General features: G+C 46.6%; 1 protein-coding gene across 1 annotated transcript; it reads right to left on the bottom strand.

The window, feature by feature from the left end:
• Window positions 1-33236: 33236 nt before the first annotated feature.
• On the bottom strand, window positions 33237-68694 carry GPR61 (G protein-coupled receptor 61). Its single transcript, XM_086920390.1, has 2 exons — window positions 68444-68694; window positions 33237-35120 (listed from the first exon to the last, which is right to left on the bottom strand). Exon 2 carries the CDS (start codon window positions 34723-34725, stop codon window positions 33355-33357), a length of 1371 nt encoding a protein of 456 aa, XP_086776516.1. The 5' UTR covers window positions 34726-35120; window positions 68444-68694; the 3' UTR covers window positions 33237-33354.
• Between the last annotated feature and the right edge of the window lie 3395 nt (window positions 68695-72089).

Below are 72089 nucleotides of genomic sequence, written 5' to 3'. Positions count from 1 at the left end.
ACCTGTATCATCTGTTAATGACTGGCCACTAAAATCATGAAATGCTTCCTCAAAGCGCGTAAAGAAATCAGAAACCGATTCATCTGCCTTTTGCTTGCATGACGCTAAAACTGTCCAATCTATCTTTTTAGGGGGAATAATCGTTTTTAACTTAACTAATATGGCTGCTGGAAGAACTAAAATCAACTGACATGGCTTTTGTGCGGGCTCCCTTTCCTCATCCGCTTGTTCTATCTTTTTCCACAATGCCCCATAAGCTGTGCGATCGTCAACTTTACGCACAGTCCTCCACATGTCGGGGGTAATATCAACCCGAATAATAAATCAACATCAGGCAAAGTCATAGTGCATGAGTTAATGGCTCCCTCAACTTCCTCATAGAAAGCAGCTGGATTTTTCCGTGGGTCAGGCAGTGCAGCTTTAAGTGCCATTACAAAGCCCTGTTCCAGGGCTTATACACCCAATTATAAATAAAATAGCCTTTTGCATCAATAGAACTCTTGTCCTCACTGGTGCCCGCTCCTTTAGGAGGGGCATATAAAGGTGCAGCCTCTCGCATTGGTTTCGCATGCACTAGTGCAATCTTATCTGTTCCGAAGATAGGTGCTTGCACCAAGCCGGTCTGAGATGCCTTCGCAGCTGCATCCGCAATCTTTTTCTCCTCTCGCAAACGGACTGCTTCAACACGCAGGTTCTCGCCTGATCATGTCAGCCACCTGAGAGGGAAGAAAAGAACCATCACGCAAATGCTTAATATCAGCTGCCACATCATTAGGTTCTAATTCCTCATAGTATTTCCTAAACAGCTCAAGAACCTCCCCGGCAAACACTTTAGTAAAATACAGTTGTTCCCTTTCCTGCCACCCTTCCATATTGTCTAATATGTCAGAAGCGGGGCAGTATCACAAAGTGCTTTGCGGGTGGCTGATCCAAGCTGGGATGCACGGTCTGCAGTTGGCATAGAATGAGTGTCACGTGTCTTTTGTTGCTCTGAATCAGAGTCCTCATCCTTGCCAGCCGGGGCAGACGGAATGGCATACGGAGGCGGAGGACGATCTAATAATAAAAAATCATCTTGCGGTTTATTAAGGACAGGATAGAGAGGTTGCCAAACAGCGTATTGGCCAGATACCTGTAATCTGCGTTCTTTTTCTTCTCTCTCTTTCAATTCTTGCACCTCTTTCTTTCTTAACTCTTGCGCTTTCTCATACACACTCTTTCGCTGCTCTTTCTCACTCAAGGCTTGCTCACGCCTCTCTCGTTCACGTACCTCTTTCACCCACATTCGTATGCATTCAAACATATCTTGTCTGGATTTCCTATCAAACATACACTGCACCACATACTCAATCTTTCGCAAATCAAATGACCCATGCATTTTCATCTCAACTCTGGATCCGCACGAGTGTATTTGTTCCATAACGTACTGTACATTATAGAAGAAAGAACATATTTAATATACATATCCTTATTAGGCGTCCCCTCTGGGGGAGCCGGCTGTGATTCCTCAAGTCTTAGGGCCATATGTATGAAGCTATTTTCGATTCGCAAAGGCCGAAATTCGCTGAATTTCGGCCTTTGCGAAACGGAAACGGCCATTTTTGCACATTTGCAATGTATGAAAAAGTAGCAAAATAAGGAATTGCAAAAATTAGCGATTCCTTATTTTGCCATAGCATTTAAGGAATCGCAATTTTGCGATTCCTTAATTGCTATGTAAGAAGCTTTTTTCTCTTGCGAATTTGGTTTAAGGAATTGCAATTTACCACCAACTGAAAGTTGGTGGTAAATTGCGATTCCTTTTCAATAAGCACAAATTGGCATTTTTCATTGTGGCATGTGACGCACATGCATGCCCTTCAGGGGTGCAGCAGGGTGTTCTTGAGACACCCCCTGCACCCTTGAAAATTCGCAAAATTTGCGATTAGCAAATAGCGATTAGCAAATTTCCCCTTCATTCCTTTGGGCCTCCTGGCCCATAGAAATGAATGGGAAGTATTCCTTATTTGCGAATTCGCAATTTGCGAATTCGCAAACAAGGAATAGTAAGGAATCGTTAAAATTCCTAGATTACCTACATACATACCGTTTTGCAAATTCTAAATAGCGATTCCTTAAGATTCGCTAATTAAAATTTGCAAAACGGAAGTATGATACATATGGCCCTTAATCGGGTACCACTACAAAAGCAGCACATCCTACGAAGTGCGCCAAAAACAGGCAACAAATAGTGCAGAATATGCAATATTATAATCAAAGTAGCACGTAAGGTACCTTTAGTACGTTGTGCCGTTCAAATCAAAATCAAGTTTGGAGAAAAGTCTCCTCATTACCTGCCTATGTGGGTTGCAACTCATATAGTTACACAAACATACAAATATGACATGTCTTCCAAATCAAATTGCCACGGCAAGCGTTCCTAAAACTGCCTTGCCACTCCCAGGCTTCCAAAACCCACAGCAAGTGCCGATAAACGGCTCTTACCAGTCACAGGGCGTCCAGATTCCAAGTGCAAAGTTCTAAATTCGGCCAAACGGTCACTGCACGGCGAATCAACAGAAGAGATCTCAGTTGGGGACCGGCGCCACCTGGATGGTCAGATCTGAAAGAAGAGAAAAAAACGCTGAGGGTGCCAAGACTCTGGTCTCCTTTGGCATGCAATTGCGTCCGCAGCGAGAGTCCAATCCTATGTCGCGACCAATCCTTCGGGCATCCGAGTCGCCGATGAACCCCACGTGTCGGGCGCCAATTTTGTAGAGATGAGCCTCAGCAAGGCCTACCAATGCAAGGGGTTCGCACTTCTCTGCACAGAGTCCTCAGACCATAGAAACCAGACAAAGGAAGCATGCTTCTTTTATACCCTCACAGGGGCTAAAAAGAAGGCAGTACAAAACACAAGGGCAAACATTAGGGACATATAAGGACATTTTGGAAGGCACAATTGATGAGTGGGTGGAGTTAACAGTTTTCAGAAATTGGTAAACACATTCCTATCTGAGACTAATCAGTAACAGCTGCAGACCCTACTGAGCATGTCTGAAAGTGGGGGATGCTAAATATAGCCTGTTGCTGGGTTGCTGGGCAAATATCATACGCAGTTAACAAGGAGGTAGGACAAAGAGCATGGTGAACACATGGCAATATGTGGCAGACAAAATGGCTGCCGCAAATGCAAAATGGAAGCTGTGCAATATTACAATAGTTGCTAAATACAGCATGTCTTCTGCTAATGCTTAACCTGATTGCTGCTAAATTACAACACATGACGCATCAGTGGCTTCTCACAATGGCTTGGCTTTATGTTATAGCCAGCAGGCTGCGTATCTGTGAGGCTGAAGAGGAAAGGAGACGCCAGGAGAGGATTTACAGGACACGCATCACCCTCTTCCAACGCACTGAGGAGGACATCCATGTGCACTGCAGGCTGCATCCAGACAGTATTCTTGAGCTGATAGATAAGCTGACACCCATGCTTGAGCACCCCACATACATGGCCCACACCATTTCCACACACATACAGGTGTTGTGCTCACTGCACCTCCTAGCGTCAGGGAGTTTCCAAGGGGTAATTGCCACAGCGGGAGGGCTGTCCCAGAGCGCACTTTTGCGTTTCTTCCATGCTTTCCTCAATGCCATGATGCAGAGGATGCATGTCCACATCAAATTTCCAGACACACAGCAGGATTTTTATCAAATTGCCCTATTCCCCCACCTGATTGGCTGTGTAGACGGAACACATGTCGCACTGCCCCCCCCATCACACAATGAGTATGTTTTTAGAAACCGAAAATCATACCATTCAATTAACATCCAGGTAGTCTGCAATGCCAAAAATCTCATCACCGATATTGTATCAAAATTTCCAGGAAGCACTCATGATTCCTTCATTTCTAGACTCTGTGCTTTACATTGCAGACTTACAAATGGCGATATCGGAGAGGTATACCTGCTAGGTAATTTCATGGCACACACAAAAATTAGTAAGAAATGTTTCAACTTGCAGCATCTCACTAAACATATACATTCTTCTTCCATGCAGGAGACAGTGCATATGCTGTGCGTGACTACATTCTCACACCCTACCTAAATCCAACCACAGCTGCTGAGCGGAGATACAACACTGCCCACAGAGCCACAAGAGCTACCATCGAAAGAACCTTTGGAATCCTCAAAAGCCGTTTCCGCTGCCTCCACAAGAGTGGAGGCACTCTACAGTACAGTCCAGAAACGTGCTGCAAGATAGTGGTGGCCTGCGCTATGCTACACAATATTGCTATCAAGAAGGGCACCCCAGTGGATCTGACTGACTCCGACACATCCGGTGAGGGTGAACTAGCCCCCCAACGCAGACATGTAGGAGGAGCTGGGACAGCTGCTGGGCGCATGAGACGTGTTGACATCACACAGAACTACCTCTAGGTTAGAGAAAAAAACACAATGACCAATATTGTTGTTAAAAAAATATTTTACTTCCTTAAATGCAGGAAATGCAATGTCACACAGTGTGACTGTTAGTTTGGAATTTGCACGGTTCATGTCCTCACAGTGCCCAAACATCATTAACGTAAGTCCTCATGGGATGTGTTGCTTCACAACATACCATTGTCCATTCTGCCCCTTCACCTACGGCGTGAACGCCCTAATGCACCACCGTCAGCCTGTTCTGTAGTTTCTGTGTTGTTGTCCACACCTCTGCCCTGACAGCCACTCCTACACCTTTCTGCTGGTATTGGTGGTGTTGGTGTGCTTCTGCTTGATTGGCCATCAGTGTCTATGCTACCTGGCGTAACAATCCCCTCAGTAACAGCAGCCGGCAGCTGATCAAGTGCATGGGTTACCTGCACCAGGCTCTTTGCAGCGTCCTGACGGCAGTGTGCCATTTCATGTTGCATGCTCACCGTTCTTCTAGCAAGCATGGATAAAGCTGTTGATTGTCGGCTCACAGCCCTTGCAAATTGGTCCAGCCGCGTGCTTAAGCGTCGTTGCTCCCTGCGCTATGCCTGCCTGGCAATCCTTGCTTTATTTAGATTATACTCTGTTGCTGTTGCTATAGCTGTGATGCCAAGTCTCATCTCTGACATGTGCCGATTGTGTTGCGCCAGCTGACGCTGTATTGATGATATGCCTTTGTGTTGCAGACGCTACACACGTAACATTTGGCCCTCCAGTCCAGCAAAAACTAAATCACTACGTGTTGAGGCATTGCAGGTGTTGGCCCATGCCCTCTGTCTGGCTCCACTGCCAGTCTTGTTGGATGTTGGTGTTTGGGATCTGCCCTGAGCTGTGCTTGGTGATGCATCAGCCTGTGTTTTGTCTACTGCATCTGTGGACCCAGATGGCATTTGAATCAATGCAGGTACTATTTTGCGCCGTTTGTTTTGCGCAGAAGGTGTGTCACGTGTGGCACCCTGGCTCTCCTGCCCTGCCTGGTCCTCTGCTAAAGCTGTCTCCCCCTGTGCTGCAACAGTGTCCTGTGTTGTAGGTCCATCTGTCAAAAAATAGCACTCATGAGTTGTGTGTCAATAGAAATTTTTTTGCAATAAGGTTTTTGAAAATACTATTTACATGCCTGTGTGTCTATTTTGTGTACTTTGCATTTTGCTATTGGAACTGTTCCCTATGTACCCTTTGTATGACTATCTGCCCCTATTTACATTACATATGACTACATTTCCCATTATGCCTCACTGGGCATTCATAAAAACATGGACCAGATTCCTATTCATGCTGGTGGATTTTGGGGTCTGGGTGGGATGGGAATGCATTGGGTGATTTTTGCATGCATCTTACCTTCTGTGGTGTCTCTGGTTTCAGAGCTGTCCAGGTTGGCCACGCCCGTCATTGCCTCAGGCAGGAGGGTTGTCTCCACCAGCTCCTCCATGGGCGTCGGTTCAGGTGTAGTGGAGCTTCCACCTCCAGTTGCTTTTGCTTCTGCCAATCTCGTGGCCACCCTCTCCTTGGACCTTTGTCTCATATCATACCACCGCTTCCTGAGGTCCTCAGTGGTCGATGAGTAACACCAATTGCATTCACCTTTTCCTGAATGTCTGACCAAATTTTCCTTTTCCTGGTTTCAGGCACACGCAGTGAGGCTTTTCCAAACAGGAGGTCATGTTGCCTCACCACCTCCTCTGTTAATACCTCCACTCCCTCTCAGAAAATTTCTGTTTCCTTTTTCTGCATTGGTCTTTTGCCTGCTTCTCACCACCTTGCTTTTCAGCACCCTGTGTTTCCATTTTGCTCAGCTTGAAGTCAGAGGCAATTCAACACTCCATCCTCTCTGTCTCTCAGCCAGCAACTGACCCTGGGGCAGGTGCAGGCAATCAGGTGCAGCATGGAGACTCACACTTCCTGGTTGTGATGTCATCATTCTGCACCTGAATTGCTCTTTCCCGTTTTTGCGATTCCTTATTAGCAAATTCTCTAATAATGAATCGCTATTTGAGTAATCGCACAAAAATTCAGCAAATTTTTTAGAATCGCAAAAAAATAGCAAATTTTTACCTACATCCGATTTTGCGATTCGGAAAGTGCGATTCGCCGAAAATCGCATTTTCCGAATCGCAATTTCGGAATTACCTACATATGCCCCATAGTTTCTCACTCTCAAGAAAAGGAGTAGAGTACCCACAGGCATGTCAGAAGTGGGATTCGAAACTATACCTCCAGAGGAGACTGCGACCTGAACACAGCACCTTAGACCACTCGCCATCATGACAGGCACTTACAGTGCCATCCACAGGCCAGGCAGCCAGGAAGATGTGGTATGGGAAACAGATGCCCTACATTTATTTTCCTTTTTATAAGCCTTTCAACTCACCTTCAGAACAATTCATACAGAGCAGTACCTGTAAAGAACGTATTGATGTCTTTAAGGTGTACAAAGAGAAGGTGCTATTCACCAGCCTCTTGAAAGGCCCAAAGTCCGCCTAGAAGTTCAGTCACCAGCCAGCTCTTCGCTGGCTAAAGCAATTGCAGCAAAGAAATCTTGAAACCAGTACATAGGGCCTGATGTGCAAATCAATTTTACGGTCGCAAAGGTAAAATTTGAGTCATTGAGACCGCAAAATGGCGTTTATAAATGTACAAAACCCAAATTATGATATTTAACATTATTAAATTGCAAGTTGGGTTTCAGACTAAATACAGAATTGGTATTTGGAAAGGGCATGTAAATCGAAATACAGATTTGTTAGCTAATGTATTAATGCCAAATTGACGGTACCCATTCACAATTCAAAAGGGGATCCCCGAGGGAATCCTTCCCCTATGTGAATGTTGCAAAAAACATTTTTTAGGAGCAGGCAATATTTATAAAATTCTTTCTTTTCTTTTTTATACATATCGCATTTTCATTTTAGGTAAACAGGCTGCATTTTTTAAAAAAGGATTGCTTTATTTAAAAGAAATAACAAACATGGTGGTCTGCTGACCCTAGCACGCCACCATACCTGTGACTCTAACCAATTTTACTGGGTTTCAATGTCCGACCTACCTCGTACATATTAATGAGGTAGGTATAAATGCAGCCCACTATGAATCAGAATTTTGTGAACCAACCTTCTTATACATAGGCTGCGTTCACAAGATACAAATGCATTCAGTAGAAGTCAGTGTGCAAATTGCACCCACATCTACTAACTTTATTTTAGTATATTCCTAATAAGAAATTGCACATTGCAAATCATTATTTGTTGCAATTTATGATTTTTTATTATGAATCTTTGAACGTCAGACCCATAGAATATGCAGTCCCTGATCCCAGCCCTGAGGAAATGGCTGTAAGTGTGTTAGATCCCAGCTGGCCACATAAAGCTTGCCATTGTTTCAAAGTAGCTTGGCCTTCCTGGCCAGTACTTACACGGGCATGACTGTTTCAACTAACCTCTTACATAGATCCTATACTCATTTTGTAAGTCATGCACTTAGCCAGCAAGACTTTATATAACAGAAATGTTTCAGAAATCCCAGCTCTCTTGACTAAATGAAGGCGATGTGGTGTACTGGATGAGAAAGAACAGATGCAAATTCCATCAGCTATTTACCTCATAAAGGGGTTGATTTCTTCAAAAGTTACGTTAGAAGTGAGATTCAAACCCACGTCTCTAGAGGAGACTGTAGCCTAATCACAGACCCTTAGACCACTTGCCAATCCTGACAGCCTGGTGATTTGAGAAAATGTCCAAAAGACATTCAGAAAAGTCTGCAGCCATGCATGTCCTAAACTCATTTAAACTTTGTCGCACAGGGTTATATACAGGATAATGTGCACAGAAGATCACCTATGCAGCACTTACAGCATATGTTGTAGTGTAGTTCCTATATTCCCAATAGGCTCTGTGCATTGGAATAATATATTCAGCAGTTTAGACGTAGAACTGAGGTCGACTGGGTCTCTACTGACTATATTAGACTTAAGGTTTGCCAGCTAGCTCAGAGGTCACTAGAAACTTTCTCGAATAAACGAGGAGGAATTTAACCTCCCTGGATAGACAAGAAGGGATTAGCTTCCGACAACCATATAACATGACAACTTTGCTCCCTCAGAATAAGAGTGTATCTCTAGAGTCTTGTGAAAACAATAGACAGCTATTTCACTCAGTCAATTGTGCGTTCTTAGTTTCACCAGAGTGCAGAGAAGAGAGAGACGGACGTTTTCAATAAAAGGTATACTTTATTGAGGAGTCTTCCTTCTCATGCAAGAGAAATGAATTGCCACAATTGCAATACTTAATGTAAAGTAAAGTGCGTACAGTAAAAGGAGTATTATGAAATAATACGGTAAAAGCATTGATATGGTTTCTTAGCCATAAGATACTTAAAATGGATAAAATCTATACATACATATATACATTGACTAACGTACTCAACTGGTGCTTCTAGATACGCCTACCCCGGTGTACCTGACCTAAGCCTAATACGTGGGAAGGAGTAAGTAAGTAGCAGTTTAAGTGAAGTTGGTTTTGCCAGAAATCTGACTCAAGAATTCTCTTTGAGGGTTTAGTCAGCTCCGTACCTTGGTAATAGAATGTGGGAGGTCTGGTATCTCTTTCCTCAGGACTCGATATTCCAGCAACCCGCAAGGGTAGGCTGGAAATGCCAGAGCTGGATTTTCTCGGCAGGAGAAAAGACAGCGTCTTTCTCAGCTCGTCAAAGAGGAGGTCCGTGGGCTCTCGCATCAGCTGGGCTCTCGGGCAAGTAGATAGCTGCTCTGCTCCAAAACCACCACCGTGTGTTTGCTTAAGGCAACGTTGGTATATTTATTCCTGAAAGGTGCCGGGTTTGACGTAAATATTTACAACAAGGGGTGGTGAGGGACAGAGTCTCTGAATTAAACAGAATACTCTCACCCAGTCAAGAGATCAGGGCTAGATCCAACACCGTTTTTTAGCTCACTGCACCATCCCAGTTTCAGAACCTGGCTGTATGCAAATTAGTCTGTTCCTGTCCCAGTGCATGATGGGAACAGGGCAAACCAAACTACAAAAGCCAATTCTTACACTGGGAAGGAAACAAGCTACCAGGGACCGGTTTCTGGCATTTCAGCCTCTTCGGCCCGGCTTGCTTGAATCCTGATGGTGCAATGAGCAAGGGACTCACATCTGAGCATACCCTTCCACGCTTAGGGTGGACAAAAATATTTACAACAAGGGGTGGTGAGGGACAGAGTCTCTGAATTAAACAGAATACTCTCATAGGTGTGGCAGGGTATACTCAGACATGAGTCCCTTTCTCACTGCTCCATCAGGATTCAAGCAAGCCGGGCCGAAGAGGCTGAAATGCCAGAAACCGGTCCCCGGTAGCTTGTCTCCTTTCTGGTAAAGAATTGGCTTGGTAGTTTAGTCTGCCCTGTTCCCATGATGCACTGGGCCAGGGACAGACTGATTTGCATATAGCCAGGTTCTGAGCTGGGATGGGGCAGTGAGATAAATAACGGTGATGGATCAAGCCCTGATCTTTGGACTGGGTAAGAGTGGTCTGCTCAATTCAGACACTCTGTTCATCACCACCCCCTTTTGTAAATCGGGTTTGACGTAAGGTTGGACATAAGACGTCAATAAAGATGTCACTAAGAACTGGCCGTTCTTACAGTGCTCGCAGGAGTTCTAGGACAAATCAAAACAAAAGAAAATGGGGATTTCCCAGGTTGCTGGAGGTTTGGTGTGTCGAAAGAACTCATTGTGCTTTCTAGGAATCAAAGGAAGTAGCTTCTGCTGTGCTTTGGACTGCAAGGGCTATTTACTTAAATATGGATCTGATTCTTATGCCATTATAGGGATTGATTATAGCCGTACAAGGGCATAAAATAGCAATATTGATTCAGGTTCCTAGATAAAAACACAATACCCACTCCACGATCTAATGTCCATCATTACTAAAACTAAGCAATAGTAAACATTTAAAGGTGCATGTGTATTCCAACCCACCCCAAAATACATTTTTTGCATTCGAAATGGTGTATGCGAAATACACAAAAGATTATTGGTACTGTACGCTTATTTAAGCAGTGTAATCATTCAGTAAAAAAAGGATGCATATATATTAGCTGAACGATTTGCGAAAGTTACACATGAAATGGCTATTAATACAGAAAAGAAGGCCGAGACCATTCCATCACATAGAAATACAGTTGCTGTAAATGTGCTAGAGGCTGAGGTAATATATTGTCTCTAGAATTACTAAAAATAGAAGCTCTGTTCCTTAAGAATAGTTATACTTAAGCAGAGTACATGTGCCAGAAAAAATGTAAATATTTTGGAAATTGGAAAAAAATAATTTCGTTTTCAGGGGAAAAAATAGTTCCAAATGTTTTCAGTAGCTTTTGTTTATCAAGGCTGAAGGCCGAATTCAGAGTTCAGGGGAACGCTGTGTGCTCGTTGCTTAAAAAGTTATTCTTTCTGTTCAGGGGAGAACATAATTTCTGACAGATGTGCAAATAAGCAGTCTACAGCTTCAGGTGAAAGTTCGACTAAGTTTTAAAATGCCGCAACAGTGCAGACGTGAGAATGATTGCTATCATCGATGTCAGGATCAGCAATGCTCACAGAAGGTCGTACCTGGGCGATGTTGCTCTCATCTCGTACTTCACTGCCACCTAGTCGTAGTGGTGAAGTCTCAACGAATGCCGTCATCAGGATTGGTAACCGCTGGGGATAACACGATGCATGAGCCGTTACAGGACTTAGCAAAGTATCGATATCCATTGGTACTGCTAATTGTAGTGTAAGACAGGTGTCCAACGCGCATTCTTCTCCGCATAGCATACATCGAAGCACAGGTAAGATGCAATTTTGCCACATTGGTCTGAATGAAGGAAACCAGGTCATATTCAGATCTCTTAGCCGGGTTAATCCAAGGACTTTAGTTATGCGGTCCCGATAGCGTATAGCTAGGATCGTTTCTTCCACCGTTGCTGGAGTCTTGTCTGCGATTTGGCTTGCCATATCAAAGCTTAAGGGTCAAAAATAAAATTCCTGCTACGAGTCCCAAAAGTAGTGGTAGACAGCCAAAGACAGAATGGGCAAAATTGGGAAAGATGCCCAGAACTGTTTCAAAGGGTGTTAACAGTCCCGAAAAAATTGTCTTAAATACACGTGCGATGCCACTGGTATCTGACATATTTAGGATTTGGCTTAGCATTTCTACGAAATGCACGGTGCAATTAGTTGATAAAAGTGTATGTAACTCTGCTGTTGTCCTTGCAACTTGCAAATCTTACGTTTCTTTTGATGACGTAAAAGGCACGGTTGTCTGTAAAAGAACAGACTTCATTCTGCTTAAAGTATCAATTCGTATAGAAGAGATATTCAAAGAAGGCCAAATCGTCGCCACCATATCTGCAGAGCTGTTTGGATACAATACTTGCATACAGCAAGTGACCATGGAACTAACGCTTACGAGATAGGCTTTCCCTGGCACCATGCCACAACAGCTGTGGTCCGTTATTAGAACGTAACTCCCATTAGAAAGTTGTCTAAAGAATGGCTCTATCTGTGTTGCAGGTGTGCCGTGCTGGTGGCATGAAAGGTTATTTGATGTCCCCTCACAGGCCCCATGCAAATTAATACCTTGGCACAGAAGTATACCGCTTAGTGATCGTTTACAATTGTTACCACTAAGAAATACATTCTGCTTCTTGTCACTATAACTTGTGTGTGTGTAAGGTAATTTCCATGATGACTTAATGTACCCTTTACCCACCCTTTCATACTGGCCTGCTGGTATATACTCTTGGCAATTTTTAAATTGGAAAGTTGTTATCGGAATTGTGATTATTCCTTGTATTATCCATTCAATGACAGGTCTTTCTGACATTGTCAATGGTAATCTCTCAAGTTTTTCAATGCTCAGAATCGTATAGTCTGCTCCTTTTTGTGCCAAACTGATTTGTTTATCAGTAAGGTTAAAGATAGAGAATAATGACGTTGTGTTTATCAAAGGCCATGGCACGTATCCTGAATGCAGATTTTGCAACGTCCAGCCTAGCTGTACAATAGAACGCAAGTGGGACTGACCGTGTTGTAACATTAGTAAGTCCTGATCTACTATATCGATAACAGATGATACAATACTGTCCAGTGAATATATTCTAGAGGACAGAGTCATTAACCCATTGTCCACAACAGAAAGTGATTTTTCTAAATTAATACGATCAATTTCTCGTATTTTCTCTGCTGTCTCAATTTGAGTTACTTTCCAAGCTTCGTTGTACGCAGCGTATATACCGGCCGCTATGAAACGTTTTTGACGCTGTTTGCGTGGTCCCATTATGAAATCACGCAAGTCAGCCCCGTCTTTAAGTAAAGTTAAGTGTTGCTTGATTTCAGCCAGTGTGGATGTTTGTAGCCATTCAAGGCATAGTTTCCCTACACCCTAAGTTGTTACTATCCCTGGATGTTGTCTCTCGGAGTATCTAGGGTCTGGTCTGGTCATTTTGAACCCCTGTTTTTTGTTCAGGAATCTATCTTGACAGTTATTTGTGTCTGTTGGCCAGATCAACCACTTTTTCCAATCAGGATGTGTTCTGTTTTGATGAAAAATATGGGATACGTCTATCTCAACATCTTAGTGGTATTACTATCAGGTATTGGCTTTGGAATAGACGGTTTGTTTAAGTCTTTAATCTTAGCTAGGCCAAGACAAGTAGTCTGTTGAATGGTTTCATTCAAAAATATTAATTGTTCTGGGATCATGCAGGCTCTAAATAATGCTTCTAAACCTTGGACTTGCCAATTTTTTGTACCCCAGATGGTTTTTGTTTCAATGTTATTTTTCCAGAAATCAAAACCAAATGTAATCATTTTTTCATAAAATGTTTCAGAATAAATCAATTTAGTATTGGTCAACATTGTTTTTATCCCTGTCTTATTTAACAGTTTAACCCCTTGCATGCTGATGACGGAGCGGTTCCGTCATCAGCTACGGGTGAGCTGTGCTGATGACGGAACCGTTCCGTCATGACTCCGCCCGCGCAAGGCGGAGTCAGCATGGGCGGGGAATTCCCGCCGCACGCAAGGGGTTAAAATAAAATGTTTCTGCATCACTTGTGTTAAACCCTGAGAAGTATGGGAATTTCTCATAAAATGTTTTCGAACTGCCTTTTGGTGGAGTTGCACAATGTTCCCATTGATTATACTTTAAAACATTTCTAGGTTGAGCAGATTTATGTAAATAGTGATGTGCAAAGTGGTTATAGCAGTACCTTTGTTCATAATTCGATGACCCTTGTAAGTAATCATGTTCTGTAAATTTTGCTGACATTACTAAATCTGACATCATATTATTTATATTTTCAAAGTCCCAATCATCAGAGAATGTACTTGGTTTTACAAAGTCACTTAATGAAACCTTGAATTGATGTGGATATTTCAAGAGTTCAACCGGGCCATAGATTTGCTAATCCGTTTTTTCCCAAGCTACCCCACCGGGTATTGGAATGGCTGTGACATTCACTGATGATAGTTCTCTTTTCTCTATGTGAGATGACTTTAGGACCAAGTTGATGTTCTGGCTTGCTATGTCCATTGTACTGTATTTTCCCTCAATGAATTTTCCCAAACAAAGTACCATGATGAGCCAAAGCAGGAGGAAAAGTACACCTAATACAATCCAAAATTCAATCCATGGAGAAATCAGATATGTTTCTTTGAATTGATGAAAGAGTTCAGTTAATTTGTCTTTGAAGGATTTTGTTGCCGGCGTTTCTTCAGGTTCGCTTGGATCTTCAGAAAAGTTATCGAAATTGATGAAGTAGCCAGATGCAGTTCTGACAATTGTTGGAATTGCTTCCGAATTTTCCTTTGTTTTTTTTGTTTTTCTTTCATTAGCATAGTCTGAGGCTACATCGTTGTAGACAGGTGTTTCTTGACGAACTGTTTCAATTTGGGTTTCAAGAGGCACAAGTTCCATGGCATTGTTGCATAGTCCTTTTTTATTCACTGCAGGTTTATCAAATGTGATTAGTCTCTCAGTTTGAACCTCTTGGATTGTAGCAAATTATGGTATTCTGCTATTTCTTGGGAGTCCACTGGGCCTACTACTTATTATTGGCCACATGATTGTGGTTTTACCAGGTCAATGGATACAACTCGGTTCTCCTTTTTACCAGCAAGGGGCGGTAGTACAACTGAAATTGTTCCACTGACAGCTAAGACAGGTACTGCTTTTCTGTAAGAAGGCCCAAATTCCTTCTTCACCGCGATCTTCTCTCTGACCAGATCCCCAATCTTTGGAATCCAGACAGGCCTTGCTGGGACAGGTGGTTTATCTTCAGTGGCTGTTGGCTGCTGTTTTAACTTTATGTTGCTCAGGTCTTTTCTTGTTTCATTTAAGTCCTGTAACACAGCCAAACGATCTTTGATATCAAAGCTTTTCTTTTCTACCACTGAAGTCTGACTATCTAAGTCCTGAATATACATTCTAGTTTTGAACAATAGTTCGTACGGGCTGAAACCTTTTAGAGAATTTCCTGGCAGGGTTTTAAGACTACGTTGGACACTTGTTAAATGTTGGACCCACCCATCACCCGAACCTAATACCCTTGCCGTTATAGATTGCTTTATGTCCCGGTTTTTTCTTTCCACAATCCCATTTCCCTCAGGATGGAAGGGACAAGAGTACCGCAATGCAATGCCCATGCTGGTCATGGCCTCCTTATAAGCTCGAGAGCTAAAAGCAGGACCCTGGTCAGAATGTAGCATGCCAATTGCGTATGTGCCGATAAAGACTCGCAAATATTTTATAACAGTTCTGGCGTCAGCCGAGCGCTGGGGTCTGTATTTTTAAGTGAATCTAGTCTTAAAAAGAAATTAATGGGACGCTGGATTTTACTTATAGATAGCCTTATGCTAACTACAAGAATGGCCATGGCAATACTCCGGTCGGTTCGCTACTGCGATCTCTGTTGCAGTTTGGACAGCTTTTTGCAAATTTGTAATGTTGCAGGCTCATCCCTGGCCACCAGTATTCTGATTGTAATTCTTTCAGTGATTCCTTGATCTGTTTGTGCCTCGGACCTTCACCCATGTGTGCGTCTGCTATTAATAAGACTCTCCTGTTCGTGTTTGGAATTACTCTATCCCCCACTCCAGGGATTCAAGCAAAAGGAACGGAGTTTGCATCAATTATGTATGTATAATTGAGTGGATAGTTCACGGGTAGTGCTGCACAGTCGCCTTTTGAAGACGTTTTTACCGCCAGCATGGTTTCCCCGTCTATGTATTTTTCTGAACGCTTTTTTGTGGCTACTGAAGCCGGTTGAGTTGCTTCTGCTGTGGCTGTATTAGCCAATGAATTCCCTGCAACGTGAACGCCATCACATTGATGACTCAGTGTATGTATCACATGAGTCTTTCGTAGTTCTTTCTGCAAAAGAACAAACCTGTTCCCAAAGCGTTTTATGCTTTATTGTGGCACTTGTGTCATCTTTGTAATCGTTTTGAACCCAGTTCTGCAAGTCCTTATTGTAAGATCTGACGCAGAAATGTGAATCGCACACTATTAGTGTTGGGAATTCACGATCAGCATTTTCAAGCGCCATCTTTAAAGATCTAATTTCAGCTCGCTGAGCCGAACAGTTTCTCAGTGATTCAGTTTTTGTTTTTTTTGGTCTGAATTTACCACAGAGCCAGCGACCTTTAACAATCGCACACACTGCATTGTAGGATTTATTATCCACATCGTAATGTTGTACAAATCTGTCCGTATAGATTATACATGAGTACTGTTGGAGAGGCAGAATTTCGATTGGCAGAGGATATTCTTCTTCATATTTCAGATCTTTCAGTTTTTTCATGTTCGGGTCAAAATAGTATTTCACGTCTTCTGCAGCAAGAGAATTTTCCCACTGTATCCATTTTGGATATAGTGCCACCGTTTTTAGATTAACTGGGCTGAATAACGCCTCAAAGGCTGATTCTGCTGTATAAACAGTTATTCTTTTGCCTTGGGCTTGGGCTCTTTCTTTTGCTACAGCAGTCTGAACCGCATTTACAGTATTTTCTGTAAGACTGAGTGTTTTTCAGCTTGTGTGTACAAATGTGATTTGTAAGCTATTGGTACCGTTTCTCCCTCATTAGAGGTCAGGTACGTAAATCCGCATCTTCCTGGGATGACTCGGATTACAAGGTTTCGTGTATTGTCGCGAGTTTCTAATTTTGTTTTAGCTAACATGTCTGTTGCAATTATCTCAAAATTTCTGTGTGTTTCTGAGTCCAATTGATTGATTTAAAATCAGGTTTTATTAATTCATAGAGAGGTTTAACCCTCTCTGCATAATTTAGAATATAAATTCTTCCGAAATTCAGGAAACCTAGTATTGATTGTAAGTTCTTCAGCGTTTTTGGTGCTTGGAGTACAGCGCACTTCTCTAAGAAGTTGTCCGCTAGGCTTTTGCCTTCACTTGACAATTCATATCCTAAAAACAGGACAGTTAGATGGGCAATTCGTGACTTTTTAAAGTTGAATTTGTAACCTTCTGCTGCGAACCCAAGTATTATGGTGTTCACTCTTTTCAAGTGAGAATCCAGGTCATCATCTGTGAGATAGATGTCATCGACATAAGATAATGCCTCATCATCATATATTTGTAGTAACTCTGTTACCCTTGCTGAGAATAATCCTGGGCTATTCTTGAATCCCTGTGGGAGTCGACAGAAATTTTTCTTTGACCCCATTATTGAGAAAGCGTTTAAATACCTGCTTTCGGGTGCAATGTTTTGACAAAAGAATCCATTAGAGCTGTCTTAAGTTGTTTTGTATTTTTTGCGAACGATGTTATTCATTAGTGCTGCACTGTGTGAGTTTTGCACAGCAAATGTCTTGCAACATGAGTTAAGGTGTCTGTAGTCCAAGACTAGACGATATGAATTATCTGGTTTGGAGACAGGAAACAAAGGATTGTTCATTTGAGAGGTGCATGTTTCAATCACCCCTTGGTATTCAAGTTGATCTAAGATCTCCCTGACTTGTTTTTTAGCTTCTTGTTTAATTGTGCAGTTAGTTGACATTTTAACTGGATTTTGTGAGGAGGAGAGTCCTCATCCCATCCTACATGATTTTTATACAATGCAGGAGCTTGAGCTACGGCCCATTTTCTTGCATATATGTATTTTCTATGAATTGGAATATGATTTGAGAAAGCAGGCATAATCATTTCTTCGCCACGAGGGCACTCCCTGACAAACTCTGGTGGCCAGTCTTTCTCAGCTAATAGGATGTCATAGCCTTTTGAAAGGTTATCCCAAAACAGACCCCTTACTTTCCTAGTCTTATCTCCCTCTATACGCACTGTTATTTCGTATATTTTATGAGGTTCGCTAACTCTGGTATCTGCAGTTTCCACCTGAATGTATTCATTAATGTCCACTGTCTCCAGATGATTCATCAGGATCTTGCGAGCTATTGTCACTTCTGCTGTGCTGTCTAGCATTGTCTGGGCCCACTCACCGTTTTTCAGCTGTGTACTCAGTATCCTCGGCATGTTTGATTATTTTAATACTGGCTACCTTCTTTTTTGGAAATTGTAATTTTTTACTTTGAGCAGGTTCCTTGTCTTTGGACAGGACGTGCTCTTCCCTGTGTTCTGACTGTCCTCTTCTTTCCGATTTCTGCGAGGAAGTCTGAAAAGATCGAGAAGGACGTGTATCTATATCTTGATATCTATCAGGTTTTTTCAAATTATCCCTATTTCTAAGGTTGTATCTTTTCTCAGAGGGCTCCCTCTGAGAAGACTTGTGTCCTTGATCTGGAGATCTTTCTCTCCACCGAGGAGACCTTCCTCTGGACTGGAATCTTTTTTCTTTGGGAGTTGATTGTTTATTTCCACCCCAGTTCTTTTTTGGAGTGTTTAGATTATTTTTAATAAATATCTTTTCAGGATTTTCAGTTAGTTGGGGTTTTACCGGTTTCCCACCCAAACTATCTCTACCTAGTTCTTCATAGTATTTTTCTATGATTCTGGCAAGTTCAATTGGTTGGTCTGCTATATCTGTTTCTTTCAATTTCTGGAGGTAAGTTATATACTTCATTGCCAATTGAACTAACTCTCTATATGCCTTTGTTAATTCTTTTATTTTAACTAAGAGTTCTTCGCTTGACATTTTATCAATGTCTGGATGTGGTGTGTAGCTGGCTAGGACCGGCCACGTTGCTCCTGGTCTACCTAGTGGACCGAGCCTGGTGATGTGATTATTATGTTTTAGGGCGCCTTTAAACCAGAGCAGGTGCTCTTGGTAATTTAGTGGGATTTCAACATCCTCGAAAGGAGTGTATTCTTCCGGAGGTTCCTCTATTTTGTAATTCGTGTGTTACAGCGTTTTCTGCTGGAAAGTTTATCCATGAATAGAATACCTCTGTCTGCCGTTATTCATGGGCCTCTACCACGAATATGACTGTACCACCTCGTGATGTCAGTCAGTTTTCTATAAGCTTAAGAGTTATAGTTCTTCTTAAGGTTGCCGGGATGATTATTGCACCCGGTTCATTTTCATTAAAGTCTGTTACATCGAAATCCCATTGATTCGCATCTACTGCAGCTTCACCGGTTTCGTTGCTGTCGCCGTTAATTGACATTGTTTTAATGAAAGTTTGCAGAGCAGGTTTCCAAGGAAACAAAGATTAGGTGCACAATATTTTGGAACACTGTATCCTTCAACGTTGACTAAACCAAAAACTATACATAGGAATCTCTTCCTACTAAGTTCCGGCGGATTTTAACCTTTTACCCACTCCAGACGTCTTTTGGAGTATTTACGGGAAAAAGGGTCTGTGTGAAAAAGCACGACTGAGTTACTCTAACGTCTTGCATTAGTTTTATCGCCTTACCAAACGTTGGGCGCCATGTAGTGTAGTTCTTATATTCCCAATAGGCTCTGCGCATTGGAATAATATATTCAGCAGTGTAGACGAAGGACTGAGGTCGACTAGGTATCTACTGACTATATTAGACTTAAGTTTTGCCAGCTAGCTCAGAGGTCACTAGAAACTTTCTCGAATGAACGAGGAGGAGTTTAACCTACCTGGATAGACAAGAAGGGATTAGCTTCCGACAACCATATAACATGACAACTTTGCTCCCTCAGAATAAGACTGTATCTCTAGAGTCGTGTGAAAACAATAGACAGCTATTTCACTCAGTCAAATGTGCGTTCTTAGTTTCACCACAGTGCAGAGAAGAGAGAGACGGGCGTTTTCAATAAAAGATATATTTTTTGAGCAGTATTCCTTCTCATGCAAGAGAAATGAATTGCCACAATTGCAATACTTAATGTAAAGTAAAGTGCGTACAGTAAAAGGAGTATTATGAAATAATACTGTAAAAGCATTGATATGGTTTCTTAGCCATAAGATACTTAAAATGGATAAAATCTATACATACATATATACATTGACTAACGTACTCAACCGGTGCTTCTAGATACGCCTACCCCGGTGTACCTGACCTAAGCCTAATACGTGGGAAGGAGTAAGTAAGTAGCAGTTTAAGTTAAGTTGGTTTTGCCAAGAATCTGACTCAAGAATTCTCTTTAAGGGTTTAGTCAGCTCCGTACCTTGGTAATAGAATGTGGGAGGTCTGGTATCTCTTTCCTCAGGACTCGATATTCCAGCAACCTGCAAGGGTAGACTGGAAACGCCGGAGCTGGATTTTCTGGGCAGGAGAAAAGACAGCGTCTTTCTCAGCTCGTCAAAGAGGAGGTGCAGCGTCCGTGGGCTCTCGCATCAGCTGGGCTCTCGGGCAAGTAGATAGCTGCTCTGCTCCAGAACCACCACTGTGTGTTTGCTTAAGGCAACGTTGGTATATTTATACCTGAAAGGTGCCGGGTTTGACGTAAGGTTGGACATAAGACGTCAATAAAGATGTCACTAAGAACTGGCCGTTCTTACAGTGCTCGCAGGAGTTCTAGGACAAATCAAAACAAAAGCAAATGGGGATTTCCCAGGTTGCTGGAGGTTTGGTGTGTTGAAAGAACTCGTTGTGCTTTCTGGGAATCCAAGGAAGTAGCTTCTGCCCTGCTTTGGACTGCAAGGGCTATTTACTTACATATGGATTTGATTAATATGCCATTATAGGGATATTATTGATTATAGCCGTACAAGGGCATAAATTAGCAATATTGATTCAGGTTCCTAGATAAAAACACAATAATATGTACAGTTTCTATGTCCTTTGAAGACCAGAAATAGCTCAACAGCTGTTTAGAGGCCTGAATCCTGCTCACAAATGGCCTTGCCTGCCACCTCTTTCTCCATACAAGCAACCACAGCACAGGCATAGGAAAGGAGGCAAATTATGCAGAATTATGTTGCCATTGTGCCTTACGAATTCCTACAGGGTTTCTAGACCCTTTCTGGATACTAGAGGCTAGGTCCTATTCCAGATGAGCAGGCGTTGGCAGGGTAGGCAAAGACGCCCACATCATTTTGCTTTTCATTATCAACAACAGGATATAGATGAACATACGCTAAGACATATGCCTTGAGAAAGCCCTTGGTAGGATAACCAGATGGGCGAAACATGTGTTGGCTACTCATTACTTGTTCTCAATACTAATAACATTATGAACCTTTACGCATTGACTTTGGAATTTGGAGACTGTATTCCAAGAACCTATGTATAATCTGCAGGAACTGTCCCCTAGTTGACATTTCCCAGGCATAATGATGGGCAGTCCTTTGTTCTAAATCTGCTCATCCCTCCATCAGTGGGGCCCTTACTTTTTGTTCTGGAGTATGTGTTTGTTATGGTACTGATATGTGCAGTATTATACAACTGCCCCAGGGGCACAATTGGCATTTGCGCCCGCTTTGTGCGCCCCCGGGGCACATTGGTATTACAGAAGGGGCCGCAGAAGCATGTGCATCTATTAATAACAAAGAAATGATTTTTTTTTAAGCAGGTGGGTTTAACAGATCTGTACAGGGTCTTCAATGAGGATTCATATAAAAGGTCTGCTGGGGTTCCCGTCCACACTGCAACAAGGGCAGGTGTCTTATGGTCTTCGGCCTCCAGCAGACTCTTATACCACATAGAGATTTCCTTATTCAATGGGCGTGTCTCTTGCAGCAAGTCTTCAATCTCCCTGTTTCCACTGATCTCCCGCTTTTCTGCCTCATACCATGATGTTAACTGTATGTACTTGAATCTCGAGAGCCCAGTGCCAATCTTGGCCCTCAGGTAATCCCAGGGATATATCCCCCCAGTATCCAACAGTTCAGACCAGATTTTGACACCAGCCCTCTTTATCAGCAGTGCCAAACCATCCTGCAAGCAATCCGGGGTTCCTGGGGCATCCCATACCAGGGCATTATCAGAGTAGTATTCAATGCCCCAGCTACGCCTGAGCCTACACCAAATCTCCAGAGATGCCCTTAAAACCTTCAAACGCCAGAGCCTACAAAAAAATAAAATAATTTCTTTGTTATTAATAGACTTTATTACACCACGGCAGAAATTGCAAAGTTCGCTCCTTATCCTGTCCCTAAATGCCCCAGATGTGCAGTACCTCTTGCCAATGACCTACATATTTTCTATGAGTGTCCAACATTCACAAGATTTTTGGCTGAGGTAGGTGACAACTTACTGGACATATTTAACACCAACATAAATATGCAACTGGTATTCTTTGGAGATGATGGTCGCCTCAGCCAGAACCTCTCGCTGAAAGATAGGGGTTTATTATTGAACTTGATATTGTTGGCAAGAAGGGAAGTGTGTAAGAGGTGGAAGGACTCCCTACCTCCGCAAAGGGAGGATTGGCTTAAAGCTGCATTCTCTATGGCACGACTCGAGTATGATGGAGTGGAGGATAAGATCTCGAACATCTGGCACCCCCTTGTGAGCTGGGGTAAGGACCTAAGATTACTGTAACATTATTGGTCTTATGATTACACCATGGTCCCTTACAAAACAATGGGACTGGTCGGACGACCCAAGCGAGTGCGGTAAGCCGTAGGGGCGACAGACAACAAAGGCGGCTTCATAAGACCCGCAGAGGCTTATAAGGTGAGATGAGGACCAAAAAAAGAAAACAAAAAAAAAAAAGAAGCATGTGCGTCCCCTTCTGTAATACCGATAGCACTGGTGCACATAAAGCACCAGTGCTATCTTCAGAGGGGGTGCCCTCATTTGCATGGGGGCGTGCCCCATGACAATGACGGAGCAGGGGCGGCTCTAGGCTCATGGGGGCCCTGGGCAGGGAGCGTAGGTAGGGGGCCCTGGAAGAGGGGGTCCGGGCGGGGCGGAGCGCGGAGTCCAGTGAAGAGGGGGGTCAGGGTGTTTGGAAGTGGAACAGAGCCGGAGGCTGCCAAATCCCTGCCAGGGGCCGCCACACAAATATGAATCCATCCTCAGAGGATTATTATATTAAGGATATATTTTGGCGTGGTGGCCCCTGGGGTTGGGTGGCCCTGTGCAGGTGCACAGCTTGCACATGCCTAAGGCCACCCCTGGAGGGAGTCCCTTTGCCTCTGCGCCCGTGCCTTATTACTGATGGGGGTACAGAGGCAAAGAAGCTCTCAGGAGTCGCACTGACAGTGCACCCCATGATGGCTGCCCTCTAGAGGGAGGAACAGGGATCCCAGGGACCCCTCCAGACATCTCTTTGCAGGCAGGTGCAGTAATAATGCACTCGCTTGTAAGGGACGCTCTATTCCCCCTTCAAAGTGCAGACGAGTTGCCTCCTACACTGTGAAAACACGGAGTGGCTTCAAACCAGCCGCTCCAACTTTCACAGTAATGCGCTGCCCCTAGGGCAGCCTGAGTTTGCGGCTGCCCTGGGGACATTGCAGTCACCATAATTTGGCGCATTTTCATTGTTTGCACCAGCGCAAACAATGAAAATGTGCCATGTGCATAATATGGATCACGATGTTTGGCTGGGTGACCTTGTGCAATTTTCATTGTGTCCGTTAAGGGACTTAGTGCGTGTTGCACAAATACCCCGTTGTCCTGCGTGTAGCCCTTGCCCTTTGTGTGGACATAACATCCTACATGCTGCTACCCTAACAGCCTTTGTTCAGTGACTCCATTAATGTCTAAATAGCTTGGGGAATGTACATTCATTTTATTCCAGGTAAGACCCTTAGATAGTAACTGTCCCTGACCTCCCCTTCCCCATTTTCTTTTTCTCCTGGGCGGAGAGACCTAGCCTGGAGTGTCTCACCAGGCCTCCACCTCAAATCCACAAACTGTCCTCACATTTGGTACTTCTTGCAGTGCTTACTTTGAGCCGGTGGTTGCCAGTGGGGGCCACCAGCTCTCATTTTTGACAGGACATGTCCAGAGAGCAAGATAGATAAAACACACAAAAGGGAAAGACAAAGGAAGAGAAAGGCGGACGAAACACAACAACAGGAGAAAGAATTAGCCTGCAAGAGTGAGATAAAGGAACAGGGAGTGTCTAGTAGTGGATTAAAGAGGTGTGGGGTGGAGTGAAGATTACCAGCCTTGGTATTTGGAGCATAGATGTTTAACAGCGCCGGCCGCAGGCTTATCAGCAGAGCTTTGGGCACCGGCATACATTCTTTTACAAACTAAGCACTTCCCTTCTCTGTCCAGAAAAACATGTACTCAATGGGGGTGGGCTGAGTGCTCAACGTTTATAAGAGGCTTTGTTTAGGCTTTCGGCTGTGACTCTGCAATCAACATTCATACTGTTCTCCTCAACTTATTAACTGCTACTTCATCTGAACTTGAGTACGTTTGGCAGGACCAGGCCTCTCTGTAACGCTGCTTCCACTCAAGGCTAGGATCAAGCCTGGGATCTGCAGAAGCCTTGCTGACGCAACCTGTCCTCTAAGAGGAATATGAACTGCACAGTGTGGAATGGGGCCGGGCTCTGATCAAGAGAAGTAAGAGCAAAGCCCACTAGAGCTAAGCCGATGCAGGAGTCATTTCCCATAAGTGAGCTGCCCTAGAACGGCAAAGACCATGCAGCTCAGCTGGCCACAACTGACCAATGGATTTCAGAAACATCAAGAGGGTTGATGGCCCCTTGTGCCACTGGTGCGTCACTTTTAATATGGGAAAAAGTGAAATACCGGCAGCCCAAGGGGCTTGTAAATAAGCCCCAGAGTTTATTGAACTGGCCATCAGTACTGACTTACTTAGAGGCCATATTGCCCTGCTTCCGACATGAGAAGGACACAAAGGTTGTTCCTCCACGCCCTAGGTTTTAGGGTGAGACCAGTTACCCAAGTCAGAGGGAGACCAGTTACCCTAATTAGGAAACCATCTGAACCTTCTCCGAAAATTACATTAGTTTAAATTGATATTAGACCGTGACTATAAATCCCAGTTCCCCAATACTAGGAAACCAATGTGTATGTTATGCGCCCGAGATTCCATGGGTTCCCAACCAACCACAAATCCTCATGGCAAGTGACTATTTTTGGAATATGGGCATGAAAAGTTTGGTAGCCCAGTGAGATCTTTGGTTGGTTGTATCCAAACTCCAGCAATGGTAGACCTGAAATGGTTTCTCAGTGTAAGCAACTTCACAATTGTTTGTCCGTCCCTCATACTTTTGCATCTGGATGGTGACAATACCATGCTCCTCTGCTTTGAAGGCTCCACTTTGACATCCCTTATTAGCATCTTACACGCTGCAGTAAACCTCAGGAGCTGAAATATGCCCACTTCACTGCCACCCTGATGGAGCGCCACTGGTTCCACCTGCCGGCTCACACCACTTTCAAACCCAGCTGCATTATCTACGAAACTATCATGAACACCATGTATCTAAAGGCATCTATTATGTATGGCCCAGGCAGGAAATGACATAATTGGAAAAATAGTTAGCACCATCTTGGATTCGTAACTTCAGACATTCAACCAACCAACTGCAATAGGAATAGAGTTAAGGATTTCCACGCCTTTTTCAGGAGAACGGTGGTTTCCAGACAGTGGCGTTGCATGGGTTGCCAGTGCCCGAGGCAAGGCAGGTATCCTTCCACTTTTCTTTTAAAATGTTGTGCCCCTAAGAATGCCCCAAAAAATTTTACACTGGGGCAACATCCCCTGTGGGCCCACCCACGTCGGGCCACTGCTTCCAGGCACCAGATGATGACCCCCCTTGTTTGACATCCTTCCTATATTCCACGCTCCTGCACTCTGCATGCCACCATCCCAGGCTACGACTCCACAGGGCCTCTAAAAAATGCTTTAACTGTAATTTGAGAGCCATGCATGAAGCCTCAAATTAAAGAATAACAAGCGTTGGCAATCCATCGGTTTCGCCTATGTAATGAATAAAGAGCTGTTTTCATCAATCATCATCCGGGAGAAGGAAAGAGCTCCATGACAGATAACACGGGAGTGGATGTGGTGCAGTGTGCAGAGCTGCTGACTGAGAGCTGGGTGTCCCTGGGTCCAGTCTCAGGGGGCTGCGCAACATCCTGTGATTTTTTTTTGTAAATCATTGAATCTTTCTAGGTGATAAATTGTTATATAAATATGCAGCAATAATAAAAGGCAACACTTAATGAGAATATAGTTCCAGCAAAGGGATGTTAACAGTATTGTGGCGAGGCGGGAAACTGTTAAGAGAAGCAGATGAGCAACAAGCATTGGTAAATGCAGGAAAATATGCTACAGCCAATAGAAATGGAGGAAAGGTAAGTGGCACGCACAGGAATCAAGAAGAAGCCAGGAAAGAGAGGAGCCAGGATGTATGTTCCTTTTAAGTAATATTAAAAACAATAGATTTCTCAAGCACAGCCAAGCGCTGTGCAGGCGACACCTAAAAAAGAGTGTAGGCTTTTTGGGAACTTTAACCAGGATAAAATACATTGTTGCATGGACCATTTTACTACCTCAGGGTGGAAAGCTAAGACATCTGAGGAAATGTGTCTTGCACCGACAGAATGAACATTATTATAAGGAATATTTACATACTGGAACTCATGGGGCTCAGAAATACGACCTGATTTAATGTGTTTACACGTTGATTCATTTTTCTTTTAATGGATGTGACAAATACATTTTTTTAGTAAGATACTGACGTATGGTTGTGTTGGTTATACCAGTTATGAGTCCAGTGGTCGATAGAAATGTTGTACTAGTGAAAGGTATAGAAAGTAAAAATAATTTACTCACAATACTGACAAAAAAGCGGTATTATCATACTCCAATGTTTTTGACTGCTCCCTTGGCGAATATTTGTGTTTAAAGTGTACATAATGACCCAGGTTCCCACAGGGTTACAGGGCAATGCCGACTACACAATCCACAAGGCCCTCCCCCCGAGCTGCCCTTCTGCCGTCAGCAGAAACACCGCCCCCTGCAGAGTGGGGTGCAGAAGGACCCCACACCTACCGTTGAGTGTGAGGGCTGGAGACGCGCTGCTTCCCCCCTAGATGCAGGTCCACCAAAGCGTGCTGCTGTCTGCTGTACAAATGTAATAGTGCTTCAGGCCCCTGGACACTGATGGTAAACAGCAATGCCTGCCAAGGACACCTCTCAGTAACCACTGACCGCTCCATGTCCCAGTGAAAGGCCTCCCAGTTATGTGCTCAGCGTTTCTACCACAGCTGTAGAAACAACTCAGATCTGTTCACCCAAGCTCTGGTGGGTGCAGGCTCGTTGGGGGCAAGAAGAACTCCAGGAGCAGATACACGCAGTGCAGGGGGTCGTAGATACAGGCAGCGCAGGGGGCGTAGATACAGGCAGTGCAGGGGGACATAGATACAGGCAGTGCAGGGGGGCATAGATACAGGCAGCGCAGGGGGGCATAGATACAGGCAGTGCAGGGGGGCATAGATACAGGTAGTGCAGGGGGCGTAGATACACGCAGTGCAGGGGGCGTAGATACAGGCAGTGCAGGGGGAGGCGTAGATACAGGCAGTTTAGGGGGGCGTAGATACAGGCAGTGCAGGGGGGCGTATATACAGGCAGTGCAGGGGGGCATAGATACAGGCAGTGCAGGGGGCGTAGATACAGGCAGTGCAGGGGGGCGTAGATACACGCAGTGCAGGGGGGCGTAGATACTGGTAGTGCAGGCAGATGTAGAAACAGGTAGTGCTGGGCATGTAGGTACTGGCAGTGCAGGGCGTGTAGATACTGGCAGTGCAGGGTGTGTGGATACAGGCAGTGCAGGGGGGTGTACATGCCAGTGACAGGCTGTGCAGTGTTGTAAGTACAGCTGCACATATAGACACAGCCACTTCATGAACTGGCTGCAGAGAGAATCTGCAGTGCAATATGCAGTCCAGGTAAACACTGCACATTGGGAATTTACGATCTGGTAGAGACTGATTAGAGGAGTACAGATATTGCAGCCTGGTCTCTAGACTCCTGGACTGACTGCTTGTGTTCTTTAGATCGACTAAAGTTTGCAATGCAGAGTTTACCTCTGAGACCAGGTACAGGACCTCTCAAAGGCAGTTAAGTAAATGTAGAGAGCCAGGACCCTGCTCAATCAATCAATCAATCAATTAGGGAATTGTAAGCGCACCACTCACCCACGAGGGTCTCAAGGTGCTGGGTACGAGTGTGAGGAATGAGGGGGTAAGCAGCTCTGTTCAGTTGAACAGCCAGGTCTTGAGTGACTTCCTGAAGACGTTCAGCGAGGGGGCGTGTCTGATGATGATCGGGAGCTCGTTCCATGTCCAGGCTGCAATGTAGGAGAAGGCTCTTCCTCCTGTTCTGGTTCTGTGGATGCGCGGTGTTTCGGCGAGGGAGAGGTTGGTGGAGCTGAGGTTTCTTCTGGGTACGTGGAAGAAGATTCTCTCATTGAGGTATTGGGGTCCGGTGTTGTGGAGGCATTTGTAGGTGTGGGTGAGTATCTTGAAAGTGATTCTCTTCTCGAAGGGGAGCCATTGGAGGTTCCCTAGGTGTTGGGTGATGACTTTGTGTCGAGGTATGGCGAGGACGAGTCTAGCTGCAGTGTTCTGTATTGTCTGGAGCTTGCGGAGTAGATACTTGTTGATCCCGGCGTAGAGGGCGTTTCCATAGTCTAGTCTGCTGGTTATGAGGGCGTGGGCGATGGTCTTCCATGATATGGGGGAGATCCATTTAAAGGTCTTTCGGAGGATGCAGAGTGTGTTGAAACAGCCGGAGGTGACAGCTTTGACTTGTCTGTTCATGGAGAGGGAGAAGTCGAGTATGATGCCAAGGTTTCGGGCGTGGTCCGCTCTGAGCAGGATCTTGAGTACACAGTTTCTGTCATCCAGTGTCTAGGACCAGGTGTCGGATCTTCATTGGGACCTCCAGGATCAGGTCAGGCTCTGCAGGAGGGACCCAGGGCCCAATTAAGGCTCTCCAAGATTAGTGACAGACTGTTTGAGATGTGCTGGGATCAGATGCAGGGTGTGCTCCAAATGTCCATGACCAGATACAAGCTGTGCAGACTTGTGTAAGTATTATATGCCGCTGTCCAGTTGAGGCTAGAGGCTATGCAGAGAGTCTCCAACACCGGGTTAAAGGTACGTAGACATTCTACAAGCCACTAGCAGGCCATGCACACAATTCTAGTGACCACGAAAAAGCTATGATGAGCAACATCCAGGTCAAGGTGAAGGCAAAACAATAGCATTTCCAGGATCTGCTATTCAGTGTCCATAAAAACATGTTCCTGATGCTGAAGTAGGATTCTTGAATTGTATATTGTCTGTGTAGGAAGTTTCATGGGACATGTCTATGAGATCAGGTACAGGAGCATGTGAAGGCTCTGGAGGAAGTGTTGAGAACCACATGCAAGCACTGCATGGTGTCCTCAGTACACATGTTCTGTAGTCGGGTCTCCACAACAGGTGTAGGATCTGCAGGAAGGACCAATGGCTAGTTAAGGAACTGCATCCCTCTCCTCCGCCCTTCCCCTGTGCCCGGTTTTGGAAACAGATGCTGTGCAAGTTGTGCAGCGAGGTCCACAGGATCATGTGCATGCTGTGGGCGGGTGGGAAGTACTTTATAAGCTTCTAGCATGGGTGTACAACCTTACTTCTAAACTAAATGTAGGGTAACCTAGATCATCTACAGGCTTAAGGGTCAGGTAGAGTCTTCCCCAGGTCGATTGTGGTGCCATCGCTGGGCACCATGGTGTTTCCTCCATTGTTCATCTTGTATGCAGGCGGAGCTAGGATCCATCTTAACTCATTGGCTTTATGTTGGCAAGCAGAAGATTATCCCAGGGATACCCGATGGTAGCTCCACTGACTACCCAAATCTAGTGGTAAGTCATTTGTGAATGTTGACAAAAACATGTCTAAGAGATGCACTGGACTACTGTTGAATGTTATTTAAGCTTTTTAGTGTTTTTTGAAATGCAATCCGTTTTCTTTTAAGGCAAGCAGGATTGCTTTTAAAAATGCTTTATTTAAAGCAATTACAGATATGATGGCAGGCTGTCATTCAGAGTGGGTCATCATTAATATTCATGAGGTAGGTCGAATTCCAACCAACTACGAAACAGGTTTCTGTGAACCAACCTATTAGTATTTAGAACAGCTCGCAAAAAATAGAATGGATTTAGAAAATGTTGGTGTGTCATTTTCCGACCCCTTTCACTGAATCCAAACTTAGAAAATATGTCCCAAGGTCATTAATTCATGCAGTCCTCTTGATGACCTGTACGGTTAATGTGACATTCTACAAACAGCTGGAAAGAGCATGTGATGCATACTAGGAGCTTGCCCACAGAGGGTGAGAGTCTGACTCTGTGAATATCTGGTATATCTCATACCACCCTCTCAATACATTCATACTTCAGACACATATAAGTGGAGTGCATTCCTGTCCTCTCAGCAGCACCTTGCCACCGGCCATAACTACCTATTCCAAGAGCAGGAATTCAACAAAGGGTTTCAGGGCCTCTCCCATTATACCGCCCCTCACAGAGTGGTTTTTACATCTCTCCCTGGTGTTAGCCCTCACTGGGTACCTTTCTTCTTCTCCCTGGATTCTGACCATTAAAGAGTGCTTTCACTGATTCACCCAGGTTACAAGTCCTCAGAGGGTGCTTGATCTCTGTCTGTCTGTCTGTTTCTCTCTCTCCCACGATGCTGGCCTACCCTCACCATAATCTTATTTGACTTTTCAATGATGCTGGGCCTCATAGGGTGTCCTTGCTCCCTCTTCCAGGAGGCTGGCCTATCCTCGCCAGTACCTTATCTAACTTTTATAAGATGCTGTGTGCCTGTCCTGCTTCCTCCAGGAGACTAATCCTCACCAGGTGAGGATTCTCCTATGATGCTAGCCCTTACTAGGCTGCTTCCTTTGCCTCGCTTGATACTAACCCTCACTGGATACCTTTTTATCTCTCCTACGATGCTGGCCCTCACCAGGTGATTTTTCCATCACTCCCAGAACCCTCAGAGGGTTTTCTCTCACTCTCTCTCTCAAAAGGCTGACTACTCTCACCAGAATCTTCTCCAACTTTTCTGTGTTGCTTGCCCTCAGCGCCTGTCTGTCCTGCTTCCAGCAGACTACCAGCCCTCATTCTGTGCCCTTTCTAATTCTCCTGACTCCCATACTCGACTTTTGCACCTCTCCGAGGTCTCTAGTGCTCTATGGGTGCCTTTTCTGCCTCTCCCCGCAAACTGCCTCTCACCGGGTTCCTGGTCACCATGATGTGGGACCTCATTGGCTGGCCCCACCAAGGTTCTTTACAGCCTCTTTTATATTGCTTCCATTAAGGGCTTCCCCATATGTTACAAGTATGCCTGTCACATCAAAAAGCTTACTATCTCTCCCAGAAGACTGGACCTCCCTCTGCGCCTTTCCTCCTCTCTAAAGATAACACTTGAGCATTTCTTGCCTGTGCCAGTATGCTGGTCACTCCAGGGAGCTCGCCATGCATCTAATGTGTTTCTTTCAAGCCCACGTATATTTTTTTACTGCCTTCTTCAAACATGGTAGACTAAATAGAGGGTATTCCCAACATCACCCGGATGATAGACATCACCAAGGGCTTTTCAATTCTCTTTTACAGCTAATACCTTTATTAAGAACTTTAATTGTCTTTTTTAAGATATTGTCCTTACTTAGGGGTCGATTAGGATCGCGGACGGACTTGCGTCCGTCCGCGACCCCAGAGCAGGAGGGAACCTCCCCATGGCATGCGGAGTTCCCTCCTGTGCAATTAGGATGTGACCGCCACCCTGGCGGTCACATCCTCTATTTTTAACATTGCGGCGGGTGCAGCTTCAAGCTGCACCCGCGGCAATGTTAAAAATGCACGCATTGCATTTGCATGCAGAAAGAGGCAGGCACCACGCGGTGCCAGCCGCTTTCTGCATGCAAATGCAGGGGAGTACCATAGGTACCCCCCATGTGCACCCCCCACCCCCCCTTCACCTAGGGGGCCCGCAACGGGCCCCCGCAGTGAAGTTCTGTATGCTTTTCCACGGCGGAAAACCCGCCGCGGAAAAGCATAATTTACTGGCCATCCTAATATGGTGGACGGTGTCTGGAAGACACCGTCACCATATTAGAGCTTTTCCGCCGCAGTTGTAATCCGACCGCGGCGGAAAAGCTGCGGACGGAAACCAGGACCCACCAGCCATCCTAATCTGGCGGTGGGTCTTTGGTCAGTCCGCTGCGGTTTTTCCGCATCCTCGGGTCGGCGGTGACTTCCGCCGGCCCCGAGGATGCGGAAAAACCGTAATCATAATGACCCCCTTAGAGTCCTCCCTGCTTCTCCCAGGAGGCTGTACTTCACCAGGTCCTTTCTGAGCCCTCTCATGAGATTGGACCTCACCCAATGCTTGCTCTCGCCAAGGTGATTTCTAGCCTTTCTCTGAACAATTACATCACTAGTGCCTCTCTTGAATATATATATCAATCCCAGCTTGATCTACTACATCTTTGCATCCTCCTTCAGTATGCTTGGCCTTGCTATGAGTTTTCCCCGTTTCTCTTTGGATAACAGACCAAGAGCCATCCTGCATCTGCCAGACAGTGGTCCACGATAATATTCTTACTTAAATGTTGCAGGGGTTTGGCCTTAATGATGGCTTTCCGTGAGCCTTCTAGGAGGTTGGCTCTGACGTCCCAGACTTCAAGTTTTGCCTCTCCAGACTTTCCTTCAAGGTTTGCTGTTACAAATGGACTTCCCTGACTCTCCTAGCAGTGTGTCCATCACTGAGGACATTCCCTGACTCTCTAGGAGTCTGGTCCTGAGTGAGGGCCTTCCCTGACTCACTCATACTGTTGTCTGACATCCTTCCCTGGCTCTGCCAGGAAGCCATCACTTATAGTCAATGTTTTAAGTCTCCCTGAACAAACTCATTGACAATTAGCCTTCCATTACTACACCATGATGCCAGTCATCAGGGAGACCCTTCCAAGCTTTACTCATGAAGACTCTCTTTCTGATTAGAATGGTCCCCGCCTCTTGTCTTTCTCACTTCTACTAAGAGGTTAGCCCTCACCAATTGCCTTTTGTTTACTCTCCTAGGTTGTCAGGCCCCAAATAGGGCCCTTCTAGATTCTTCCTAGTCTCTAACCCTCTCTGACAGAGCACTTTCTTTAACTTTCCGAGAAACCTGACCTTCACCTGGTCCTTTCCAGTCTCTCCCCTCACTGAGGACTTTCCCCAATTTTCTCAGAAGGTTGACTTTTACCTAAGACCCTTTCAGTCTCTCACAGGATGCTAATCCAAACTCAAAGGCTTCTCAACCTCTTCCACAATGCTGAACCTTCCTCGGAGACTTCCCACAATCTCCCAGGAGCATCAGAGACATCATTTTTCTAAACAAATATGTGACGCAAAGAATAAGAAAGAGACATTTCCCTCATATGTGGGACAAATACTGTATTATGGTCAAGAGAGAGATTCCTAAGGAAAGAAATGGACAGCATCACTGCTGCCTTCTGCATTATCACACATCAGTCTATGAGATTGTCGAGTGCAAGGATTGTCACCGTTCAGTTTTTGGGGAGCGCACCGTCCGTACAAAGTTCTGGGAGGCAGTTATGTTGTTATTCATCTGGTGGTCAAGAAACTCAGATGTTTCTTCTGCAATCTGCCCAGGGATTCGGAAGTCAATGGTGGGGTGTTCCCTCTTTGGGCTAGGGTTGGTGTGAACGTTCCTGGTGTCACCGTCACAGCCCGTACCCTGGAGGAACTGAAGGAAGTTCTCTTCGATGGAGCCATCCCGGCTAGGCAACCTTAGGTCTTCCTCTGGTGTCCTCTTGAAGAAGCAGCTTAGGTGCTTGCTAAGTTCTCCACGAATCTGTCTGTTTAAGCACCCATAAAAGAAGGGGTTGGAAGTGAAGCACAGATACCCAATCCACGTCACCACCACCTCCACCTGTCCTCCATGAAAGGACTGAGAGCTCAGTGCAGAGTAAAGATGGAATGAAAAATATGGCATCCAGCAGAAGAGGAATTGTCCACCCACAGCTACAAGGATGACGGCCGCCTTCCCACCACCAAACATCCTCTGAGGAGTAGTCCTCGGAGCCCCTGAGCTGGTCACCATAGTAGACCTGCTACTCAGAGACTCAGACCTTCGGCGTGGGGTGTCCATCCATGTAGGCAGTGGCCCGTGATGTAGGGCAGCCACTCTAGCTACTTTAAACATGTTGCAGTAGACAACAAATATGATCATGATGGGAAGAAGGAAGTAGAAAACAGAGAAGAAAATGATGAAGCTCTTGCGTGAAGTGCTCCTGCTCCACTGCAGAGAGCAGTGGTGGCGGCCCTCATGCTCAGCTGAGGCGAGGAGGAGTTCTTGGGAACTGAAAGTCAGAATGGGGATCAGAGACATGATAACAGATTTAATCCACACGCCAACTAAGACAGACACTACTAGACCCACTGTCATCTTGACCTCGTACCTCATCGGATGGACCACATAGTAGTATCGTTCAATGTTAATAGCCGAGATAGACAGGATGGACATGCTGATGAAGCAAACACTCAGGAAGAGATACACCCTGCACATGGCATCCCCAAGTATGGTGTTGTCAAAAAGGTTGCAGGTGGATAGCATGGCAAGCGGCATGAGGGTCAAGGCAGCCAAGAGGTCCACCAGACATAGATGGAAAACAAAAACAAACTTCCTCAGCGCTGGGGTCCTGATGATGACTGCCATAACTGCTACGTTGCCAGCAATGGCCACCAGGTCAACCAGGAGCATGAAGAAGAGGCCAACAAACTCAGATGCCACATCCCGTTCCCCGGCCCCCAGGGTGGAGTTGGAGTGCATAGAACTTGGAGGCTTTTGGTAGGATCTTCCAGGTCTAGAGGAGTTCCACATCCCTTGGGTGGGAAGTGAGGGCTCCATAGAAGCTTGATTGAGAACCCCACAGCTCGTCTCTTCACGGGCCCATCACCCATCCTATTCAGGTTCGCAGAGGAGACTCAGAGAGAATTGTGCAAACTATGAAGTAGAACAAGAGGTAAAAGTAGCGGAATCATAATCGCTTTCATCACATCCTTTTAGCGAGGTCTGCCCCTCCAGTCACTTTTCAAAAAGCTCTGTAACAACTCCTCCATGGTTTCTGCTCCCAGTCGTTCTTGCTTTTGCTTTGGACCTCCGAGGAAGCATCCAGAGTGATGTAAGAGGTCTGCATTTGCTTGTGGTTTATCATGTGTAGAAGACAGACTCTTGGAAGGTTGGCCTTTGTTAGCAGCCAAAGGTTTTCACATGTTCATCTTTTCCAGACGAGGAGTAGGACTCTAAAAAAAAAAGAAAAGCGTGTTAGTGGGTAATCAGAGCATAGCCAAAACCTCAGATAACCTTCTCTGCTCTATTCCCATGCTAATAGTTACTGTCATTCATCTACCTTTGACAACCCACATAAATAACTAACCTCCATCTGCTTACAGCCAGCATGTCAGATTCCCTGGAACGCCAGTAGATTCAAGATACTTTTCAAGGAAGATCTGCTGTAAAGGCAGTCATCCTGAATGGCCTCTGACAACTAATCTCTTCTAGGTCTGAGTAGTCCCTGTTCCATACGGAGGAAATCAGCTGCTTAGAACCACACCAACCACTCAGCAATGCGATGAAGTAGCACAAACTCTATACTAATGTTACCCATAGACATCTTTAAAACAAATTGAAAATGTTTGTTCACTTGCTTTCTTCACAGAGCATTTGCTAACTACTCTGCAGTACTCCAGCGAGATGACAGCAGGATTGCAAAGCTGCTTCCTCGACTCCATCATTACATCCACTTCTTTCCAGAAGGCCACAGCAACTGGGCAGAGAAACGCTTGCGCGAGAGGATCTGTTTTACGTGAAGATATGGACCCAGAGATGGGTATGTCCATCAGGTGGCCAGTGATCTTTCCATCTATTGATTTAAAACTCAGGGGAAAGACCTGTTCCTCCCCGCCCCATCTCTATCATGCCCTACTTCAATCCGGATGGCGTAAAGATGGTTTGCCCTTACATTTTTGCCTGAGACCAAGGCCGGACAATAAAGTATGGAGATCTGACCAAGGCACTGATGGAGTTTATGATTTCTTGTAAATGTGGCACTGAAACATGAACAAGTGAGCACGGTCAGTAATATGTAAAAACCCTGCCCCTTGTGTTTTAAGGTTCTGTGCATTCATCAGAGTTTGACTGGGTAATGTGCTTCCATCCGGAGTCCAGTGATAGAGCATAGGGGAAATGATCTACACCGACAATCAGGAGGACTGCATTGACGATTGCGTGGAAAGTGTGAATCGGCCCATACATTTACTTCATAATGTTACTGTATCTTTAAATAGCTAAAACTGGTGTATAAACATCACAAAAGGAGGGGATTTGAATTCAAGTTAATGTAGCAGCTGAATGCTGAGAGTTCGAAAAGGGTCCCCATGTTTTTCCCATGTAGCGGCAAATTGACTGGGTACACCTAAGAGCCTTCACCTGACATTGTCATGAGTCTTGAATAATGTGCTTGGCATAACCTAGTCTCCCTGCTTGGAGCCTTGAAAAGGCTGACGGACAACCAGGCACTCTTTGGGTACTTATCAACTACAGCCAGTTCAATTCACAAACCCCAAAAGCAAGGAATTGAATGCATTGAAGTAAGCACCTGGAGTTCTCACAAATGTAAAGGGTCATTTAGGGTTGACCACCGACCAACACCTAAATTGTGGCTTTTCACAAGGAAACCTTTCTCTGTCCTGGGACACTTTCTCCAGTCTATAAACCTCACAAAATGAGAGGGTGCCTAGCAAGCCCAGGACCCAGTGACACGATGGCTTGCTTCTGCACAAGCCTTTGTAAGACTCTTAGCGACTCATTACTAACCCCGGGCGTAGTTTGCATAGTAGCACTACGCGAAGTGCACTTCGCACTAAGCGAGCTACAAGAACTGCGTAGTGCGGTATGAAAAATGCTGTTCGCAATTATTTCACAGTGCTGTATGCTTGTCTGCACTGTGCAATCATTGCAAACGGCATCTTGCACAGTGCAAGCGGTCGTTTTCTGCCGCTTGAGTAGATTTGTACTCGAGCTGCAGCATTCTCAGTGCGGACTGGTAGTTTCTCATCGCGAGCGGTTGCGAGCATACGTGACCACTCGCAATGAGAAACCTGACCTCCCCGCGTTGAGAATCTCGCCGGAAGGTATATTTTCCACGCTTGCGATCGGCAATTTGATGTTGCTGATCGCGAACGAGGAAAAAGTCTCGCCAGGATGTTGATTTTGCTCGCTCGCGGTCGCCAACTTGACATTGAGGACCGCGAGCAAGCAAAAAATGCCGGCTATGCTACGCGTTTATGTACAGTGCTAAGTACAATTTGTGTAGCGCATTGTAGCGCAAACTACGCACGCTCCGCAAGCGTAGCGTAGTCCTACACCCAGGGTTACTCATTACACGCTCACCAAAGGAGGAAGAACAGAGAGCTGCTGTTCCACCCAAACATACGCCGCTACACTTCTCGCTTCTGAGAAATAATCCCTCCTAGCCCACTCTAACTAGTATGGTGGTCACAGCAGGGCAGGGGTGCATTAGAAATGCTGTGTCTCATGATGGTTAGGAGCGGGCAGGGGTACATTAGAAACGCTGACTGTCAGGATCCAAGCACTTCCTGTAAATTTTCAAGATACAGTTATGTTACGCTGGGAGGATTTGGGAATCCGGAGGATTGTGGACCTTATGGATGCGGAGGGTCAAGCTAATTATGGGACTGATAGGAAATACTTTTTAAGCATTTGCAAATACGGAGCTTTCTCGCTTAGAAGAAAGGGGGGCAAAGGGATTTAGTAAACCCTCTATTATGGAGGTGGGTAGGGATTACAAGGGATATACCATCAACCATATAGATGGGGGGACTGACCCAACTGAAGCACGACGATCTAGAGAAGCAAGTGGAGAAATGGAAACAAAAGTTAGGTACAAGCTGTGGCAGTTTTTTAGTCTCTCTGGAGCTAGGGAAGTGTATTCTGTGCTCTGCAGGGTTACAATCACAACATTATAAAACAATTTATCGTTGTATTACACCCCGCCCAAGATAGACCAATAGGGAGGTCAAGCGGGGGTCAGTTGTCCTCTTTGCAACAGCACAGAAGCAGATCAAATACATATGTTCTCAACATGTCCCCTGCTAGAAACCCTGAAGAGGGATAAAGATTGTTTTTTAGATCAATCCCTGAAAATAAAAGTAACCCTAACCCCAGAATTAATGTTGTTAGGGGTCAGTAGTGATGGAACAATCGGGACATATCAATATTTTTTGTTTTTGGCCATGGCAGTGGTTAGAATTTGTATATTCTCAGCTTGGTTGGATCCTCTCACCCCATCGTTTCAACAATGGCTTGTGAGGCTGTTATCTATTTTTAATCTAGAAAACGGGGTGTATGAAAGGACGGGCCATAGGGCTAGAAAGTGAGGCAGATGCATTTAAGCCCCGATTGATAGCTGGAAAAAAGACGGGGCTGTATGCCACAGCTATAATTTAATCATGATTGTTTGCACTTTATGTCGTATGATATCAATTGTTGCTTTTAAAGTGATGGCATCTGAATCCCCACGGTCCCATTGCATAATATTTTATTGTATGTATTTTCGGCCGAATTTCCTCATGAATTATATTTGTATTTATCTATATGATGGTGTTAAATAAAAAATAAAAAAAGAAACGCTGTGCCTCATGATGTTTATTAATGGGCAGGACGAGTCTTGTCTTCTGATGGATGTTTGCAAGAATGGCTGGCTGGTCTCTGCAATGTCTTACTTCCATCAGGGCAGCATTGCCTCAATCCTACCTGACGTTTTACTTTTTGCGAAACGGAACTTTGCGATGCGAAGCTGATTGGCTCCCCGGTGTCTGTCAACATTCTAAACAGTCCGGAGCGGCCGCCATCTTATCTCTCGGTAGGATCGAGAGAGAAGAAGAGGTGAAAAACGAAGGGGGAATTTAATGAAAGGGGGCAAGGTATACCCCTCTTGACCCCCTAGGAATGTTGTTGGGGTTATTAAAGGGTCCCGTGGGGAAAATAAAAAAAAATTATTTTTCACGGTAGAAGCGCTTCACGGGCCGCGAACTGGGCCGCAAACTGGTAGCGAAACGGGAATTCGCCATTTTGTGCTTCGTTTTAATTAAATTACTAGGTATAAGGGGGTGCGGGAGACGTATCCTAATCCCTTATGTTTTCTGATGGTGGCTGAGGAGGCTCATATATGTTGATATATGTCTTCCAGCGGCTGTGCGTGCGCCATCTTGTCTCTCGGTAGGATCGAGAGAGAAGAAGAGGTGAAAAACGAAGGGGGAATTTAATGAAAGGGGGCAAGGTATTCCCCTCTTGACCCCCTAGGAATGATGTTGGGGTTATTAAAGGGTCCTGTGGGGAAGAAAAAAAAATTTGATTTTTCACGGTAGAAGCGCTTCCCGGGCCGCAAACTGGTAGCGAAACGGGAATTCGCCATTTTGTGTTTTGTTTTAATTAAATTACTAGGTATAAGGGGGTGCGGGAGACGTATCCTGATCCCTTATGTTTTCTGAGGGTGGCTGAGGAGGCTCATATATGTTGATACATGTCTTCCAGCGGCTGTGCGTGAGCTTTTTTTTTTTTTTGCTGCGTGACGTCTGTTAACGTTCGATTCGATGGAAATCAGGAAGTGTTGACCGCCAATTTGTCAGTGCGATAAAATATTTTGTTATAAATGAATCCTTATTGATAAACATTGTCTGCGCCATCTTGCCTTTTTTCCAATGCCACAATTTTGTCGTGCACAGCAGCCATTTTAGATGCCAGGCCGGTCCCAGGCTATCACCTAGCCCTGCGGATATAGTTTATGGCCCCAGCTGTAGAGAATCCAGACATGCCAACCCTCCCGATTCAGGCGTGAGACTACTGATTTCAGTGCTAGTCTCCCGCCTCCCGATTTCTGCAAGCAAAAACCCGGGGGCATATTATCAACAACTAGCGATCATTTTTGTCTTTAACTTGTTTAGAGACAAAAATTATCGCCGCACATCGGCGATTTTTATCGCAGATAAACCTTGCTATTAGCTTGCTATTTTATCGCAAATGCGATAAAAAACGGCCGCAATGCATGAATATCGCTGAAAAGTCAGCGATATTCATGCATTATCGAGCAAATGCTCTTAGCCATGTTATCCACCTCCCATTGGATAACATGGCTAAGAACTGCTCAGGGCAGGTGTTAGCTTTTGGAGATATTCGCGCTTAGCGCGAATATCTCCAAAAGTTGGTTATAGGAGATAGCGATGTTAGGGACTGTTTCCAGTCGCTAACATCTTGGCACGCCCACTTTGCATGTCATTAGTGATAAATATCACTGACATGCAAAGCGGGGCCCAAGATGGTCGCTATCTCCTTTTAGCTGTCACTAACTGGTGTTAGCGACAGCTTGGTAATAGAGAGATAATTTATCTCCGCTTTCTTGGCTTTTAAAGCCAAAAAAGCGGAGATAAACCCCCTTGATAATATGCCCCACGATTCCTCGGGGGTTTCAGGTGACAGGGCTTGGTATTGTGTTACGTGGTAATTCTTCCAGGAAACGTCAGAGGGTCGATGCAGGGGTTCTAGAAGGGCTGATAAACCATTTAAGCCTCATGAACAAGCGCATGGTCTTTTAAAGATCTGTGAAGTACTCGGGGCGGCGGTGTGTGTGTGGCCTCTTTCAGGAGCGGGCAAGGGGGGGGGGGCACTGCCAGCAACTTGCCAGGCCAGGCAGTGTTCAACACTTGCATCACCCTTTCTCTGCCTGCTATTGCGCTCCATGCTTCGGAAAGGTAAGAAAAAGAACGTGCATTTGAGTTTGAAATGTCCGATCCTGTAGCAGTACACTTGCAAAGCCCACACATGACAATAACCCGATTCAAGGTCCCATTCACCCGATTTTTTAAAAATATATAGCACTCCAACAAAGTAGAATTATAAAACTTTATTAACTTTTAAATATAACGAACGCAACAAAAACTGTAAATACATTTAAACATTTTTTGACAAAAAAAAGCAACAATGGTCAGAAGCTGTCTTTTGTGCGAATAGTCCCAAGGCAGCACAACGTGCTGAGTTCTGGACGGCACCCAGGTGATGTCGCCTGGGTGTCGCACTGGTTTTTGGTTTCCTACAATGCAGCTCAGAAAAACAGCGTGGGGCGTCCCGGGTGGTGCGGGGGGAGGCCTCGTCAGTAGCGGTCTGAAGTGCGAATAGTCCCAAGGCAGCAGAACGCGCTGAGATGTGGATGGCACCCAGGTGATGTCCAGTAAACTGCCGCACTGGTTTTGGTATCCTACAATGCTGCTCCGAAAATTGGCGTGGGGCGGCCCGGGGGGGGGGGAGGCGGCGTGAACGGGCCTCCCCAGGTGGCGGCCATCCAGCTGAGTTGCGCCCGCTCTTGCGGCTACAGCGTCTCGCTCACCATGTAGTTGACTTCCGCCCACTCTTGCAGTGCAGCGATAGGCGGCTGCCACAGGACTCTCAAAATGGCGGCCGGCTCTTCGGTTTTGGACCTGGTCCACTAAAATGGCCCTGGGACACCTTGGAACTCGGACGCTTGCCTGCTAGGGCTTGGGCTCCATTCTCGAAAGCGTCCCCTCAGCCGTGAAGATTCTACAAAAGTCTTGGGGGCCCTCGACTCCTGCAGGCTTCCGGTGGGGAGCGGCTGCCATGATTGCTCGCGGAATGACCACGACGGAGCCACGAGATGGTGGTGCTCTCATGCTGACGCCAGCTTCAGTCTGAAACATCCAGAAACAAGGTGGGGCTTTCATCGTTTGGGAAAAAAAATGTTCTAAACCAATGAAAAGTGTTATTTTTAGGTCATATGACCAAGCCTTCCATCTTTAGGAAACCAAAAGTAAAATGAACCAATGAAAAGTTTTATAAACAAGTCACATGACCTGTTATGCGGCATAGGGCTACAAAAAGCGTAGAAAATCCGTTGGTACGTGAGGCGGCGTCAGTAGCGGACCGATGTGCGAATAGGCCGAAGGCAGCACAACGCGCCGAGATCCGGATGGCACCGAGTTAGTGTCCAGCAAGTTGCTGCACTGGTGTGGCTATCCTACAATGCCGCGCCGAAAATCGGCGTGGGGCGCCCCATTGGCCTGTGAGGTCGCGTCAGTCAGTGGGGGCTGTGCGTCTCCCCCAAGATGGAGGCTCCTCGGCTGCAGTGGGGCGCCCCTTATCTTTTCACTCGCCGTCCAACTGAGTTGCGTACGCACTTGCGGCTACAGTAGGCCGAAGGCAGCACAACGCGCCGAGATCCGGATGGCACCGAGGTGGTGTCCAGCAAATTGCCGCACTGGTGTGGCCATCCTACAATGCTGCGCCAAAAGACGGCGTGTCCAGCTGAGTTGCGGTCACTCTTGCGGTACAGTGACTCGAACGCGCAGATATCCGGATGGCACCGAGGTGGTGTCCAGCAAATTGCCGCACTGGTGTGGCCATCCTACAATGCTGCGCCGAAAGACGGCGTGTCCAGCTGAGTTTCTCCCGCTCTTGCGGTACAGTGACTCAAACGCGCCGAGATCCGGATGGCACCGAGGTGGTGTCCAGCAAGTTGCCGCACTGGTGTGGCCATCCTACAATGCTGCGCCGAAAGTCGGCGTGGGGTGCCCCGTTGGCTTATGAGGTGATGTCAGTAGTGGACCGATGTGTGAATAGGTCGGAACCAGCACAAGGCGCCAAGATCCGAATGGCAAGTCCTGGATGTTGAGTGCCATAGTTGAGAGTTCTGAGCAGTGCTTGTAAGACTGTCTGAAGCTTATTTGCACCTGCTGCAGCTTCACTATTGCCCTGGTGTGGCCAAAGATCGCACATGACATAGGCGGCCGGCTCCCGAGGTCCGGCGGAACTTTTTTCCTTTTCCTTTTTGCTTCTTGTCCCACAATCCGTTTCAACTGAAGACACGACCAGGTCCCTGAATGTGTGCAGGGGGACGTTATTGATTGAATCAAAATGGCGGCTTCACACAAAGCTGACTCAAGCGTTGCTGTTGATGCTATACAGACAAAAATTGGTTTTCAGTTTGTACATTCTTCAGGATTTTTTTTTCCATCCAAGGCTGATTGAGAGTTTGTAGAAAAATGGCTTCAGATTTTCCACATACTACTCTTCAACATTCTTCCTAAATGTAACAATGTGAGACTCACTAGGAGAACGGCTGTTTATCTTTCCTTTCAAAATGCTGCCAACAATATTTTCTGAATGGAAGACACCATCTTGTAGCATAAAGGGCCGAAATGGGTTCTGGTCTGGGCGATGGTTGGTGGAGACATTTTGACTATATCTTGGACCTGCCCGGCCTCGCCCAAAATGGCGCCGGTATAAATGGGACTCGTAACTCCTTGTTGTGTACTGGTTGAACAACTTTGATATCACGAGATATGAATGCAGTTTTGATGCTCATGGCGGGCGGGGACGAGAATTGATTGAATATTTTGACATCCCTATTGATATTAAGTTCTGATGTGTTATTGATTACTGTAGTATTGAAAGTTCGAATTACCGTCACCCATGGTACTTGCCCGCAAATGTATATCTAGATGATTTTTTTGTAAGTGGCCCTGTCGTAATTTAATTACAAAATGTACGTCCACCGATTCCGCAACTGTTAGACACCTTAGTTCTTGCAACCTAATGGCCCGCTCGTTACGTTCCTCTATAATGTAAATGTCTCCTCATCATATACGATTTCAGTTTGCTCCGTGGCCGGCCCACGTGGTTATAGGCCCGTATTTGTATACTGACATTTTCACAATAAAGGTTTTTAAAACAAAACATGGTAGTAGTATTTACATTGGTAAAGTTTTTACTTTTAGTCACTGTTTTCGAATCAGTAAAAGGCAAGTGAAATAAAGCAGTCCAATTACATGACGGATAAAAGGTATAATACGTAGGAACGCAGTAAAGATAAATGGTCAAGGGCAGTTGTGTTTTCCACTCCTGCAACATAAAGTGATCGATAAGAATCTGATAATCAGGCGTATCGGCGACTAAGACAGCAGGCCGAGTCTCTTTTACTCAACGGCTCCGTCATGGAACGAAGAAACACCCTTTTTCTCGAAAAATGAATATATTTTACTTGCAGGACAGTTGTAAATTTTCCGGGAAAGTACATTAGCCTGGAATATTATAATATATATGTTTAAAAAAAAAAGTTCGAAATCAATAAAAAGCGTATTTTTTAGGTCATATGACCAAGCTTTTCATTATTAAAATAACAAAAGTAAAATGAACCAATAAAAAGTTTTATTAACAAGTCACATGACCTGTTATGCTTACGTTACGCGCTGCGCGCCGCGCCCCGGATCACTTCCGGGTGCGCTAACGCGGCGTGTCATATAACGCATTACGCGACAACGTAGGTCAAGAATATAGTCAAAATGTCTCCACCAACCAGCGTTCGGAACACAACCCCTTTCATCAGTCCAAAAAGTTCTGTTAAATGACAACAGAGGGGACAGGCAACAAGAACCATCAGTCAAAGAGGGGAGGGCAAGTTCTTCTCTACCGGGTCATGTTGGGGCTATACCGGAACTGATCGAATTGGTAGTCTACAGTGTTTCTGGATGTTTCAGACTAAAGCTGGCGTCAGCATGAGAGCACTACCATCTCGTAGGTCCGTCGTGGCCATTCCACGAGCAAACATGGCAGCCGCTCCCCACCAGAAGCCTGCGGGAGTCGGGGGCCCCCAAGACTTTTGTAGAATCTTCACGGCTGAGGGGACGCTTTCGAGAATGGGACTCAAGCCCTTTCAGGGAAGCGTCCGAGTTCCAAGGTGTCCCAGGGCCATTTTAGTGGACCACGCCCAAATCTGAAGAGCCGGCCGCCATTTTGAGAGTCCTGTGGCAGTCGCTTATCGTTGCATCGCAAGAGCGGGAGCAACTCAACTACATGGTGAGCGAGACGCTGTAGTCGCAAGAGCGGTCGGTAAACAGCTGAATGGCGGAAGAGGCACAGTGTAGCAAATGCGGGCGGAATGGCAACTAAAACGGTAAAGGGGCGCCCCACTACAGCGTGTCTTCAGGTCAAACGGATTGTGGGACAAGGTCCAGAATAGAAGAGTCATCAAAAGGCAAAAAGTTCCGCCGGACCCCGGGAGCCGGCCGCCTATGTCGGGGGCGATCTCAGTCTAAACCGGTGCTATAAGACTTGGGGAGGGGGTCGGAGCCAAGCGTCTTCTCCGAGTCCGTGCCATCACACCGCCCCTCGGGGGCCTCCGTCAAGCGGTTTAGGGAGGTACCATATCACATTGTTTTCAAATGCAGTCAGGTCCACAAACGACCCTCACTTACTTTGAGAATAGTGAAGATGCAGTAGGTGGAAATAAGCTTCAGACAGTGTTACAAGCGCTGCTCAGAACTCTGAACTATGGCACCCAACATCCAGAACTTATGCCATTTGAGAATGGCAGTGACATCGAAGCAACTCAGGGACCAAAACCATTAACGTACTTTCACGTATGAAAATCTTACTTGGGGAGGGGGCAGGAGCGAACCGCCCCCTCCCAGTCCGCGCCACCACACCGTATGTTGAAAATCTGAAGCCATCGTTCTACAAACTCAACCAACCTTGGATGGAAAAATCTAGAAAAATGTACAAACTGAAAACCAGTTTTGGTCTGCATAGCATCAGTAGCAACGCTTGCTATCAGAGTGCATGAGTTTCATGCTCGATCGATTGAGCTAGCCGGATCGGGCAATAAAAAGTATAAAATAGTTATGTAAATAGTTATTTATTAAAATGTTTTACCCTGTTTCTTTGCTGGTGTGTTGTATTTATTTTTAATATTTGCATAGGGTTTGTCGTTATTTTGGGCGGGGTGGGTGACGGAGCCGAGCTGTCTTGCAGCCCTCATGGTGTGGAGCTCAGTTCATCTCACTATTTTCGTATTTCTCATGAAGGGTTGTTCCTAATATTTCTATTTTAGCGAGGTCAAAAAGAGATCCAATTAGTGGCCTACTGATTTTGCTCGATTAATTTTATTTTTTTACACGATTTTTCACTATCTGCAAAGACTAAACAGAGTATTGCGACTTTGTGCTTGTTTGTAAATAGAGAATGAACCAAAGAGAATCAATTGTAAAACAGTAAATGCTTGGATAACAATCAATCAAATGGAGAGACAAGCAGGCACGACGGATTACAACGGGGGTAAAGGCCTGCGTTAACTACTCTTCACTATCTGCAAAGAGAGAGTACTACTAAGAGAAAAGAGGGGGGGGCAGCGTTCAAAGCACATCAGCGTGCATAAACACGAAAAAGTTTTTACCTATCACGTACTTGACATTTGACAGCTTTTGATGTTTGCTATTAAAAAACCATTGAAATTCACAGAAAAAAACATAGGTTTTAGGCCATATATAGTTAGGAATTTGCATTTACAAAACCTTGAAAATTCACTGAAAAAACCATTGGTTATAGACCATATATAGTTAGGGATTAGCCTTTTCAAAACCTTATTTTACTCACACAAAACCATTGAAATTCGCATATATAGTTAGTTGCACTAACTATATATCGCGCACCCGCAATCCACTGCTGATGATGTCACATATTACATCATTCATGACATGGTTAGTGACATCACTGATGACATCACTGATGACATCTCAAATGATCCCTAACTATATATGGTCTATAACCAATGGTTTTTTCAGTGAATTTTCAAGGTTTTGTAAATGCAAATTCCTAACTATATATGGCCTAAAACCTATGGTTTTTTCTGTGAATATATATATATATATATATATATATATATATATATATATATATATATATATATATGCGCAGCAAAGCACGAAGACTGAAATCTGGAGCCCCAGACCCAGAAAACGACACGAGTCCCAGAATCAAGGCAAGTTCTTTATTTTCTTAAGGCACAGGCAGCATACGAGACTGACGCGTTTCGGGCGGTTGCCCTTGTTCACAGTCACAGATTACCCTACATGCCTGGTTTTTTTAAATTGCTAGTGCACACCATGTGATAGTACTAAACATAGAAGAGTTACTATTACGGTTTAGGTTGTACATCTTAGAGAGTATGGCTGTTATCTTGAATAATCCTTTTGTTTTGAATACACAAAAATCAATTTGATAATTCATTTACAATGTGGCTGATTTAACACAGGATTGTATCTGCATAAATGCATAAATATGGTCCAGAACAGTCTGTCTTATAAAGTGCAAAGTGCAAGGTGCTATATTGTGCAAAACATAAATCTTTACCTCTTATGCAAAATAGGCATTTTTAATTATAAAAGTATAAATACTTAAAAACTTTCAATACAAAATTAATTGTTATATCATAAAAATGTTATACCCTATATACATATTAAAAGAAGCAAGATCTGTAAACATATATACTCTGTACAAATTCGCAATATAAATACAAAAACCGTAAAGACCAAAGAAAGCACATTATCAATCCTGCAGGGACATCTTAAAATGATGGCAGCCCTGTTCGTCCTAATTAAATTGCAAGGGACATCAAACAGCGATGGCAGCCCTATTACTCTCATTGATTAACACCCCGTCTGGTAGATCTCTATGTCAAATGTTCTAAATGTGCTGATAACACCATAGTGCCATGTGTTAAACTCAAGATGGAACATAAACTAATCCATTTCAATTTGAGTGAACCCCAGTGCAAGATATGAATAAAAAAAGGGAAGGAAAAAGAGATAGACTGGAATTGACAATGAAGGGAAAAAGTGAGGGTCACAAAGGAGGGAAAAACGAAGCCAAAGAACTAATAACAGCACAACCATAAGGTGAGAGACTACACATAGGTCAATAATAGGTGTGACATTTGACAAATGAATGAAAACTGACAAATCAATTAAAGAAAATGATAGAGATCCTCCGTGGTGTTAAGCCCATTAGGAACCTTAGTATCAAGCTCTAATATCATCCTAGATTCCATCTGGCGCAGGAGTTTATCTCTGTCTCCCCCTCTTCTTGGTTGTGCAACTGATGTTAACACAAAATAATTCAAGCATTCCAAGTTGTTGTTGTGAACTTGTCTGAAATGCCTGGCGACAGGATAAGCATTGTCGTTGTTAACAATTGCACGCAAGTGTTGTAATATCCTGGCATGAACTGCTGGTCGGGTACTTCCAATGTACCTCAGGCCGCAAGTACATGTCAGGACGTACACTGCATATTCGGTCCTACAGTTATAATTCCCCTTGATCTGTAGGGGAGTTGGACTGAATGGAGTAGAATATGAACATGTATTTATCCCGAACTTACATGCCCGACAGCTGTTACATTTGAAAAACCCATTTCTTGGTGGTAATCGGGTAGGCTGTGTTGTAAGTTCTGGGAAAGGGTTAGAGACATGGCTACGTAAGGAGGGTCCCCTCCTAAACGTAATGATTGGATTGGCTGGAAGATCTCCAACTAGAACTCCATCTGTTTGCAGAATGGGCCAATTTCTCGTGAGGATAGATCTTATTTTTCTGTCCTGATGACTGAAAGCTGTGAGGAACCTAATATCAGAGCTTTCAAGGTGTTCCTTTTCGTTCAGAATCTTATTATTTTGGGACAGAGGAGATTCCCTGGTTACTTGTTGGATTTTTGTGACCGCTGTTTTAAGGGTTTTGTCATGATATCCCCTGGCCTTAAATCTGCTGATGGATTCTTCTATACATTTGTCTCTTTCTTCTGCCACACTACAGATTCTCTTAATCCTGAGTAGCTCACCATATGGAATGTTGTCTATGGTATGCTTCGGATGGGCACTACTGGCGTGCAACGTGGAGTTGCCCGCAGTTTCTTTTCTGTAAAGGGTGGTTGCCAACCGGTTGTTTTTGGGGTAAACTTTGACATCCAAAAAATTAACTGATGTTTTACTAATGTGGTGCGTGAATTTTAGATTATATTCATTTGTATTTAACATTTTTATAAAATCTAACGCACTGGCTTCATCACCCCTCCAGATTAAAAACACATCGTCAATAAATCTGACCCACTGTTTCACACATTCAGAAAAGATGGCCTGGTGTTCCCCCATGAGGACCTGCTTCTCCCAATAGCCTACGTGCAAGCACGCATAGCTAGGGGAAAAGCAGGCCCCCATGGCCACCCCCCTCTGTTGCAGATACACATCCCTCCCGAACATAAAAAAGTTGTGATATAGACTCCACTCAACCAAGTCCACCAACATTTTGTTGTGGTTATAGCAATTTGCTGGTCTGGTACTTAAAAAATATTCCAGGGCTTTAAGACCAGTGGAGTGCTCAATGCTCGTATAAAGAGCTTCTATGTCCAATGTTATTAGCAGGGAGCCTTCTGTCCATGTGGTGTTTTTAATTTGCTGTAGGAAATGTCCCGTATCCTTGATATATGTTGGCAGACTGGATACCAGAGGTTGTAGAAAATAATCTACATATTGAGCGAGATGTTTACCAATGCTGTCTATTGCCGAGATGATTGGCCGTCCTGGGACCGGTGAAATCCCCTTATGCACCTTAGGGATTAAATAAAATCTGGGCATAATAGGAAGCTCGGTGTGTAGAAATTTGAATTCTTGCATAGAGATTAGGCCCTCCCTTCTGTATTTGAAGAGCATTCTGCGTAACTTCTCTCTAGCCAAATCATATTCCTTCAAATTAGTCTTCATGTAGCAAGTCAGATCCGATAATTGTCTGTTGGCTTCTGTTATATACTGTTCTTGTGGCCATATAACAATATTTCCTCCCTTGTCTGAACCACAGACAATATTGCGATGATCATTTTTCAACTTGTTCATGAGTTGCCAACATTGGTTTTCGTTCTCTCGCTTGGTTCTTCTTCGATGTTTGACCTGATGGTAAAGTTTTTTCAAATCTGCTGTAACCACATCATGGAATGCATCTATCGCATCTTTGGGCATGGTGGGTGTAAATGTTGACGTAGGTTTGAATGGGCTAGAGCCCGCTCCGATTTGGGAGATGTTAGCTTCCCTGAGTTCCTCTTGTGTGGATGTGCTGGTATTAGGTTCATTGTTGTCATCACTCAGGTGATGAAGTGTAAGCATGCCTCTGATATCACGGGCTTGTAACACAGGTGTAGTTGTATTCAAGTCCACTGTTTCAGTAATATTTGGGCCCTCCTTGATATTGAAGAATTTGCGAAGCTTCAATTTTCGAATGAAACGAAACACGTCCACTCTGGTGGCTGTGTAGTTGAAGTCTGTTATTGGACAAAACGTGAGGCCTAGACTTAAAAGTTGGTTTTCTGCATTGGTGAGGGTAGTCGAAGATAAGTTTATAACAGTCTTGTCATTTAATTTCTGTTCTTGCGCCATTGCTTTTTCTTTTTGTTGTTGTTGTTTACGCTTGTGTTTTTGGCGGCGCTCTTTTCGACGGCGGTTGATTCTGGCCCTTTTTTCTGTTGACTTTGCTGATTTCGTGGGCGCAGCGTTTGTAACCGTGCATTCACTAAAAAATCCACCTCCTCACCTAGATTCAAAACCATAGGAGGTCCTCCTTCCTCATCACCCGTTGTCAAGGCCTCATCATCCGAATAAATGCTGCTTCTATTACTGCATGTGGAATTGGAGTCACTGTTTATTTGTGCATCTGCCTGCACATCCGTGCGCGAGCCACCAGCAGTCACTTCTACCCTCGTTGATGATTTCCCAGGGGCTGACTTCTGGCTCATTTTTAGGCGTTTTGCATTTTCAAATTTACGAGCAAAAGTGTAAATCTTCCCATGCTCGTAGTCATCTTTATTGCGCGCAAACTTCCACGCTTTGCGCGCTTTTATTTTCTCCTCATGTTTGTTCACTTTTTCTTGAATTTCTTTTCTCATTGTCACAATGAGGTCATGAGGTTCTAGTTTTGACAGCTCTCCATTAATCTCTTGCAATTCTTTGAGTAGTTCCAAGCGGTCAATTTCCGCATATTTTATAAGGATTTGGACCAAGTTCCGGGAGGCATCCAAATTACTGTGACCCCACTCCTTCAACATTTCCGGGTGTGGCTTGTCGTAGCTGGGAGCAAGTAGAATTCTTAAACCCCTTGGGATTCTTCCTTCCGCAATATACATTGAAAGGGATTTATGCTCCCACCACTTTGTGACTTCATTCCTCATAGTTTTTTCCAAGCGTTTCATAAGAGCCCTTATCTGCATTTCTATTGATGGGCTGTTGTTTTGTGCAGATGCAGATGTCCCTGCCTCCGCTGTTGCTCCCTTCCGGGTAATTTTCGGCAAGTTGGTAAAAAGTTCTAATGACGCCGCCTCACGCCCCCTCATTGTCTCTTTCGACATTCCCGTTTCTGCCATTATGCCGGTATATTCGTAAATAGAAATTTGAACGCTCGGTGTACAAAAGGCAAATAATGAGTTTTAAGCCTGAAGTACCCTCGCGTATGCCTGAAGTCCTCCCCACCACCTGGCAATGCGATACGAATCACTCACCCCACTCTTCTTTTGCTCAGAAATGCGCCTTTGTTGTGCTCTGCTTTTTCGCCCAATTCCACAATGGCGAAGACTTTTCAGCGTGCAGCGCGTTTCAATGAGCCTCGTTACAAGGCAGGGTGTGTTCGGTTTCCACAGGCAGGGTCCGTCGGAAAATTCCACTTCTCTGGATGCAAACAGCTGGTTGAAACCGTCGGACAGCTACTGGGGAGTGGACTCGAGGCGGAGGCAACCACCCTCCGCAGATTAAATGCAGCAAAGCACGAAGACTGAAATCTGGAGCCCCAGACCCAGAAAACGACACGAGTCCCAGAATCAAGGCAAGTTCTTTATTTTCTTAAGGCACAGGCAGCATATATATATGTCCAACACCTTCTCCAAACGAAAGAAGCGAGACCCACTTGAGGATTAGATATGGAGACTTTATATATATACATACATACATACCTACATACAGTGGATGTATAAGTGTCTGGATGAAGGATTTAGTAGGTTCGTGACTGACTGTATGAGTGATTAAATGTGTCCTACTAAATGCATAGGTTAGTGACTAAACTGTCTGAATGTGTGCATCAGTATGTCTGTTGTTGTGTAAGCTGCTACATGTGTTGATCAGTAGCTATATGAGTGGCTATATGGGTTATTGATTGGTTGCCCAAGTATTTGAATGGGAGACTGAGTGTGTGTGTGGGTGGCTGGGAGGTGTGTGACTCTGTGCATAGATGTGTGAGCAGTTGATTCACTAGGTGTATGAGTTCAAGAGTGCATGTGGAAACAGATATATGGGCGGTTGACTGTGTGCATGGGTGTGTTGTTGAGTGAATGGATATCTCAGTGCTACATGTCCAAGTAAGTACATATGTAAAACACAGTGCATGTGAGAGTTGGCATATATAAATGACTATACATGAGAGCCAGTGAATGTGCGATTGGCTGTATGGATCATTGTGTACTTGTATCAGTGATTGTATAAGAGAGTAAGTATGTGTTAGTATATGTTTGAATAAGTAAGGTGTTGTGTGTATAACTGTATAGTTGAGGAAATTGAAGTGTGATTGATTCTTTGCATGACTGACTAGGTGTGTGAGTAACTCCATGGATGAGTGGCAGTGTGTGAGTGTCTGTATAGGTGTATGAGTGCATATGATAGTGTTGTATTGATGAGTGACTGTATGTATGAGTGATTCTATGGGTGAATGAGTGAATGTGTGTGTAGACCTAGGAATCAGTGAGTGTGTATGTAGTAACTGGTATTGGTGTAACAATGGTTTCAAGAATGGTAGTCTGTATTTAACACTGGGTGTATCAAAGGTTATATTAGAGTGTGAGGAGGTGCATCGTATTATCACATGACTGATATCATCAGTGATGTGATCAGTGATGTCAAATGAGATGTCATCAGTGATGTCATCAGTGATGTCATTTGAGATGTCATCAGTGATGTCATCAGTGATGTCACTGACCATGTCATGAATGATGTAATATGTGACATCATCAGCAGTGGATTGTGGGTGCGTGAAATATAGTTAGTACACCTAACTATATAGGAGCAATTTCAATGGTTTTATAAATGCTAATTCCTAACTATATAAGGCCTGAAACCTATGGTTTTTTAAGTGAACTTGCAAGGTTTTTTAAATGCTAATTCCTAGCTATATAAGGCTTGAAACCTATGTTTTTTTCAGTGAATTTGCAAGGTTATTTAAATGCTAATTCCTAACTATATCAGGCGTGAAACCTATATTTTTTTTCAATAAATTTCAAAGGTTTTGTAAATGCTAATTCTATTAGCGGATAACGTTTATATATGTTATTATCCTTCTGGGGCCACCTGAGCAGCCATCTTGTTTCTCAGGAGAAGTGAGGCACAAGAGAGCACAAAACAAGAGTGGAAAACGCGAAAAGGGGGCAGGGTCGAGACCCCCTGACCCCCTAGCCCTTCTCAGAGGGTCCTAGAAGGGCCACCAAGTGCAAAAAAATTTTTTTTTTTAATCGAGGGGTACGCGCACCGTATGCGTACCGTACGCGTATGGTGCGCGTTCCCCGTGATTTTTTCAATTTATTTTATTTTTTTGCCCTTGGGGGTCCTTTTGGGACCCAGTGAGAAGGGCTAGAGGGTTGAGGGGTTTCTACCCTGCCCCTTTTTCGTGCTCTTTAAAAACAAGATGGTGGCCAACACTTCCTGGTTTGGAATGTTGACAGTCGACTGCCAGCCAATCAGAAACTCGCTCCCGCATGTAAGGGTATGCGCACGTATGCGTACAGCCGTGTCTAAAGGTCCCATAGAAAATGCCATTTGAAAAATTTCAAATTCAATTCTCTCAAGAACTACTGGAGGGATTTTCACCAAACATAGCAAAGGCACATCTGCATACCAGGCCCTACCATTTTGCCAAATTTGGTGTAATTCCATTCAACCGTTCGGGCTGTAGCCGTGTCTAAAGGCCCCTATGGAAATTAACATGGGGAAAACATGTTTTGGGACTCCCGTTTTTTCTTGGCCCCCGCTTGACGAATCCCCCCGAGACTTTCAGGGAAGGAGCAAAGCAATTTTAAGGAAAATTACACGCAGATTCCTCAATCGGCGCCGAAGTTATTCCTAATAGAATGTTGGGGATTTCCTATGGTAACTAGGTCCTAACTATATATACCTACTGGCGACCGCCAGTAGGTAATATATATATATATATAATTTTTTTGACATCCGGTGGGATCATGAGACGATGGTTTTATTGACATTAGACATCTCTACATTGTACACTAGCATTAGACATGTAGATGGTCTGAGAGCAAGTGAACATTACCTTAACAGAAAACCAACTCACTTTGCTGCCCAAAACAGAATGATACTGGAACTAATGGAATGGTGCCTCACAAAAAATATATTTTTGTTTGGCAATGAGTACTTCCTACAGGAAAGGGGAACCCCGATGGGCACCTGTTTCGCCCCGAGTTACGCCAATTTACATCTCGACTGGTGGAAGGAATGGGTGCTCGGGGGCAGTCCCCTGGACCATTGGACTGAACATGTTCTATTGTGGGTTAGATTTATCGATGACGTCTTCGTGCTGTGGCAGGGCACGGAGGCGGAAATCGATTTATTTATTGGTGACCTCAATCAAAATACCATTAATTTAGAATTTGTGGGTCAGTATTTGTAAAACCTCAATAGACTTTTTAGATGTCAGCATAAGACCCAGCAATGATAAACTGGAAACAACAGTTTTTCGAAAAAGCACTGCAGGTAATTCCGTTCTCCATGCGGACAGCGCTCCTCCTGCCACATTAATTAGAGGTATCCCCTTTGGGGAGTACTACAGAGCAAGGAGAACATGTAGCAGTGAGGAAGAATTTGACAAAATTGAAAAAGAGATGACCTGCAGGTTCATTGAAAGAGGGTACACACCAGGCATTCTAAAAGGAGCTGCTAGCAAAGCCAGGAATTTAAAGCGACAAAAGATCTTGTTTGAACCATCAAGAACTAAAAAACAACAGGAACTAAATAAAATCCAAGAGAATAAGATCAACTCTAGATTTATAACCACGTACAATGTACAACATAAAGAGATAAGATATATTTTAAAAAATACACTGGTATCTTATAAAGAATGATCCGGTGCTAGGTTCCAGAGTTCAAAAGAATCCCGAAATCACCTATAGGAAATCTAAATCATTAAAAGATTTAATTGTTAAAAGTGAATTTGTAGAGAGAAAGAAAAGTTCATCTAATTGGTTAAAACAGAAACCTGGTTTTAAGAAATGCACTAAATGCAAGGCATGTAATCATGGTATGAATCGAACTAGCCTCAAAACATTTTTTAATAAAACCATCATCATTAGGAGCACCATCACATGCAAAGGCAGTTTTGTTGTTTATTTCTTACAATGTTCATGCCCAAAAATGTATATAGGTAGCACGATTCTACCTGTTCATCAAAGAATTCTGCAACACAGGCAAGCAATTGTCAATCAGGATAGAACATATCCCGTCACAAGACATTTTGAGTCCATCACCAGAGTAACCCTGAGAGTCTGCAATATACTTGTATGGCAGAAGTCCCCAAGAAAAAGAGAGGGGGGGACGAAGGTTAGAAACGTATTTTATTCTGGAATTTAATTGTAAGGAACCATTAGGGCTCAATGTCGACGAGGATTTATATACAAGTCTGCCTTGAAACAATTAGAAGAGAATAATAATGAAATCTGAAATGAAAATCTGCACTAGTAACCATGAACTGTTTGCGTTTTTAACCAGATATATATTTTTTACGCTTAAATGGAGGTGATGAACTGAGTTGATATATACATCATATGGACCAGCATATTATATATATTCTTAAACTTTAGAGATTGTTATGTATTTTGAACTTTATGATGGAATAGCATTCTTTTAGTACAGAAGAGAATCAAATAAGTATATTTGTACAGAGTGGTATGCTTACTATAAGAGAGTTGATTATAGTTTACTAAAGCACTTGCACTTTATTTTTTGAGTACTGTAGTAAAAATGTTTACATTGAGAAAATAATCAAAGTTTACATAAGCACTAGCACTTTATTATGTACTTAGGTCGATATAAGGATAAGCTGCTTCTTTGCATGTTATGAATTTTCCATTCTTTATGGAGAGTTTTTAGTGCGTAAAAGGTTGTTGTTTCCCCCGTACTGAGTCTTTGCATTTTATATGCAAATTAGAAAATATTGCACTAGCACTTTTTTTCTTTTAAAGAAATGGTAAAGTTGTTTTGTGCAAGAATACATGGAAATACAAGAAATGGCACTTGCCAATTTAATTGTGAGGAAAAAGAACTAGTATAACATCTAGTAAACGGACATCTACACTCTCATTATGTACTATTTGTACAGGGGAATTTAATTATATGAATCCTGTTGAAATACATAGTTGAAATATGGACATTTTGACTATAAAAAGAGAAATATCTTTTTGTAATAATTGTACATGAAGTATGTTTACAATGAGGCTTGATCTTTAGTAAAATTCTGGTGAAGTAACACGTTATAATATGGCTGCCATGTTATAGAGAATTGTGGTGTTCTACTCAAGGCTGAGCCCATTGTTTGTTTTCACTACCTCCATGAAGTGTATTTTAATTCAGCTAAAATGGTGGTGAAACATCGTGAACAAGGGAGCTTGACTCCCGAAACGCGTAGATGAATTTCGTCATAAGAATAAAAAGGACTTTTGTAATCTACCCTGGAGCATATATATATATATATATATATATATATATATATATATATATATATATATATATATATCACAAGAGAGGAAAACACATATATGTATATGCCTCCTACCATTATAGATCATAGGGGAAACTCATGCAGTTTGTCCCCAATCCTGATATACTATGTGATTCAGGAACCAGGGTCTTTGTCCTAACACTCTGTGTTCTACAACCCTAAACTAGTTCCTGAGTCCTCATGACTGGGGGTCAATACACTCCATCTGTTTCTCTATACTGGTAATCAGGGCCAGCAACCATCCACCCAGCCAACTACTCTGATAACCCAGAGCCAAAAATTTGTCGACAGCTCTTTTGTGCTTCGCCCGATCCTGCTCACGAGCAGCGCGCCCCAGACCCCGCTGCTGCAGTTCAGCCTCCGCGCCATCTGTCTATGACATCCGCTAGACTCTCCGTCTTGGCTGGGAGAACGCCTTGTTGTGCTTCACTCTCCAGTTCGGGCTGGAGAGTAATGGATGTCTCTCTGGCTGGCTGCAGGAGTTCTGGTGGGATTAGCAATGTTCTTCTGTGATTGAAACGTGGCACAGCTTTTTTGCTGGCGGCGTTTCAGGAAGGTCTTTGTCGAGCACCCTACTGGGAAACTGAGAGACGTGCAAGGACAACATCTCAGGTTGAGAAGATATGTGGGTCCTTGTTGAGGACTCACGAGCCTTCACACATTCCTTCTTAGTTACAGAGAGCCAGATCAGGATTTTCCATTTCTCCATACAGTCCACCAAAGATGGCCAACATAATTAATCTAGTGAGAGACTAGCCGAGTCTAAAATGTCTCTGCAAGCATATGGCATGACAGCACTTCCTGCTTCCTGTTTTCAGCTGTAAAAAGAGCTGTATTTCCATTAATGGCTGCATCGCAATGCAGCAGTAGTGTTTTTGGCGTTTTTATGTCCACTTCAGCATACATAGATATATTTGTCCCTATTGTTGGCCTTCTATAAGCTCTGCTCTGGCCCGGTGGGTATGGTGTAGCCCTCTTTCTTTCAGTATTGTTTTGTGCTTGCCTAGCCTTGTGCCATTTCTCAAGTTTAAATTCTATCTTCGTCTTCCCTTCATAGTGACGACTCATCCATCCTTTCGTGCCTTGTGGCTTCTTCCTCTAATACTGGGATGCACCCTTGCAGACACCAGCCCGCCACACATTGTTTACCAATCATGTGAAAGCACTGCAGCTTCAGGAAGACATTAGCTTAACCTCGGGCAAGGCTGCAAGTCCAGGATCAGGAGGACATCGTTAAATCTGGACCATCACAATGTGTCTCAACAGCTCAAGGTCAAAGTAGCTCCACCTATCTGTGTAGCCTACTAACCAAAAGTCAATGACCCTCCACCATGCGCTGCTTCCTGATAAGCATGGTCAGTGGTAACGGGACCCATGCAATGGCTCTTTACCAGCCCCTATGTACGGATATTTCCCTAGGTGCCAGGAACCCTAACCACTTCTTGTCTCTGTTGGCCTCTGTGTTTTGTTAATCCAGGCTGAGTAGCTTCCATCAGCTGATGCTCCCAATGTCATTGTCACTGTTATCCCTTGAGTCAGTGCGTCTTTACCACCAGGAGCAATGATTCTCCAGCAATCCCTACATCCTCCTTGCCCAAAGCATATAAACCACCAGGTTATCGTGCTGGTATGCCTGTCGGGCCAATGACTCTCCACCGGGGTCAATGATGATGATACACTTGCGGTCTCTGTGTACCGATACTTAGGCAGAGAGGACCTCCAAAGCTCTATGTTCTGAGCTGGTCACTGACTCTCTGCCAGAGCCTTTTTCCTAAAAACTCAGAGCAGAGGATCCGCAAACACCCTACTTGTCCTGCTAAACAAGCATCAATAGCTCCAAACTAGTTCACATGTTTTGATTGAACCAGTGCAAGTGACCTTTCCCCAGACCCTATATCCTTAGAAAAAGCATTAGTGACCATCCAGTAGTGTCTACATCGGAATACGCTTTGGCCAATGTTTCCCTATGAGCCCATGTGTATTGATATGCATGGGACAAATGACGTCACAGCAGCCCTTTTGTTCTGATAGTCTGCCAGACATCCCTGCTCATTGATAAGCCCGAGTATGTTTACTATTCACCAGCCATTGTGTCAAGATAATCACCAGGCTGCAGCCGTCCAGCAGTCACTTTATCCTCATTACTGCGGGCTATTACCCTCCATCGGCCCCTGTGTCAAGGTCGCCCTTAAGTAGTCCCTGTAGCTTGAGAACCTGTGGCCAATGACCATTCATGTCCCTCGTCTTCATGAAAACCAGGGTATTCTACCTGTTACCGGTGTCTGTGTCTTGACCATCAGTTGTAAATGACCACTCAGCAGTCTATCTGCCTTAATAAATGAGCCCGATCACCTTCCACGACCTCTCTGGTCTGATAGCCATTACCAAGCAAAGGCCATGTAACATTCTCCGCTTCGTGATAAATGAAGTAGATCACCCTCCTTCACTCTCTGTGTCACGATAAAAAGGGGCAATCCCCTCCACTGTGTGCTGAGGTATGATAACCTGGGCATATGCCTTCCCACTGGCCCTGATACTTAATAACTTACATAAGGCAATGGTGCTTCATCATTCCACTATGTTCTGGCCTAATACTTTATAGAGAATGAATCTCTGCCAGCCCCTCTGTCTTGATAACCCAGGAAGACAAATTATCTTCCTCAAACCTCTTTCATGATACCTTGTGGTCAATGACCGGAACCACTGAATCTCCAACAGCCCATGTCTATGGATAGCCCTACATTCCACAGTCCTTTTCTACTTACAGCAAGAGGCAAAGGCTGTCTGCCATCTTGTGCCATGAAACCTCCCAGCAGATGAGCCTCTACTATCCCACTTGTCCTGATAAACTAGCACACATAAACTTCCAGCAGTCACTAGCACCTGAACCTTTAGAAACCCCTGGACCTACGTGACCCAGGGACAGTTACCTTCGTCAAGCACTGCCTTCCTACCAGAGCATCAGTGATGCTCCACCAGCCGCATGTCCTAATAACAGGACGGGCAGCTCTCCAGCCACCATGTGTCCTGATACCACTACATTCCACAGCACCTTCCTCCTCACAGTGAGATCCAGTGACCCTCAAACACCCCATACACCCTGATAACCCATGGCCTTTAGCCAGTGGCCCTCCACAAGGACTGGGTGGTGATATCCAAGGTAAATCAGCCTCCGTCAGAGCTCATATCCACCAAACCTGTGCCGATGACACTCAGCTAGCCCGGGCATCTTGACACAACCAATGCCATTGACATTGACAGCTGTGTCCTATTAATCCAAAGGTAAGAATATTTTCCCTGACCTCTGTGTCATAATACCTTACAGCCAATGGCTCTCCACCAACCTCTGTGTACTGATAGCATTGGCCATTAGGTCTCCGCCAACCCCTGTGCACTGATAGCATTGGCCATTAAGTCTCCACCAACCCCTGGGTCCTAATAATATGAGCTAATAACTCTCCAAAAGCTTTCTAAGCATTTAGTACCAATAGGCTTTGCAGCAGGGTCATTAATATTTCATCAGCTCTTGCTGACAACAAAGGGACAGGCTCCCTCGAGTAACCTCTCTGTCCTGATAACCCAGATTCATTTGCCTTTCACTCATTATCCTAAAGACCATGATTAATGAGCCTCCACCAGCCTTTTGTGCTGAATCCAGGGAGTACAGGGACCAGCCCCCCTTCTGTCCATGTGCCCTGGCAGCTCTGGACCAGTAGCACTCCACCAATCCCTGCACCCTGAAGGCCCAGGGACTGTGAGCCTCTACCAGATCCAGTTATGAAACCACAGGGCCAGTGATCCTCCACTAGCCATGTGTCCGACTCCTGATTACCTTGGTCAATGTTTCTCTGTCCATGTTGAGTCATTCCAGGATTGATAACCCTCCACCAACCCATATTCCTTGCAATCCACTGGCAATGGCCGAAAACCTGCATCTGTATCCAGAAACCCCAAAACCAGTGACCTCTAATTTGTACGGCGCTTGACCAGCCAGCAAGCCCTTGTGTCCTGGTACTCTAGTGCAGCGGCTCTCACCTCTCCTTGGCCTGATAGCACGTATGGCTCTCCTCAAGCCCCCGCGTCCTGATAGCTTACGCCAGACATTGCCCTTACATCCTGAGAACTCAAGAGAAAGGACACTCCAGCGTCTCCTTTCAGAGCATACCAAATGACATCTGTGCCCAGAAAGCCTCAGCCGTGCGCTCCATCTATCCTCCTCCTTAATATCTGTAGCCCATGTGCCCCTCGCACTGCCCCTGTGTCCTCAAAACTCAGAGCAAATAACCGTCGACACCCCTCTGGTTTTGATGAACCAGTGCGAGTACACACCCGCCACCCTGTGTGTCTGCCTATCTGACACCAGTGGGCCACCAGCAGCAGCTCCTGTGTTCTACAGATGCAGGCTAACAACACCTGCCAAGCCCTGTGTGCTGATAACCCAGCCCAATCACCTTGCACCAAACCTGGGCCCCCTTCCCTGTAGCACCACAGCCATGACCTGTCCATTAGCACTCTCCAACTCGTGTGTTCGGATACTGGGGACTTGGCTTTATGGGGCTTGGCTTTATGACCCCCTCAAGGACAGGGATGCTTCACCGGCCTCTTCATACCCCAGATGCAGGGCCGGTCCACCAGGGCTCTGGCCAACACTGCCAATCAACTTCCACAAACACTCGGCCAGGAGGATGCTTCCACAACCCTGTCTCCTAATGCCTGGGACAAGTGACAGCCCACCGCCCTCTGTATGCGAATGACTATGGCCATTCATGCTTCCGCAGGGCCTTGCATCCCGATGCTCAGGTATAGTGACCGGCAGTCCCTCTGTGGACAGCACAGGTTCAGTGCTCTACCGCTTTCCCTTTTGTCCTTCTAGCCAATCAGGGGCGTAGCTTGGTCAGTAAGTTTGGGAGGGGGTGGTTCAGATTCCCCGACCATCCAGCTGGCATATAATGTTAAAATGCATTACACGACAAGCAGGGCAGGGCGAACGAGAGGGGCTCAAGAGGCAGCAGAAAGGGAGAGGAATACGGATTAATGGGATTACTAAATGAGAGAAACACAATATTCTGTATAATAAACATGTTTTAGGCCCGTCAGAACAGAGATGAGAGAGAGTGTGCGTGTGTGTGTTTGTCAGTGCGTGTGCTCAAAAATCACAGGTGAAATCCGCGAGACACCTCACCATACCCGACCGAAAGCACCTGTACCCAATTATTCATCTGAAAATAAAAATTATAGGGGGGAGGAGGGTGTAAAACCCCAAACATACCCCCTCTGTAGCTACGCCCCTGTAGCCAAGTCTGATTACCCCCACACACACCTCTCTTTATCCTCATGAGCAACCTCAATCCCTCTTCACCAGCTGCTGTGCCACTACAGTGCGGAAGGACGGCCCTAGGGTCCTGACAGCGAGGTGCAGCGGCTTTGAACAGTGCGTTTGTGCCCTTAATATGGAGCCACCGCGACCCTCTATCAGCCAAGATTGTGATAGCTAAGGGAGATTACACCAGCCAATGTCCTAGAGCACCAGGGGCAGAGACCCTGCTTTGACCCATGTGTCCGGAGAACCCGAGCAGTGACCCCTGCCTCAGGCCCTCTCTCCGGACATCCTACCACCAACCATGCAACGCCTGCTCCTACCCTTAGGAAGCAGCGCCGCTGACGCCGGTTCCGGCCCAGCAGGCCTTGTGTCCTGATAGTCTACGACTCAAGATCTTCAGCAGAACCTGCCTGGTGAAATGGTGTCCAAGGACCCGCCATCGTCCCTTGTGCTCTGATATCACAGGGTTAGTTAGCCATCCCTGGACCCTATGCCCTTATAGCCACGGCCAATCCCCCTCCGCCATTTCTGTGTCCTTTACAGGGACAAATGACCTTCCAGCAACTCCTGCCTCGCTGCGCACCCAAAGCCAATCACCTTCCACCAGCCCCTGTTTTCTGTTTTCTGTTAACCTAGAGCCAATGAAGCTCCACTCGCTTGTCTCGTGGTAATCACAAGCAGAACGTGCCTCCTAACTGGTTCAGGGTACTGACACTCTAACAATCTGAAGTAATGGCCCTCTAGCAGTGCTTGTTTACACTACTGCAGCCTGATCACCCGGGGACAGAGACCCTCTCCCAGCCACTGCCCTGAACCCACGGCTGATGACGCTCTGCAGGCCGTGACTCCAGTGACTGGGTGCAGTGATGCTCAGCAGATGCTGTGATGAGATAACCCGCGGCCTAGCGCCCTCCACCCACCAGTCTGTGCACTGCTGGCGCCAAGGACCAGGGACCCTGCGCTAGTCTCTGTGATCTGAGGATTTACCGGACTACTAACCCCTCACCTGTGGCAGCTACAGAACATCCAGAATGCCGTCGCAAGATTGGTCCTCGACCTGCCAAGACACTGCCACATCTCCCAGCACTTGCGCACACTCCACTGGCTCCCCCTCGAAGCTAGAGTCACCTTCAAGATGCTCACCCACGCACACAAGGCCCTCCACGGCACCGGACCAGCATACCTGAACAGCCGACACAAATTCCACGCACCCCAGAGGACCCTACGATCTGCCCAGCTCTCCTACGCTGTGGTCCCTCGCACCAGAAAGACCAGATCAGGAGGCCGCTCCTTCTCCTTCCTCGCAGCCCGAGCATGGAACGCTCTGCCGCTCCACCTCAGACAGACAACATCGCTCCCCATCTTCTCAAGAAACCTCAAAACCTGGCTGTTCGACAGCCCCCCCCTCGATGGACTGGAGCCTGCTAACCCCCCCCCCCCCTCCCCAGCGCCTTGAGACCCTTACAGGTGAGTAGTCGCGCTTAACAAAAACCTGGTTGATTGATTGATTGATTGATTAATTGAATGATTGACTAAGAGCCAGTACCATCTATCAGAGTCCCCTAAGATTCTCAATAGGAACCAGTACACTCCACCAGCACCCGTGCCCTGCTCACTAAGAGCCAGTACCCTCTACCAGTTCACGTGGCCTGCTCACTAAGAGCCAGTACCCTCTCCCAGTTCACGTGGCCTGCTCACTAAGAGCCAGTACCCTCTACCAGTTCACGTGACCTGCTCACTAAGGGACAGTACCCTCCCCGGTCCACGTGCAGCCACGGCCCGTGGAGGGAGTTTCGATGGGGCGGAGAGGCGGGGGCGGGGGAGGGGCAGGGAGGGGGTGCTAAAAACTGGAGTATGGATAATTGAAGGTAAGTAAACAATTTAATTAATAAAACTAATTTCGGTGCGCGCCCTGCATCGCAAAATGCGATGCAGGGTGCGCTATGAGATTCGCCCCGCCTCTCCGCCCCACCAAAACTCCCTCCACGGGCCGTGGCTGTCCACGTGTCCTGCTCACTAAGAGCCATTACCCTCTACCAGCTCCTATGCCCTGCTCACTAAGAAGAGCCAGTACCCTTCACCAGCCCCCGTGTTCTGGCCACTAAGAGCCAGTACCTTGTATCAGTACCCCTGTCCTGCTCCCTAAGAGCCAGTACCCACCACCAGCCCCTGTGTCCTGCTCACTTAGAGCTAGTACCTTCTTACTGAGAGCCAGTACCTTCCCCAAGTCCCCGTGCCCTGCTCAACGAGAGCCAGTACCCTCTACCAATCCCTGTGTCCCACTCACTAATATATAGTACCCTCCCCCAGTCCAAGAGCCTTGCTCACTAACAGCCAGTACCCTCCACCAGTCCCCTTGCTCTGCTCACTAAGAGCTAATACCCTTTACTAGTTCCCGTGTCCTAAGTCAGTTCCCTCCCTCGTGTCCTGCTTACTACGAGCCAGCACGCTCCACCAGTCCCTGTGCCCTGCTCGCTGAGAGCCAGTACCCTCCACCAGCCCTCGTGCCCTGCTCACTGAGAGCCAGTACCCTCCACCAGCCCCCGTGTGCCACTCACTAAGAGCCAGTACCTTCTCACTAAGAGATCGTACCATCCATGCGCCCCTGTGTTCTGCTCACTAAGAGCCAGTACCTTCTCACTGAGAGACCGTCCCCTCCCCCAGTCTTCGTGTCCTTCTCACTAAGAGACCGTACCCTCCACCCGCCCCGTGTCCTGCTCACTGAAAACCAGTACCCTCCACCAGCCCCTGTGTCCTGCTCCCTAAGAGCCAGTACCCACCACCAGCCCCTGTGTCCTGCTCACTTAGAGCTAGTACCTTCTTACTGAGAGCCAGTACCTTCCCCAAGTCCCCGTGCCCTGCTCAATGAGAGCCAGTACCCTCTACCAATCCCTGTGTCCCACTCACTAATATATAGTACCCTCCCCCAGTCCAAGAGCCTTGCTCACTAACAGCCAGTACCCTCCACCAGTCCCCTTGCTCTGCTCACTAAGAGCTAATACCCTTTACTAGTTCCCGTGCCCTAAGTCAGTTCCCTCCCTCGTGTCCTGCTTACTACGAGCCAGCACGCTCCACCAGTCCCTGTGCCCTGCTCGCTGAGAGCCAGTACCCTCCACCAGCCCTCGTGCCCTGCTCACTGAGAGCCAGTACCCTCCACCAGCCCCCGTGTGCCACTCACTAAGAGCCAGTACCTTCTCACTAAGAGATCGTACCATCCATGCGCCCCTGTGTTCTGCTCACTAAGAGCCAGTACCTTCTCACTGAGAGACCGTCCCCTCCCCCAGTCTTCGTGTCCTTCTCACTAAGAGACCGTACCCTCCACCCGCCCCGTGTCCTGCTCACTGAAAACCAGTACCTTCCACCAGCCCCTGTGTCCTGCTCCCTAAGAGCCAGTACCCACCACCAGCCCCTGTGTCCTGCTCACTTAGAGCTAGTACCTTCTTACTGAGAGCCAGTACCTTCCCCAAGTCCCCGTGCCCTGCTCAATGAGAGCCAGTACCCTCTACCAATCCCTGTGTCCCACTCACTAATATATAGTACCCTCCCCCAGTCCAAGTGCCTTGCTCACTAACAGCCAGTACCCTCCACCAGTCCCCTTGCTCTGCTCACTAAGAGCTAATACCCTTTACTAGTTCCCGTGCTCTAAGTCAGTTCCCTCCCTCGTGTCCTGCTTACTACGAGCCAGCACGCTCCACCAGTCCCTGTGCCCTGCTCGCTGAGAGCCAGTACCCTCCACCAGCCCTCGTGCCCTGCTCACTGAGAGCCAGTACCCTCCACCAGCCCCTGTGTGCCACTCACTAAGAGCCAGTACCTTCTCACTAAGAGATCGTACCATCCATGCGCCCCTGTGTTCTGCTAACTAAGAGCCAGTACCTTCTCACTGAGAGACCGTCCCCTCCCCCAGTCTTCGTGTCCTTCTCACTGAGAGACCGTACCCTCCACCCGCCCCTTTGTCCTGCTCACTGAGAGCCAGTACCATCTCACTAAGAGACATTCCCTCCCCAGTCCATGTGTCATGCTCACTGAGAGTCAGTACCCTCCCCCAGCCCCCGTGTCCTTCTCACTAAGAGACAGTCCCTTCCACCAGCCCCTGTGTCCTGCTCACCAAGAGTCATTACCTTCTCACTGAGAGCCAGTACCCTCCACCAGCCCCCGGGACCTGCTCACTGAGAGTCAGTACCCTCCCCCAGCCCCCGTGCCCTGCTCCCTGAGAGCCAGTCCCAGGGGCGGATTGGTACTGCGGGCACTTGGGCATAGGCAGAAGGGCCGGTGTCTCAGTGCACTCTGTGGGCCGTTTTTCCCCCCTTTACCAGTCCACAGAGATCACTGACAAGGAGAAGAAAGCAGCTTCGCTGTGCGGCCGGCCATTCAGCGATGATCAGCCATGGCCTCTCCTTGACCCCCTGCCCTGCCAAACAATCATGCTGATGGTGGGCTGGGGAGGGGTGATTGTGTGCCAGGATCGGCCTCCAAGGGGGCCAGGTGTTGCTCAGGCCTATGAGCCATTTTCACCTTGGAACCCTGGGGCCCACGGAGTCCAGAAACAGTGCTTGCACTAGTCCTCGCCCACAGCCCTTCTCATTCAGGGCATAGGGGGCGAGGAAGAATGTGTCTAACTATGGGGGCCAGATGATGTGGGGAACACACACCATCTTCACCGTGGCCTCCCCCCACCCCCAAGGTTTAGCCCCTCTCCTGCCACGGCATTGCCCTGAGGCAGTGAAGGGCTGGGGAGGGCTGAGTAATTGACAAATAGCTGGGGCCTCCCTGTTTTCAGGTGCTCCTGCGCTGGAGGGCTGGGGAATAATTTATTAAGAGAAAGGGTCTCGCTGTTTTCAGGTGCTCCTGCTCTGGAGGGGGGAGGGCTGGGAATAATTTGGTAAACGAAAGGGGCCTCGCTGTTTTTCAGTTGCTCAGCTTGTAGGACATTGTCACATTGGCCTTGTGTCCTTCACAAGAACAATATCCTCCCACTTACACTCCTTTTGTGTTTCATGAAAGGGCACGCCTGTGAATGTGGGCCAAGCCCCGCAAATGTGGGCCACTTTTTTCGTCAGTGCCCGGGCCAAATTGTGATCCCAATCCGACCCTGGCCAGTACCCTCCACCAGCCCCCGAGTCCTGTTCACTGAGAGCCAGTACCCTCCCCCAGCCCCGTGCCCAGCTCACTGAGAGCCAGTACGCTCCACCAGCCCCCGTGCCCTGCTCACTGAGAGCCAGTACCCTCCCCCAGCCCCCGTGTCCAGCTCACTGAGAGCCAGTACGCTCCACCAGCCCCCGTGCCCTGCTCACTGAGAGCCAGTACCCTCCCCAGCCCCCGTGCCCTGCTCACTGAGAGCCAGTACACTCCACCAGCCCTCGTGCACTGCTCACTGAGAGCCAGTACCCTCCACCAACCCCTGTGCCCTGCTCACTGAGAGCCAGTACCCTTCCCCAGCCCCCGTGCCCAGCTCACTGAGAGCCAGTACCCTCTCCAGCCCCCGTGCCCTGCTCACTGAGAGCCAGTACCCTCCCCCAGCCCCCATGCCCTGCTCACTGAGAGCCAGTACCCTCCCCCAGCCCCCGTGTTCTGTTCACTGAGAGCCAGTACCCTCCCCCAGCCCCGTGCCCATCTCACTGAGAGCCAGTACCCTCCACCAACCCCCGTGTCCTGCTCACTGAGAGCCAGTACCCTCCACCAGCCCCCGGGCCCTGCTCACTGAGAGCCAGTACCCTCCACCAACCCCGTGTCCTGCTCACTGAGAGCCAGTACCCTCCCCCAGCCCCCATGCCCTGCTCACTGAGAGCCAGTACCCTCCACCAGCCCCCATGTCCTGTTCACTGAGAGCCAGTACCCTCCCCAGCCCCCGTGCCCTGCTCACTGAGAGCCAGTACCCTCCCCCAGCCCCCGTGCCCAGCTCACTGAGAGCCAGTACCCTCCACCAGCCCCCCGGGCCCTGCTCACTGAGAGCCAGTACCCTCCCCCAGCCCCCGGGCCCTGCTCACTGAGAGCCAGTACCCTCCACCAACCCCCGTGTCCTGCTCACTGAGAGCCAGGACCCTGCCCCAGCCCCCATTCCCTGCTCACTGAGAGCCAGTACCCTCCACCAACCCCCGTGTCCTGCTCACTGAGTGCCAGTACCCTCCACCAGCCCCCGGGCCCTGCTCACTGAGAGCCAGTAACCTCCCCTAACACCCGTGTCCTGCTCACTGAGAGCCAGTACCCTCCCCCAGCCCCCGGGCCCTGCTCACTGAGAGCCAGTACCCTCCACCAACCCCCGTGTCCTGCTCACTGAGAGTCAGTACCCTCCCCCAGCCCCCATGCCCTGCTCACTGAGAGCCAGTACCCTCCACCAGCCCCCATGTCCTGTTCACTGAGAGCCAGTACCCTCCCCAGCCCCCGTGCCCTGCTCACTGAGAGCCAGTACGTACCCTCCACCAACCCCCGTGTCCTGCGCACTAAGAACCAGTGGCCCTCCATCGGTCCCCGTCACCGCCCGGCCACCCTTTCTCCTCGCCCCATCCTGGCGCGCCCCTCTGCGGCTCTCTTCTCTCTCAGGTGCCCGCACCCCATGGAGTCGGGCTCCAGTCACACCCCGACTTCCACTTACCCCGGCTCTGCAGTACCGCAGCATGGATGCTCACTGGTCCTGTGTCCGGCTCCCTGGGTCCTCGCAGGGCCCCTGGCATCGCGTGCAGATGACTGGACCTTGAGTACGGGTCACTGGCTGCACGCAGGGCCCGTGCACGGCTCGCGGATGCTCGCTGGTCTCCGGCCCTGCTCCGTACCCTTGCTGAGCCTGGCTTGCACCTGCGGACGCTCCCTGGGCACCGAGTACCAACCCCCGCATGCCAGGTTGCTGGGATGTTATACCTGAAAGTAATGATGCCCCCTTAAGATCACGTTGCCACTTTAACTTGCTGCCTGGGCTGTGGGTAACACTCGCGGATGCTGAGAACCATCTCTGTCTGGAATAGGTGGATGATGGAGTGGGCAGACGGGGGTGTTAGGCCCTGCGTTGGATCACGGGTGCTGATGCTGCGTTGCCGGGATATCCGCTTGGCCCTCGGTACAGCGCTGAAATGCCGGGTTGGTGGAATGCCTGCTGCTCCCTGGGTCCAGGTTATGGCTGCAGGTACCCTTCTGTGGGATGCTCGTACCACTCCTGAACGCGGATACCGTGCCCAGGGTACCGTCCGCGGGCACTGATGCGCGGTTGACAGATCTACCACTGCTCTTGGGCCAGTGTACAGTCATAAATGCAGATGCGAGGTAGATGGACCACGTAGACGGTATCGGGCACCAGATACTCGTCACGGGTGGAGTTGAAGGGACACTTATGTGTTTGGACGTTTGCTGGTTCTGGGTGTGGTTTCTCTGCTGAGATCCTTGCTGGGCCCTGCAGATGCTGGGTACTAAAAACCTGGTCTGCTAGAAAGCTTGAGTTGTTGCTAGGCCGTATTTACCGCTCACGGTCATGGATACTAGGATGCCATGATGCGTAGATGCTGCCGGTTCTTGGGTACCACTCCCAGGTACGGATGATGGGCCCTGGGTAACATTTGTAGGTGTTGATGCTGGGACGAAAGGTTACCAGGATGCGGTTTGTCACGAATGTAGGCGCAGGGTTCCTTAGATGCTTGCTGCTTAAATACTAGGTGGATTATGACAAGAAATCGTGGATGTGGATGCAAACGAAGAGATGGGCAATTAAATAGTGGACTTCCAGGGTGCTTAGATGCATTCTTTGCCTCCTTTTCACTCGCAGATGTTAACGCTGAGATACACGGTTGTCAGGATGCATGGTTACCAAGATGCACGGTTACAGGTATGCTGACTAGGTCATGGGTTCTGTCGCCTGACATGGAAATACATGGTTGCCGAGATACACGCTTACATCGACGCTGGAATGCTAGCTGAGTACCGTTCCAGGATGCGGATGATGGCTTCTTGGTACCACAGGAAGACAAGGATGCTGGGGTGGTGGTTGCCGGTATGATGGTTTCCTTCGATGAAGCTACTCGACCCTGGATAGCCCTCCCGTGGCTGGAATGAATGGATCCCGGAATGCTCGATGGCAGGGATGCTGATTGGGAAGGTCTGGGATGTCACTCGCCAATTGTGGGGTGCCCTATTTTCGAGATGCTGGTCTGCGTGGATGATTGCTGGGTCCCGGGTACCGCTCCTGGATCCGGATGATGGGCCTTGGCTACCACTCGCAGATGCTGGGATGCGCGGTGCCCGGGATGCAGGGATTCCAGGACGGAGGCTCTCCAGGTTACCTGGATGCTTGACAGGTGCCGCTCGCTGATGCTGGGCTGCCCGGTTGCTAGGATGCTGGTATGCTGGCTGGACCATGGGTGCCGCTCGTGGATATTGAAAGGCTCCTCCAGGGTAGGATGCACTGAGCCACTGCAGTGATGGAGCGAGAAGGCAGGAGCTGAGAAGGCAGGTGCACTGCTGGGTCCTAAAGCCCGTATCCTGGCTTCAGCCTTTTGCTCTCACTGCCATCACTATCAAAGCAATTAACTATGCACAACACCCTACTCTGCATAGTGGCAGCATTAGTACCCAGTAAGAAAATTCTTTGAGAGGGGTTGCCGGTGTAGAGGTGGCAAGGTGTGGAGGGGCCAGGTCTCAGGGGGTCCAGGTGGGCTCCAGGTCCTGACAATGTGCCGAGGTACCTTAGGGTAACAGGGAAGCACGCCCAGAATGCAGCGCAGCATAAGACACACCTAGGTGCATTGTGGTCAACTTGCCTCAAGCAATGAGAATGACTTTCAGAAAGTCATTTTTTAAATACACCTTGCAGTGTCATGCTCGTAACTAGACACTGAGACTGAAGGTTCCCGCATGCTTAGTGGCTTTGACTGAACAACTAGGACTGACCGAATGTCATGGCATGAGCAGACAGCCCCAGACCCCTATGCAGGCCAAGAACAAGTGCAGGGCAAATACGATTCGACATCTTGGAAGGCCGAATTATGTGGCCAGGTTATCTAAATTATGCACCAAATAATGCAAATGATGCAGCGCTTTCTCTGGAGGAGAGAAGAAACATGAAGTGTGGCAAAATCAGTATTTCCATAATAATGCGGTAAACGCTGCAGTCACTAAATCACTTAAATGTTTAATTGAACAAATTATTAAAGACAAGTAAACAAAACCTAAACAATCAGTGTTCATTAGTAGCTGCGCTTTGAAGAAAACAGTGTTTTCTCAAACTAGATACCCCGAAATAAAGATGTAATATTAAAAAATACACAATGGGTACCATATATAATAAGGTTCTCTATTGCCATCCCGGGGGTCTTTTGACATGTACAGACTACTTAGCTGTGCATGTGGTGTGTGCGTGTGTGTGTGTGAGAGACAGACAGACAGGAATACTCCCGTTATGCCGTGCTCTGGCTATTGCGCCTTCTTGCATTCACCTCAGCACACACGCAGTTGTGAACTGTCACTTGAGCACAGCCAACTTCCCCGGGCAGTGTGCACCTCAATAAGTGTGCCGGGCAGTATGTCCTGTCCCTGTGCCCCTCCCAGGACTGGCCTGGAGCGGTGACGAGGACAGGGTCCTGGAATCTGTGAATCAGCGCCCGTCAGTGCCCTGGCAGTGTGAGCCCCGTTACCCTTCAGCAGTGTTTTGCACAATGTGACCCCTAACCCCAGTGCCCTGTCAATGTGCACCCCTGCAGCGTCTGCCACACCACAGGGCTCTGGGTGTTGTACGCCCCTTACCTAAACCGCGCACTGGCAGTGTACTGATGCCCCCGCCCCTCCCCCAGCACTGCCGGGCCAGGGAGTGCACAGCGCCATCCTGGCAGTGCGCACCACAGCGGGGACCTCACCCAAGTGCGCAGGGCCTTGTGCAATGGGGTCCCCACTCCCCACCCGAATCGTGCAAGGACAACTTCACCCCAGTATTGCCCTGGCCGCGTGACCCCACCCCACAAACTGTACGCTGCTAAGCATAACGACAGCACTACCCGGGTATCGCGGTCCGAGTGACCTCTCCTCCCTCCAGCAGCAGCCCCACAGTGTCGGGGGCAGTGTGCCCCCTCGCCCCCGGCAGTGCCGTGGGCACAGTGACCATCGCCCCCGCCCCCGCCCACCCGAGGGATCCCGCTACTGGCTGGAATGATGCATATTCATGCTGGCGCGGCTGCCTGTCACCTGATTCCGTCGCTAGGCGACAAGAACCCAAAAATAAATCCTTTGAAAGCGGAAACAGAATCTGGAGTGAACTGGGGTAA

Source organism: Lissotriton vulgaris, chromosome 5 (genome assembly GCF_964263255.1).
Source record: "Lissotriton vulgaris chromosome 5, aLisVul1.2, whole genome shotgun sequence".
Lineage (NCBI taxonomy): Eukaryota > Metazoa > Chordata > Amphibia > Caudata > Salamandridae > Lissotriton > Lissotriton vulgaris.
Note: the sequence above shows the minus strand (reverse complement) of the source record. Positions and strands in the feature narration are given on the sequence as shown.

What these genes read in the sequence shown, in the direction of transcription:
- GPR61 (XM_086920390.1), bottom strand. Translation starts at nt 34,725, where the DNA reads ATGGAGCCCTCACTTCCCACCCAAGGGATGTGGAACTCCTCTAGACCT.